General features: G+C 43.6%; 2 protein-coding genes and 1 pseudogene across 2 annotated transcripts in view; all 3 read right to left on the bottom strand.

The window, feature by feature from the left end:
- LOC106561791 (cAMP-regulated phosphoprotein 19) overlaps nucleotides 1–2,042 on the bottom strand; it is a 2,483-nt gene extending 441 nt beyond the window's left edge. The window contains exons 1-3 of the mRNA XM_014126037.3: nucleotides 1,841–2,042; nucleotides 1,111–1,233; nucleotides 1–843 (exon numbers count right to left, since the gene is read on the bottom strand). The exon at nucleotides 1–843 is cut by the window's left edge and continues 441 nt beyond it. Of these exons, the coding sequence (XP_013981512.2) occupies nucleotides 667–843; nucleotides 1,111–1,233; nucleotides 1,841–1,894 (354 nt within the window). The 5' untranslated portion in view covers nucleotides 1,895–2,042 and the 3' untranslated portion in view covers nucleotides 1–666. The remainder of the gene's footprint in view (nucleotides 844–1,110; nucleotides 1,234–1,840) is intronic.
- Nucleotides 2,043–10,377: 8,335 nt separating this feature from the next.
- Nucleotides 10,378–14,745, bottom strand: LOC106561797 (putative ribosome biogenesis protein RLP24; annotated as a pseudogene).
- A 2,763-nt stretch (nucleotides 14,746–17,508) lies between these two features.
- LOC106561776 (protogenin B) lies at nucleotides 17,509–68,113 on the bottom strand. The gene is made up of 20 exons (XM_045688632.2): nucleotides 67,969–68,113; nucleotides 66,939–67,238; nucleotides 59,505–59,649; nucleotides 57,595–57,731; nucleotides 57,238–57,418; nucleotides 56,894–57,009; nucleotides 55,909–56,068; nucleotides 55,363–55,610; nucleotides 50,180–50,344; nucleotides 49,416–49,721; nucleotides 47,664–47,852; nucleotides 37,252–37,347; nucleotides 35,975–36,161; nucleotides 34,042–34,169; nucleotides 32,883–33,053; nucleotides 31,644–31,832; nucleotides 25,018–25,141; nucleotides 24,215–24,362; nucleotides 22,632–22,739; nucleotides 17,509–22,492 (listed from the first exon to the last, which is right to left on the bottom strand). The coding sequence occupies exons 1-20, from the start codon at nucleotides 68,036–68,038 to the stop codon at nucleotides 21,827–21,829; spliced, it is 3,834 nt and encodes a 1,277-aa protein (XP_045544588.2). The 5' UTR covers nucleotides 68,039–68,113; the 3' UTR covers nucleotides 17,509–21,826.
- Nucleotides 68,114–72,089: the final 3,976 nt, after the last annotated feature.

Genomic DNA, 72,089 nt, shown 5'->3' with positions numbered 1-72,089 from the left:
GAGGGCATTAGACTGACGGTACCAGATCGGTTTGTGTTGTCTAGGCAACAGAAATAGATTTGGAACCGGAACAAGAGAGGATTCTAGGAGTAATCAAGAATTCTCATCGGTTTGGTTCTAGAATATTACCTCATAATTTAAATATCAAAATGGAAGCTATAGAAGGTAAAACATGTCTAAGATATTGACCTGGCCTCTCCCATACATGGTGACAGGCTACGATACAGTTTACATCAGTCACTACAGTAGATACAGGCCACTTTGAAGTAGACTTGGCAAAAATGTGTTCCTTTAAACCAATAATTTCAGTCACTATCCGAAGACAATCACCCTCTGGCAGCAATATTTCTCAGGAGTCTTTCTGCTTGATTCTCAAAAATATTATTTTTCAGAATTCATATAGGGAAGGTGGTGATGAAAAAAAAGGGGGGGGGGGAGAGGCAGAAGACAAGTCTAGGAAAGAGAAAGAACTGATCTGAATTATCTCTCTACCCATTCCCTTTAGTCCTAACCTTTCAATGTTTGCAAATCTGTAAGGTTTAGGTACTGTGGTGGAATCGACAGCAAGATATATCAAACATTGAAGGGTTAGGGCCGATAGAGAGAGATAGATAGAGAGATAGAGAGAGAGATGGAATGGTAACAACAGAACAGGTCAAAGTTCCATCAGCCAGCCAGTTTGCTGGCCATAATGGAGGGCTTCCTCTGGGGGATGTCCTGGGGCGTGGGGATGTGGTCCCCGGTTATCTCTGCCTTCTCAGCCGGCGTCACTGCAGGCAGCTGCTGCTTGTTCTTCACCTTAGCCTTGGCCATGTTGTAGTCCCCAGAGTCAAAGAACTTTTGCTGCACAGAGAGAAATATATATATATATATATAAATAACAGATCAGATATGTTACAGCCTTTACAAACATGTGTGTTATCCAAGAAAATAAAAACCAATGCTTATAAAAAAAGCATGACAATGATTCCATAACAAAAAAAATGCTTTGCTGTGAAAGTAAGTGAATGTAAAGTGTAAATAGCCTAGTTTGCATGTTCAGCCTAACTAGAAGCATCTACAGCTACCAAAGTGTTGTGTTTGCAGGGCACAACCATTGGTCCATATTACCCCTTTCTGAAGCCGTTTCCGGAGCAGGTCAGAGCCTCCAGGCTTGGCTCCAAGATGAGGGAACCTGGCCTTCAGTTTCACCTCCTCTGCCTTCTCCGGGCTGAGGACTGTGTCATCCATCTCCTGTGTTGACAAAACAATACCGAGTAGAAACACAAATTAATGGGGTTTGGTGGGGGGGGGGGGGGTGACATGTTACCATCGTTACAGTTCACACAGCAACAAAATTGTGTTTGTCAATCTCGAGGTTGACAAGTCGATTAGCTTAGCTACTGGTTATGATTCAATCAGATAAATCATGGCCTTTGATTTCATTCTCAAATGAGTGGGGTGGGGGGGGGGGGGGTTAGGTTACTATCTGGAAACATAACCTTCTGCTTATCTGCAATGTGCCCCCCCCCAAAAAAAAAAAACATAGCTTTGCGGCATGCATGAACGCAGACAGACACGAATGTGGAAAACATCTAGCTAACCTACATAGCTACATAGCTAGCAACCGGTAAACTGATAAAGCTATCACTGTGTTGCTAACTAGCTAACCACTCATCGTGTAGGTAAAAAAATAATGGTTATTTGCACAGTTCAATACACGGTGATGATACATTTGAAAATAAATTAAAGTTACTAAGTAAACTGCTGCTTTGACAGCCACATTTGACATAACCGTCATGGTTACTAGCAATTCATCATTAACTTAGCTCGTTAGCATCAAAATAATACAACTCTTAACCTCACGGGTTGCCTCCCCGGTGGCAGGCCTTGTTCCTTCAATCTCCTCAGACATGGCGAACTATGGAAATATCCAGTTTTCTACTAAAACTGAAGTTTACACCAACAACAGTAGAGACGCACAGCTACTAGCCAGACCGCTTAAACACACAAAAAAAGGCCGTGTGTCTTAGACGCTCCCTCCCTTTCTCTTTCTCTTGTATGTAGACTGTTTTGGGGTTTTATTGGCGAACTACGTCCCAAAATGTGTGTTGCCGCCACCTACTGGGTGGAGTAAAAACTGAGATTAATATTTTTTGGGGCCGTTAGAATATGGAACCAACAAGGGACGGTCTAAAAGTACCGCATCACAGTACTTGAGGTATCACTACAGACCCAGGTTCGATCCTGGCTGTGTCACAGCTGGATGTCACCGGGAGGCCCATGAGGCAGAGCACAATTGGCCCAGCATCGTCCAGGTTTTTTAAAACATTTTATTTCACCTTTATTTAACCAGGTAGGCCAGTTGAGAACAAGTTCTCATTTACAATTGCGACCTGGCCAAGATAAAGCAAAGCAGTTTGACACATACAACAACACAGAGTTACACATGGAATAAACAAAACATACAGTCAATAATACAGTAGAACAAAAGAAAACAAAAAGTCTATATACAGTGAGTGCAAATGAGGTAAGTTAAGGCAATAAATAGGCCATGGTGGCGAAGTAATTACAATATAGCAATTAAACACTGGAATGGTAGATGTGCAGAAGATGAATGTGCAAGTAGAGATACTGGGGTGCAAAGGAGCAAGATAAATAAATAAATACAGTATGGGGATGAGGTAGATAGATGGGCTGTTTACAGATGGGCTATGTACAGGTGCAGTGATCTGTGAGCTGCTCTGACAGCTGCTGCTTAAAGCTAGTGAGGGAGATATGAGTCTCCAGCTTCAGAGATGTTTCCAGTTCGTTCCAGTCATTGGCAGCAGAGAACTGGAAGGAAAGACGACCAAAGGAGGAATTGGCTTTGGGGGTGACCAGTGAGATATACCTGCTGGAGCGCGTGCTACGAGTGGGTGCTGCTATGGTGACCAGCGAGCTGAGATAAGGCGGGGCTTTACCTAGCAGAGACTTGTAGATAACCTGTGGCCAGTGGGTTTGGCGACGAGTATGAAGCGAGGGCCAACCAACGAGAGCGTACAGGTCGCAATGGTGGGTAGTGTAAGGGGCTTTGGTGACAAAACGGATGGCACTGTGATAGACTGCATCCAGTTTGTTGAGTAGAGTGTTGGAGGCTATTTTATAGATGACATCACCGAAGTCGAGGATCGGTAGGATGGTCAGTTTTACGAGGGTATGTTTGGCAGCATGAGTGAAGGAGGTTAGGGGAGGGTTTTATAAATAAGCATCAACCAGTGGGTCTTGCGACGGGTATACAGAGATGACCAGTTTACAGAGGAGTATAGAGTGCAGTGATGTGTCCTATAAGGAGCATTGGTGGCAAGTCTGATGGTCGAATGGTAAAGAACGACCTTTGCCTCTCCCGAGTTCGTAGGGGAGTTGCAGCGATGGGACAAGACTGTAACTACCAATTGGGGAGAAAATGGGGTAAAAAGTCAAACAAAAAATAGATCCATTGAACCTTTCTTCCCCACTTCCTGGAAGTAATCCCTAAACACTTATCCCATATGAACATCCATTTATGACAAACAAAATGTCAGTATTTTTCTCATAAAATTTTGAAGAAGGAATCAGTGAGTACCAAATGAATGTAATGGAGGTTTCATTGACCAATTATGGGTTGCATGTTTCGGCACAATATAGTTTTGAACTGATGCCCGACTGAGCATTCTACTCATTGCATCGTCAATGAGCGCTGATTAAGATTTCATCAAAAGTGCATTACAGTGGCTTGGAAATACAAGGACATTCAAAACGAGGCAAATTATTAGTAGGAAAACCTTTTGTCATCATATTGATGTCACCAGAGTGACTTTAGATGCAGTATAACCACAGATAAAACAATGAGACAGATATTTCGCCGGATGTATAAATGTGAAGCATCCGCGCTTGGCGTTTCCACTCACTACCAAGTATGGCTATTGAGAGGAAGCTCAGTGGTCCGCCAGTGGGAGATGATGGAACGAGATGGATTTTGGCCGACATTCCGCTAATTTTCTCATCGAGGAAACATTTGATCTCAATACGGTTATCCGTTCCCAAAACTAAAATCTGTTACGAACAGAGTGGACAAAGTTTTTGTAGACTTTATCCTTTGCCAAAGTTGCGTTATTTAGGAGTGCAAAAGCAAATTTAGTTATTGTACATGTAACGGATGTGAAATGGCTAGTTAGTTAGCGGTGGTGCGCGCTAATAGCGTTTCCAATCAGTGACGTCACTCGCTCTGCGACCTTAAGTAGTTGTTCCCCTTGCTCTGCAAAGGGCTGCGGCTTTTGTGGCGTGATGGGTAACGATGTCAGTTGTTGATGTGTGCAGAGGGTCCCTGGTTCGAGCCCAGGTTGGGGCGAGGAAAGGGACGGAACCTACACAGTTACATACACGCACACTTCAGAGTAGGCGTTCCCATATGCAAATATAACACGGCCAATGGGATCTCGCTAACTCGTGCTTGGCTCTGCCCACCTCCTTGCTTGGCTCTGCCCACTATGACTCATTTGTTCCCACTTGAAACGACAGGCCGCGGTCTATCTTGGTTTAGTTATAAAGATCTTTGATATAACGTTAGCATTTCTAGCGATTTTTGATAAACTTTGCTTGTTTAATGACAACATTTGTTGTCTAAAGTAAATTTGACTACATGATGGCGAAGTTGTTAGCTACTAAATATGACTACTTTAGCAATGTCATCGTATTTCCAAGCACTATAGTGTAATTTAGACGAAACAGTAGCCTCCGTCCAGAATGACTGGGCTTGTCACTACTTTAGGGCACCACTATGATGCTGCTGATAGAAGGTGGCTTGAGACCGTTTAGAGGTGCAACCTACAGTATCAATAACATTCGCTGTGTTTCGCTGTGTTTGTCACACCACAAACACTGTCGTGGAAATATAGAATTTTCTCCTACAACACAAATATAAGAATGTCAATGGCAAGTAACAGAATACATACATTTCCCCCAAACAGATAAAATTACATTTTCTTTGTCACACGCTTCATAAACAACAGTGTAGGCTAACAGTTAAAACGCTTACTTACAGGTTCCTTTTTCAACAATGAATTTACGATAAAACATTAAATAAATAGAAAGATAACAGTGACACGAGGAATATATACACACAGTGAATAACAGATGTTACATTTTAGTCATTTAGCAGACGCTCTTATCCAGAGCGACTTACAGTAGTGTATGCATACATTTCATACATTTTTTTTCTCCATACTGGTCCCCCGTGGGAATCGAACCCACAACCCTGGCGTTGCAAACACCATGCTCTACCAACTGAGCCACATGGGACCAAATAACAAATGACTAGTAACATCAACCTCCATCTCCATCTACAGGCTGTATAACCTAGAAATGACGGTCCCGTGTGGCTCAGTTGGTAGAGCATGGTGTTTGCAACGCCAGGGTTGTGGGTTCGATTCCCACGGGGGACCAGTACGGAGAAGAAAAAAAAAAAGTGATTTGTATGCATACACTACTGTAAGTCGCTCTGGATAAGAGCGTCTGCTAAAACGATAAATGGAGACAGAGACAAACTATAGGTGAATAAGGGCCTTTGTCTCATTTTTTTTTTCTTTGCGAAAAATAATACATAGTTTCTAGTGAAAGTCTACACACCCCTTGCAGTCTTCACATTTTGCTGCCTTTAAAAAGGACTAGTTCACTATTTTTAAATCTTGATGTTAGATGATTCGTTACGCTGAAAGTTGTCTCTGGACCAGGGGAAACTGTTATCCATGGTTCCGTTTTCTTTAAACAGCCATTTAAACTTTAGCTGACTTTAGCAACAACTAGCTAAAAATCTATAGAAGTGATGGGGGCATGTTTAGAAAAAATCTAAATGTCAAAATCACCTGAAATCAACTCCATATTTGGTTTAATGTTAGTTAAAAAAGGTGATTTGGCCATGAAAAAAAATCAACAACATGCTCACATCACTTCCATAGATTTTAACTAGCGGTGGCTAAAGTTAGCTGAAGTTTCTAATGGCTTTTTATAGAAAACTGAACCATATATTATTTTCTCCTGGTCCATAGACTACTTTCAGACATAAAGCTGTAAAATAGTAAACTAGTTCTTTAAAATGAAAACCCCCCCAAAAAATGGATTCAATTAGATTGGAGAAAACAAATTAATCTACACAACCTACTCCACATTTTCAAAGTGAAAGAAAAATGATAGATTTTCGAAATGACTAAGACATAAAAAAAAAATTAAAAATTGGATGTATTGATTGCGTATATCTTCACACCCCAAAGTTAATACTTGATGGAAGCAATTTTGTCAGCCATTGCAGTTGTGAATCATTTTTAATAAGATTCATCCAACCTTGCCCAACTCTTGGTGTATCACACATCCATTGTTTCTGTCAAAATTCCTCAAGCTCCGTAAATTTGGCTGGGAATCATTGACGGACAACAATATTCAAACCTTGTCTCAGATTTTTTTTAAATTATTTTTTAATTATTATTTTTACAGATTTAAGTACGGATGGAGACTGGAATACTCAACACCTCTTGGAAAGCATTGTGGTACGTCTTTGGCATAAACATGTGTAATTGTCCCATGGAAAAATGAAACTCTATCCCAGGGTTAGATTTCTCTTTAACATTTTATCTGGACTTTACTCCTTTCATACTGTATTTATTTTAATTCTAACAAAAACCAAGTCCCTGCCGGTGGCAAGTAAGGGGAAGGGGGGATACCTAGTCAGTTGTACAGGGAAAGGGGGGATACCTAGTCAGTTGTACAGGGAAAGGGGGGATACCTAGTCAGTTGTATAGGGAAAGGGGGGATACCTAGTCAGTTGTACAGGGAAAGGGCGGGGGGGGGATACCTAGTCAGTTGTACAGGGAAAGGGGGGGGATACCTAGTCAGTTGTACAGGGAAAGGGGGGATACCTAGTCAGTTGTACAGGTAAAGGGGGGATACCTAGTCAGTTGTACAGGGAAAGGGGGGATACCTAGTCAGTTGTACAGGGAAAGGGGGATACCTAGTCAGTTGTACAGGGAAAGGGGGATACCGTTGTACAGGGAAAGGGGGGATACCTAGTCAGTTGTACAGGGAAAGGGGGGATACCTAGTCAGTTGTACAGGGAAAGGGGGGATACCTAGTCAGTTGTACAGGGAAAGGGGGATACCTAGTCAGTTGTACAGGGAAAGGGGGATACCGTTGTACAGGGAAAGGGGGGATACCTAGTCAGTTGTACAGGGAAAGGGGGATACCGTTGTACAGGGAAAGGGGGGATACCTAGTCAGTTGTACAGGGAAAGGGGGGATACCTAGTCAGTTGTACAGGGAAAGGGGGGATACCTAGTCAGTTGTACAGGGAAAGGGGGATACCTAGTCAGTTGTACAGGGAAAGGGGGGGATACCTAGTCAGTTGTACAGGGAAAGGGGGGATACCTAGTCAGTTGTACAGGGAAAGGGGGATACCTAGTCAGTTGTACAGGGAAAGGGGGATACCGTTGTACAGGGAAAGGGGGGATACCTAGTCAGTTGTACAGGGAAAGGGGGATACCCCTTTCCCTACTGGCCCAATGCTCTTACCCGCCAGGCTACCCATAACATGATGCTGCCACCACAATACATACCCATAACATGATGCTGCCACCACAATACTTTAAAAATACAAAGAGATCAACAACATTGTATTCACTTCACATTGCTGGCCTGTATGACAAAGAGAAAAGAAGGAAGCATGTGTTTAAAAAAATACACACTCCAAATCATCCATTTGGTTTGCAACAAGACCGTTAAGTAATACTGCAAGATAACACTGCAAAGACATTACCTTTTTGGCCTAAATGGAAAAACTACAGGTTTTGGTCATATCCAATACAACACAGTGTGAAACCCTCTGTATTGTCAAGTATTGTGGTGGCAGCATCATGTTATGGGTATGTATTGTGGTGACAGCATCATGTCATGGGTATGCTTGTCATCGGCAGGGACTGGGGTGTTTGTCAGGATCAAAATAAATATGAAACGAACAAAGCTCAGGTGAAAAGTTAAAGGAAAATCCACCCTGGGATAGAGTTTTATTTTTCAGTGAGACAGTTAGAAAAAGATCATGCCAAGGACACACCAGAATGTCTTTCCAAGATGTGTTGAGTGTTCCTGAGTCTCAGCCCCGACTTAAATTTGCTTGAAAATCAGAGACAAGGTGTGAATATTTGTTATTAATTTGGAAAATTGTTCTACAACTTTTTTTTCCCCCTCATGTTGAAAACGTGGAGTAGGTTGTGTAGATCTGTAGAGGAAAAATACAAAAATTGGGAAAAAACTAGAATGCAATCCTTTTTAGATTTCATTTTAAGGCCGCAAAATGTGAAGACTGTGCGAGGGGTAGACTTTCACTAGGCACTGTATAAGATGGAATGTATAAGATGGAATGTACATGGAATGTATAAGAGGGAATGTACAAGATGGAATGTATAAGATGGAATGTATAAGATGGAATGTATAAGAATGTATAAGATGGAATGTATAAGATGGAATGTACATGGAATATATAAGATGGAATGTACATGGAATGTATAAGATGGAATGTATAAGATGGAATGTATAAGAATGTATAAGATGGAATGTATAAGATGGAATGTACATGGAATGTATAATATGTAATGTATAAGATGGAATGTATAAGATGGAATGTATAAGATGGAATGTATAAGATGTAATGTAAAAGATGGAATGTATAAGATGGAATGTATAAGAACATTAGAAACCTATTTCACTTGGGAGGATACATCAGTTCCTTTCATGTATACAATGTCTTTAAAAACACATATGTCCTCTGTATTATACACAGTATGTTTGAAAACTGACACCACTTGTATTTGGAACAGTTACATTTCAAACACAGCACACAGAAATGAGTTGTTGAAACCAGCCACATCGAAAGCAACACATTAATCATTATCCCAGGGTCAGGAAGCATTATTATCCCAGGGTCAGGAAGCATTATTATCCCAGGGTCAGGAAGCATTATTATCCCAGGGTCAGGAAGCATTATTATCCCAGGGTCAGGAAGCATTACTATCCCAGGGTCAGGAAGCATTATTATCCCAGGGTCAGGAAGCATTATTATCCCAGGGTCAGGAAGCATTATTATCCCAGGGTCAGGAAGCATTACTATCCCAGGGTCAGGAAGCATTATTATCCCAGGGTCGGGTAGAATTATTATGCCAGGGTCAGGAAGCATTACTATCCCAGGGTCAGGAAGAATTATTATCCCAGGGTCAGGAAGCATTATTATCCCAGGGTCAGGAAGGATTACTATCCCAGGGTGAGGAAGAATTATTATCCCAGGGTCAGGAAGCATTATTATCCCAGGGTCAGGAAGCATTATTATACCAGGGTCAGGAAGGATTACTATCCCAGGGTCAGGAAGCATTATTATCCCAGGGTCAGGAAGCATTATTATCCCAGGGTCAGGAAGCATTATTATCCCAGGGTCAGGAAGCATTATTATCCCAGGGTCAGGAAGCATTACTATCCCAGGGTCAGGAAGCATTATTATCCCAGGGTCAGGAAGCATTATTATCCCAGGGTCAGGAAGCATTATTATCCCAGGGTCAGGAAGCATTATTATCCCAGGGTCAGGGAGAATTATTATCCCAGGGTCAGGAAGCATTATTATCCCAGGGTCAGGAAGAATTATTATCCCAGGGTCAGGAAGCATTATTATCCCAGGGTCAGGAAGCATTATTATCCCAGGGTCAGGGAGAATTATTATCCCAGGGTCAGGAAGCATTATTATCCCAGGGTCAGGAAGGATTACTATCCCAGGGTCAGGAAGAATTATTATCCCAGGGTCAGGAAGCATTATTATCCCAGGGTCAGGAAGGATTACTATCCCAGGGTCAGGAAGGATTACTATCCCAGGGTCAGGAAGCATTATTATCCCAGGGTCAGGAAGCATTATTATCCCAGGGTCAGGAAGAATTATTATCCCAGGGTCAGGAAGAATTATTATCCCAGGGTCAGGAAGCATTATTATCCCAGGGTCAGGAAGCATTATTATCCCAGGGTCAGGAAGCATTATTATCCCAGGGTCGGGTAGAATTATTATCCCAGGGTCAGGAAGCATTATTATCCCAGGGTCAGGAAGAATTATTATCCCAGGGTCAGGAAGCATTATTATCCCAGGGTCAGGAAGAATTATTATCCCAGGGTCAGGAAGCATTATTATCCCAGGGTCAGGAAGCATTACTATCCCAGGGTCAGGAAGCATTACTCTCCCAGGAAGCATTTCACTCTGTGTCTACACCTGTTGTTTACGAAGCATGTGACAATTTTTTTTAACAAATTTTAATTTAGGACTTTGTTATTTACTATACCAAAAACAGAAAACGACGAATTGTACTCACCGGTTCATGATAAACTTTGCCTGTTGTTTCTGTTTGATCTCTTCCACCTTCTTCATCGCCTCCACTAAATAACAAAAATAAGTTAAGGTTGTTGCTTTTCTAGTCAGCGTTTAAAATGTACGCGCACATTAACAACGCAATTAGTCAAATTGTAAACAATGATACGATGAACTGAGGAGACTTGAAGTGCCGTGTGAGAGGGTAAAAACTGGATCATAAATGACCTGTCTTGGCCCACAGCTCCCTTCTGTATTTGACTGGAATATTTCTGCGCTTCTCAAACTCCAACGAGTTGTCCTGAAGCAGGGAACAAATATATGATTATTAGTAGTAGTTACATAAGGATATTTACTTCATGAATACTTCATCAAATTAAATCAATTATTTCTTATTTTTTATAAAGCCCTTTTTACATCAGCAGTTGTCACAATGTGCTATACACTAGGGCTGTGACGATGCCAGTATGGCAATATTTTTTTTCCCATGGCAACATTTTTTTAACACAAAGCAAAGCAGACCAGACTCTTTGGTCCTTATAAACAAAAACCTGCTGGATGTAACATTGTGAGCTAAAGCTTAGAAAATAAAATGTAACCCTGGATGACAACATAATGATGTTTGATTCAAACATTAAGGCTGTTTTTCTAAATAAGTTAAAAATCTGCTTCCTGTTTTGTTTCCTTGCCACGATACTAACGAGATCTCGCAACACTAATATCATCCCGGCCCTACTGTACAAAAACCCCGCCTAAAACCCCAAAGAACAAGCAATGCAGATGTAGAAGCACAAGTGGCTAGGAGAAGAAGAAGAAGAAGAAGAAAATCCTTAGAAAGGCTGTAGGAAAGGCTGTAGGAAAGGCTGTAGGAAAGGCTGTAGGAAAGGCTGTAGGAAAGGCTGTAGGAAAGGCCTATAGGAAGAAACCAAGAGACGAGAGAAGAAAAGATGGAGGAAGTGGATGCTGAGTTGGAATCAAGCTGCACATCGAGCAAAGTCGAACGTTCGGAATGGACAACAGTAGTATCGAAAAATGAAACAAAACAGGAAATTGTCTCAAATTGGAGTGGAGGATAGGTGTATGAATAATAATGAAATCGCTTCTTGTTCCGATGTGTTTGTTGAGTAAGAATGCGTATGTGGGGGAACCCGTTTGAGGTATGGAAAATGGTGAAGTATGAGCTGGGAAAAGTGGAGTCTTGTCAGAGTGACCAGGAGTGGTCTTATACTTGGATTCATTGTATTTCTGAAGAACAGAGGAAGTTTGCAGTGGGCCTCAAAAGAATCCGAATACCTGAAGAAAATTCTGGGTATGGTTGGTACACGGCATCTGACCCGCTGGGTGACCGGAGAGAAATATAAGAAAGTCTGTCGCTCCTGTTGTTTTTTGATAAAGAACAAATACATTGTGAACCTTGGTTATGTAAAATACGCCGTCCCCAAACCATTGCTGTGTAAAAACTGTAATGAATTTGGCCATGTTTCAAGTGTGTGCAGACGGACAGACAGACAGTATAATGAAGAATGGTGTGTAGAAGGACGACGGTGTTGTAACTGTGGTGAGGATCATGATCCTGAGTTCCTGGAGTGCCCTGTAAGGTTGAAGGAGATTGAGGTGGCAAAAGTTTTGAGGAGTCAATCGAATCTCCTATGCGGAGGCGATTTAAAATAATTGAGAAAAACAAGTGATGCTAATGAAGAGATAGTAGTGGACACACTACAAGTTATTTCGACTTAAGGATTTTACATCTGAAGACTTGTAAGTTGTACTGGCGCCGGAAGACCCGCCCTCCCAGGTTCCCCTTGAGCCTCTGTAGGGATCACATCCGGTTTCTTTTTTTTAACAGAAAAGCTGTTTGATTTATTTTACTATATTTATTTTTTGGGTCGTTTTTTTTCTCAATTCCCCCCTATACCACAGAAGAAGAAGACACCTAGAGAGGAACCAGGCTCTGAGAGTTGGCCAGTCCACTTCTGGCTGTGCCGGTTGGAGATTATGATAGTACATCAGTAGAGTAACTCACAACAGTCAAATCCTTCCCGGACGCTTTTCTGAAAGCCTTCGTCCATCTGGTCTTTCTTGGGTTACGTTTCTTCTTGAAGTTTTTTGTGGCACTTTGACTTGCAGAATCGGAACAATCTAATAACAAAATTAACAGAGTTATTACATGTATTTCTGTTACTTGGGAATCACTGCCTTGTGCAACCATCCTGAGCTTACATTCTGTTTCTCTACAAATCAAATCGTATTGGTCACACACACACACACACACACACACACACACACACACACACACACACACATATTTACCAGATGTTATTGCAGGTGTAGCGAAATGCTTGTGTTTCTAGCTCCAACAGTGATGTAATATCTAACAATTCACAACAATAGACAAATCAAAAGTTAAATAATGGAATTAAGAAATATATAAATATTAGGACGAGTAACGTTGGAGTGGCATTAACTAAAATACAGTAGTATAGAAAATAGTATATACATATGAGATGAATAAAGCAGCATGTAAACATTATTAAAGTGACTAGTGTTCCATTATTACAGTGGCCAGTGATTCCATGTCTGTGTAAATAGGGCAGCAGCCTCTAAGGTGCAGGGTTCAGTAACTGGGTGGTAGCCGGCTAGTGATGGCTATTTAACAATCTGATGGCCTTGAGATAGAAGCTGTTTTTCAGTCTCTCAGTCCCAGCTTTGATGCACCTGTACTGACCTCGCCTTCTGGATGATAGCGGGGTGAACAGACAGTGGCTCGGGTGGTTGTTGTCCTTGATGATCTTCTTGGCCTTACGTGACATCAGGTGCTGTAGGTGTCCTGGAGGGCAGGTAGTTTCCCCCAGGTGATGCGTTGGGAAGACCGCACTACCCTCTGGAGAGCCCTGCAGTTATGGGCGGTGCAGTTGCCGTACCAGGCGGTGATACAGCCCGGCAGGATGCTCTCAATTGTGCATCTGTAAAAGTTTGTGAGGGTCTTGGGGCCAAGCCGAATTTCTTCAGCCTCCTGAGGTTTAAGAGGAGCTGTTGCACCTTCTTCACCACACTGTCTGTGTGGGTGAACCATTTCAGTTTGTCCGTGATGTGGATAGGGGCATGCTCCCTCTGCTGTTTCCTGAAGTCCACGATCAGCTCCTTCGTTTTGTTGACGTTGAGTCTGAGGTTATTTTCCTGGCGCCACTCCGCCAGGGTCCTCACCTCCTCCCTGTAGAATGTCTCATCATTGTTGGTAATCAAGCCTACTACTGTTGTGTCGTCTGCAAACTTGATGATTGAGTTGGAGGCATGCGTGGTCACGCAGTCATGGGTGAACAGGGAGTACAGGAGAGGGTGGAGCACGCAGATAACTGAACAGCTGACCCCAGTGTTGAGGATCAGCGAAGTGGAGGTGTTGTTTCCTACCTTCACCACCTGGGGGTGGTCCGTCAGGAAGTCCAGGACCCAATTGCACAGGGTGGGGTTCAGACCCAGGCCCCGAGCTTAATGATGAGCTTGGAGGGTACTATGGTGTTGAAGGCTGAGCTACAGTCAATCAACAGCATTCTTACATAGGTATTTCTCTTGTCCAGATGGGAATAGGGCAGTGTGCAGTGCGATGGCATCGTCTGTGGATCTATTGGGGCGGTAAGCAAATTGAAGTGGGTTTGGGGTGTCAGGTAAGGTAGAGGTGATATGAACCTTAACTAGCCTCTCAAAGCACTTCATGATGACAGAAGTGAGTGATACATGGCGATAATCATTTAGTTCAGTTTGATGTCATAACCGACTTCAGTGGGCAAATTCTCACCTTCGATGGCCACCGGCACGCTGGAGAAGTGTGTTCTTCATGGATTAATCCCGGTTTCTACTGTACCTTGCAGATGGCAAACAGCGTGTATGGCGTTGTGTGGGTGAGTGGTTTGCTGATGTCAACGTTGTGAACAGAGGGCCCCATGGTGGAGGTGGGGTTATGGTATGGGCCCCATGGTGGAGGTGGGGTTATGGTATGGGCCCCATGGTGGAGGTGGGGTTATGGTATGGGCCCCATGGTGGCGGTGGGGTTATGGTATGGGCCCCATGGTGGAGGTGGGGTTATGGTATGGGCCCCATGGTGGAGGTGGGGTTATGGTATGGGCCCCATGGTGGAGGTGGGGTTATGGTATGGGCCCCATGGTGGCGGTGGGGTTATGGTATGGGCCCCATTGTGGCGATGGGGTTATGGTATGGGCCCCATGGTGGAGGTGGGGTTATGGTATGGGCAGGCATAAGCTACGGACAACGAACACAATTGCATTTTATCAATGGCAATTTGAATGCACAGAGATACCGTGATGAGATCCTGAGGCCCATTGTCGTGCCAGTCATCCACCGCCATCACCTCATGTTGCACTATATCATGATGCACTATTGTAAAGTGGTTGTTCCACTGGATATTATAAGGTGAATGCACCAATTTGTAAGTCGCTCTGGATAAGAGCGTCTGCTAAATGACTTAAATGTAAATGTAAATGTAAATGTTTCAGCATGTTAATGCACGGCCCCATGTCACAAGGATCTGTACACAATTCCTGGAAGGTGAAAATGTCCCAGTTCTTCCATGGCCTGCATACTCAGACATGTCACTCATTGAGCATGTTTGGGATGCTCTGGATCGACTTGTACGACAGCGTGTTCCAGGTCCAGCCAATATCCAGCCATTGAAGAGGAGTGGGAAAACATTCCACAGGCCACAATCAACAGCCTGATCAACTCTATGTGAAGGAGATGTGTAGCGCTGCATGAGGCAAATGGTGGTCACACCAGATACTGACTGGTTTTCTGATCATCACCCCTACTTTTGTTTAAGGTATCTGTGACCAACAGATGTATATCTGTATTCCCAGTCATGTGAAATCCATAGATTAGGGCCTAATGAATATATTTCAATTGACTGATTTCCTTATATAAACTGTAACTCAGTAAAAATCTTTTAAATTGTTGCATGTTGTGTTTATATTGTGTATGAATATTATGTTAAACCTAAAACAAATAGGCTACGAACATCATAGAAAACAGACTTATTTGGAAATTGTGGAACATCATACAACATTATGGGAATGTCGTATGCAACCTAAAGTAAACATTGTATGAATGTCATCACAACTGAGCATTGTGTTTTGGCAACCCATCGCCTGTAAATGTACCCACACTGTTCCCACAACCTAATTAAATGTTCTGGGAACCTTTAAAAAAAAAAAAACTCAAAAGGCTGTTCTGTTAACATTCTTGCAATTCTTTTGCACCCTGATACAAACATGATCTGAACGTCAGCACAACTGGACAGTTTTTTTGTGTGTTTTGAGAACTTATCTTTTGTGATGTCCCCACAATGTTCCCAATAACCTAATGACACATGCTGGTGTCATGACGTTGGCCTGTGGGTAAGGTTTATGACCCCCCCCCCCCCCATAAATACCTTTCTCCCTTCACCTCTCTGAATCTACTGAAGGACTTGAATAGCCTGTGTTAAATATAGAGAGTCTGGGAACATCAAACAAATGGGGAAAGGTACCACATATTTTGTTAATAAAACCAGTTGGAAATATGCTTGATAACGTAATGAGTATGGATTTCATTTCAGTTGTCATCTGAGATATTATGATTGATGACAGGACGACAAACTGTACCTGAGAAAGTATATGCCCTCTAGTTATCAGAGTCACATGGAATTGTTATGCAATTGAAATGTTTGATATTGAAAATGTTTGTTAGGAGATGAAATGTAATTTTAGCTTCCAAACGAGAGAATTGGGTTTTCATAAGGAAAGTGCCCTGCTCGATCAGTGGCCCAACCCTGTGAAGAGACGGGTTATAAACGATGAAACACCTCCCTCCCCCTCTCCACTATATCATCCTTTGACGAAAAGATAACCAGTGGTTCCAGTACGGGAGGTCTGCAGCCTCTACGTTAGAAGGACACACATGTCAAGGACAGAACTAAGCCAACCTCGGCGTGAGCTCTGGTATGAACTGGTATGAACTTTGAGCTTATTCACTACAGAAGTGCTACTTCCTAACCGTTGAGTTAGCAGCGGCCGCTGTAACGTGGGCTAGGAAAGGACGGACGACGGATCCAGTCTAACAACCAGACGAAGATACCACCACGTATCCAATTGACCACCATTGACATTCTTCCGGCCAGGAAGATCTGTTGGCCAACCCGGCCAGCATCTACGACCAATCTACCGAAGCGCAGCTCAGAGTAAATATTTATTGCATTTTCCTTTTCCAAATGGGCGGTAATTTAGAATGCATAAGATAATGTTTTTACGATAGCATAGCTGCTGTTTCTGTGTTCCTAAATCTTCCCGCTCTTTCATTCAAGCCCAACCCCCTTTCCTTTGTGTAACCAGCCGTCATATCTGTTCCGTCCACCGGGACGTTTTCTGTATGACATCATTGTATTCTGTGTATTTGTAATTCTGTGTGATTAGTTAGGTATTTAGTTAATAAATAATTAAACCCAATTTTGTATTGCTGATTCAACTTGTTAGCCAGGGTTCGTGAAGATAGCCAAGAATTTACAACTTTCATTATGAGACTGAAAATAAGACAAGGGTTAATATTGACTGCTATCGATGTAAAATATTACAAAGTATTTTAAGAGTTTATTCGGAAGATAACAGCTCTATAAACGTTCTTCCGTGGTGCCCCGACTTTCTAGTTAATTACATGATTAGCTTAATCAGGTAATATTAATTACAGAGAAATCATTTTATAAGTTAGCATGTCATATCACTTAATCCGGCATAGCCAAAGACACGACACTGGTAACCTTCAAAAGAACAGATTAAATCTTTTCTAGGAATGTCCTTGCAATATCAGGCAAATGTTTTAATAAACAAACATTCTATAATCATCGGCACGACTAGACAGTTTTTGAGTAATGAGATAATTTGCTGCAAAAAGTTCCCAGAATGCAATTTTCACACAGAACCATTTTTTTTGGTTTGCTGGGGAGACTTAGATCCACATATACGAACCAATTCTGTATCTGTTGACACTGTATAGTGTATTTTGTTGACATTGAGGTAAACCTATGTCCTCATCTCATCGATATCAACTGAGCATGATTAAAAAAAATGAAAAAAAATATCACTGGAATACTTTTTCTGGATTTTTTTTTATTCAAATGATGAGAGGATCAAATATTGTGGTTTTGTAACAGAAACACTGTTTGCTTTAATACTTGGCAGAAAGAAATACATGATATGGTAAATATGCATTACAAAAAGCAGGAAATTACAACAAAAACATACGTTTAAATAGTAGAATTAAAAGGACAGATTCAAATTGGTATCCGGGAAAAGGCAGCAAACTCCCCTAGCCGACAAAACCTGTCAGTGCCGCAGGCTCTGAGAACACAGTCTTTTCTTATATCCACCTAAGGCCGTGTCTACACTTTGGCATTCTGATCATGGAAATCCGTGTCTAAACCTACATTTAAATGTGTCCGGATTCCCCTTTTTCCTGCGCTATATTCAAATGCCAGTATGCATTTTACAAACGGTGGAATAGGCAGAATATGATAACACAACAACAACTGATGGCAGTAGCTAGCCAGCAAGCTAACCTCTGTAGCTAGCCAGCAAGCTAACCTCTGTAGCTAGCCAGCAAGCTAACCTCTGTAGCTAGCCAGCAAGCTAACCTCTGTAGCTAGCCAGCAAGCTAACCTCTGTAGCAAGCAACACTAAAGGGATTGCAAAAGGGTTTGCGTAACTCTAGCCCCCCCCACACAAAAAAAAGCTTTTCTAAATATTAGCTTGTTGGCTAGCATTTCTGAGGCCAGCAAACACGTTCCTCACACACTAACAATGTATGTCCTCCAACATTATAATGAAAAAAGGCGCCTGTCGATTTCAAAACAAGCTTTCTGGAGACTTATGGGAGGAGTGCTGAGGACGTCGCCCACTGTATGCACTTTCCGTAGCAGGATTGTGTCCAGACTGAGGAGAAATCCGCACACAACGCATCCCTGACCAACTCCTGAAGTGGTAACCGGATCTGAACACAATCAGACCACAAAGCGACATTGGTGCGTTTAGACCCGTTTTTTTTTTCAATGCGACATTCGTATTCTGATAGCAGAAGTCACATGCAAGTGTCAAGTGTAGACACGACCTAAGAAAAATATGCTTTAACACGAAATAAAACTATCCTAAAATATACAACATGTTTAAACAGTCCCAAAGTAAACTTTTAACATCTTTCAGGTGAAATCTGAAAGATTTCTGAACACTCTTTGACCTCTCAAGCCACTCAAAACAAAATGGAACTTGGCATCACAATGATTCAACTATAAAAATGCCTTTTCTAATGAATCGAAATCCTAGAAACTTATAACACATTATACTGTTATGTAAAAAAAAAAAAAAAGTTAAACCAAGTAACTAATTATTTAAACATCATCTTCTTTGGTCAAGATTATTTGCTTTTCAAAGATATAAAACTTGATTATGTCGCTCTTCATACATAGGGGTTATTGATTTGATAGTCAGAATCTTGTGGTATTGTCAAACTGGGGTCTGTAGACAGCTCCCAGATCTGTTTGTACTGTGCAGTAGCCAACTCCTATGGTCATTGTCATGGGTGGCATGCTACACAGCACAAACAAATCTGGTACCAGGCTAGAAATATAGTGGATAGAAATATACATTTCTCCATCATACAACATTCATAAAAAAAAAAGTGTATTCATGTGAATTGTGACCACAGGTGATATCAGCTTGATGAATGCAAATTCCAAAAAAGCAAAATGCTTCACCATCCATCTACTATCACTGTCAATACACTGACTGGATTCTTTGTTTTGGTGTGAGGCAGTGTTGGGCTTAATTCCATTCCAATTCTGTAAGTTAACTGAAATGTAAAAATCCCAAATTTCCCTGTTGAAAAGCATTGGAATTTCAGTTTACTCCCAGAACTGACTGAATTGAAATGGAACTAGCCCCAACCCTGGAATCTCCTGTGACATCATCCCATCTGATCTATCTGGAGGACCCATCAGTCCTCCCATCTGATCTATCTGGAGGACCCATCAGTCCTCCCATCTGAAGGACCCATCAGTCCTCCCATCTGATCCATCTGGAGGACCCATCAGTCCTCCCATCTGAAGGACCCATCAGTCCTCCCATCTGATCTATCTGGAGGACCCATGAGTCCTCCCATCTGATCTCTCTGGAGGACCCATCAGTCCTCCCATCTGGTCTATCTGGAGGACCCATCAGTCCTCCCATCTGATCTATCTGGAGGACCCATCAGTCCTCCCATCTGATCGATCTGGAGGACCCATGAGTCCTCCCATCTGATCTATCTGGAGGACCCATCAGTCCTCCCATCTGGAGGACCCATCAGTCCTCCCATCTGGAGGACCCATCAGTCCTCCCATCTGGAGGACCCATCAGTCCTCCCATCTGATCCATCTGGAGGACCCATGAGTCCTCCCATCTGATCCATCTGGAGGACCCATGAGTCCTCCCATCTGATCTATCTGGAGGACCCATGAGTCCTCCCATCTGATCTATCTGGAGGACCCATGAGTCCTCCCATCTGATCCATCTGGAGGACCCATGAGTCCTCCCATCTGATCCATCTGGAGGACCCATGAGTCCTCCCATCTGATCTATCTGGAGGACCCATCAGTCCTCCCATCTGATCTATCTGGAGGACCCATCAGTCCTCCCATCTGATCCATCTGGAGGACCCATCAGTCCTCCCATCTGATCCATCTGGAGGACCCATCAGTCCTCCCATCTATCTGAATCCCCCCATCTGAGGAAGTAGACAACTCTTTGGCATCTAACAGCACAGTGTCAACGCTGCGTATAGCATCAATGATCTACTGTACATAGAAGGCAAATGGAGAACACTCGTCTGAAAGACAGAGCACTAAAGCTTTCAACCAGATATAAAACGCGTCTTGAAAATGTACAATAAGAATTGTATTGAACTCGATAATTCAACGAGAAATATACATACTTGACACGGCAGCAAAATGATTGAGAGTACACTTACAATACTGTACGGCTGTTATGTCGCGTGTTGCTACTCTTTCTTTGGTTCTCTGTATCTAGAATCATCGGCAAAGCCCTTTTCCACGTAATAAGGCCATTTTAAAGCTTTTAAGGTCCGCTGCACTGGAAATGCCAGTTCAACGTTTAATTTCAGTTACTTGATCTTACTCAAATAGAGACTGGAGATACAGTATCTAATGCACTTCAATGTTAGAACTATACTGAAGAGACTCATCATTAAAAAAAAAACGTAAAAGCGTTTTCCAACCTTATAAAAAACAACAAATAATTCCAAAAGGAATTTTCACAAATCTTAAAAAAAAAAAAAACAATTCAGCCTATATAACTCCTGCAGGTAAGACAACATGGCTTTGAAATGTTTTCAACCTCATTCCCTGAGTTAGGGAAAATAATACTGCACAATAATACTCTTAAAATGAGGTAGTAGTATAATACGGTACTGCACAATATATTGTTAAAATGAGGTAGTACTATAATACAGAGTCAGAGTAACTGAGGTAGACAATCAGCAATGAGGGGGGTCACCAACTAAACCCTCTGCTTCAATGGAAGAAAACAATCTACTTAATTATAGAAGTAAACGTATCATAAAGCAATATATTTTTACATTCTTTTGAACATTCATTGTTGGGAGAGCTTTGGTTTAGGATAGACATTAAGGACTGGTTTCCCAGACAAAAGATTAAAGCTTAGTTTGGTACAACAACAAAAAGAGAAGCCCTTCCAATGTCCAATCTTCACTGAATATGCTTTTCAGGATCCCATAACATCCCTTTCACCAATTCAAGACAAAGCGTCATCTGTGTGATGTTTCTTTGCTTGTTGTGCTAACAGGGTGGGGGAGGTTCTCTTCTACACTGTTCAACCAATCCTGTAAATGTAGAGGAGGGTTAAGATGGAGTGTCGCCTTGTTAACGTCCAACAGCGGGAAGGCTCTCTTTCCGATTCCCCTGAAAACCGGATGCATCCGGTTGTCACCGATCCCGAATTAGGTTGGTGTCTAAGAAATCATCCCTAAAGACCTGACACAAAGACAAATACCAGACAGACATGAAAATAAGATAGAAATGAAAACAGGAAAACAACAACATTCATTACAAATATCTTGAGGTAGACCTGAAGCGAACACCCATTTCCTCCTTAAATCTTCAACTTCCTGATCCCTCTACGTAACTGTATGTTCTTTGCCCAAGGAACTATTTCAAGAGGCAAAGAAGCGAGAAAAGCGGGCTGCTTCAACTGAAAATAAGCCACATTCAGGTTGGGTAACCTATCACGAGGACGAGCCTGCTGACTGGACCGTGTCCTGGCCAGGATAAGCAGTTTCCTCAGCTGAGAGCCGAACAGGGACGTGAGGGATGCTGGACGGTGGCCTGGCCAGGATAAGCAGCTTACTCAGCCTTGAGGGAACAGGGACGTGAGGGATGCTGGGCGGTGTCCTGGCCAGGATAAGCAGCTTCCTCAGCCTTGAGGGAACAGGGACGTGAGGGATGCTGGGCGGTGTCCTGGCCAGGATAAGCAGCTTCCTCAGCCTTGAGGGAACAGGGACGTGAGGGATGCTGGACGGTGTCCTGGGCAGGATAAGCAGCTTCCTCAGCTGAGAGCGAACAGGGACGTGAGGGATGCTGGACGGTGTCATGACCAGGCTGGTGGAGACCATGGTGGTGACGGTAGGGATGTCTTGGTGGCGTCACCTCAGAATCCACTTTAAAACCAGGCTTTTCTTCTTCTTCATCTGGAGTTGGGCTGTCATCCAACTCCGACCCGAAGGACGGAGGCCGGGAGTTACAGCCTGAGGTGGAGGTGGACCGGTTGCTCATCTCATTGCTTATCTCTTCGTCGGAGTAGTGACCAGAGTCTCCTGTCTCCTGACTCCCCTCGCTGGTCTCAGTAGTTCCAGAGCTGCTTCCCTCACTGAAGCCCCCGGAGCTCTCTAAGTCCCCTAGTGGACCGAACAGGATCTGCAGGCTGGAGGGTTGGAGGGGCGACGCGCCCTCCCTCTCCTCATAACACAGAACGGTCTTCCCTGCCTTGTACAGACATGCTCTGTTCTCAGCCTAGAGATAAGGGAGAGGAGCGATATTTGTTAGTTTTGTCATTGTATAACAAATTACCAATACTCAATACTGTAAATTCTATGTTGAAGACTGGTATTTTAATAGCAGCAACAGGATTGGTTCGTGTCTGAAGACCTACCTGGTTTGTATTTCTATTGTGTCTCTCCGTCTTAAAAAGCTGCCATGTCTTACTACGGTTGATACCGTAGACTGGACCAGTTCCTGTAATCACCAGGTTTGTTCCACCCTGAAACGGAGAGATAACCAGATTAGAAACAAGATAAAGGCGTAGAGTACATTCAGAAAGTATTCAGATCCCTTTGACTTTTTTACACATTTTGTTTCGTTACAGCTTTAATTCTAAACTGAATTAAATAAATAAAAATCCTCAGCAACCTACAAAAAAAAAAAAAAATGATTTATAAAAAACAGAAATACCTAATTTACATAAGTATTCAGACCCTTTGCTGTGAGACATGAAGTTGAGCTCAGGTGCATCCTGTTTCCTTTGATCATCCTAGAGATGTTTCTACAACTTGATTGGAGTCCACCTGTGGTAAATTCAATTGATTGGACATGATTTGGAAAGGCACACACCTGTCTATATAGAGGTCACACAGTTGACAGTGCATGTCAGAGCAAAAACCAAGCCATGAGGTTGAAGGAATTGTCCATAGAGCTCCAAGACAGGATTGTGTCGATGCACATATCTGGGGAAGGGTACCAAAACATTTCTGCAGCATTGAAGGTCTCCAAGAACACAGTGGCCTCCATCATTCTTAAATGGAAGAAGTTTGGAACCACCAAGACTCTTGCTAGAGCTGGCCGCCCGGCCAAACTGAGCAATCGGGGGAGAAGGGCCTTGGTCAGGGAGGTGACCAAGAACCCAATGGTCACTCTGACAGAGCTATAGAGTTCCTCTGTGGAGATGGGAGAAACTTCCAGAAGGACAACCATCTCTGCAGCACCCCACCAATCAGGTCTTTATGGTAGAGTGGCCAGATGGAAGCCACTCCTCAGTAAAAGGCACATGACAACCCGCTTGGAGTTTGCCAAAAGGCACCTAAAGACTCTCAGACCATGAGAAACAAAATTAAAACCAAAATTGAATTCTTTGCCCTGAATGCCAAGCGTCACGTCTGGAGGAAACCTGGCACCATCCCTACGGTGAAGAATGGTGGTGGCAGCTTCATGCTGTGGGGATGTTTTTCAGCGGCAGGGACTGGGAGACTAGTTCCGGATCGAGGGAAAGATGAACGGAGCAAAGTACAGAGAGATCCTTGATGAAAACCTGCTCCAGAGCGCTAAAGACCTCAGACTGGGGCGAAAGGTTCACCTTCCAACAGGACAACAACCTTAAGCACACAGCCAAGACAACACAGGAGTGGCTTCGGGACAAGTCTATGAATGTCCTTGAGTGACCCAGCCAGAGTCCGGACCCGATTTAATACGTTTGCAAAAAATTTTAAAAACCTTTTTTTTATTTGTCATTATGGGGTATTGTGTGTAGGTTGATGAGGGGGGAAAAAAAACAATTTAACACATTTTAGAATAAGGCTGTAACCTAACAAAATGTGGAAAAAGTCAAGGGGTCTGAATACTTTCCCGAAGGCACTGTCCATAAACATGTATGTGTATATACAATAGAAGGCACTGTATATGACATAAATACAGTCTCATACATACACACTCATGGTCTGTGTCTGTGGAGTCATGTCTCACCTTGGCATCAATGAAGTGTGGTGCCATCATGGGCATCAGGGCCTCTATGTTCTCAGCCTGGTGTTCATTGGCCAGGGCCAAACTAGCATGTGGACCATGGGTTCCCTCACCATTCACTACATCAATTATCTTACAGATGGAAGATTTCCTATTGGAGTAAAGAGTAGAAGTTATGGGACAATAAGGAAAGAATCTATTTGAAGAGAGTTCTTTCAAAAATGGCTGATGCATTAGAATGAGTAAATTGACTATAGTCTGAGAAGAAGAAGAAGGAGAGAAGAAGAAACAGAAGAAGAAGGAGAAGAAGAAACAAGAAGGAGAAGAAGAAGAAGAAACAAGGAGAAGAAGAAACAGAAGATACGGAAGAAGAAGAAGAAACAAGGAGGAGAAGAAGGAGAAGAAACAGAAGGAGAAGAAGTATCAAGAAGGAGATGAAGAAGAGGTAAACAAGGAGAAGAAGTAACAGAAGAAACAGAAGACAGAAGAAGAAGGAGAAGAGGTAACAGAAGAAGGAGAAGAGGTAACAGAAGAAGTAACAGAAGAAGAAACAGGAAGGAGAAGAAGTATCAGAAGAATGAGAAGTAACAGGAATGAAGAAGTAACAGAAGAAGAAACAGAAGAAGAAGAAGAAACAGGAAGGAGAAGAAACAGGAAGGAGAAGAAACAGGAAGGAGAAGAAACAGGAAGGAGAAGAAACAGAAGAAGGAGAAGAAACAGAAGAAGGAGAAGAAGAAACAGGAAGGAGAAGAAACAGAAGGAAAAGAAGGAGAAGACTGTTACTAAGATGAATATTGTGTAAATACCTGGATCTGCCTTTGCTGATGAGGATGATGGTACACATCACTATACAGGACAGAGCGATGCAGACCCCCACGATGATCCCTGTCATGGAATTCTGCTCTGTGTGGTACAGGCCGTCAGAGAACACTGGAAGATATGGGAAATCATGTCACACTGAGTAATCACATCAATTTAATAACTCTACCTACATGTACATATTACCTCAATTACCTCGACATCGGTGCCCCCGCACATTGACTCTGTACCAGTACCCCCTGTATATAGCCTCCACATTGACTCTGTACCGGTACCCCCTGTATATAGCCTCCACATTGACTCTGTACCGGTACCCCCTGTATATAGCCTCCACATTGACCCTGTACCGGTACCCCCTGTATATAGCCTCCACATTGACCCTGTACCGGTACCCCCTGTATATAGCCTCCACATTGACCCTGTACCGGTACCCCCTGTATATAGCCTCCACATTGACTCTGTACCGGTACCCCCTGTATATAGCCTCCACATTGACTCTGTACCGGTACCCCCTGTATATAGCCTCCACATTGACTCTGTACCGGTACCCCCTGTATATAGCCTCCACATTGACTCTGTACCGGTAACACCCTGTATATAGCCTCCACATTGACTCTGTACCGGTACCCCCTGTATATAGCCTCCACATTGGCCCTGTACCGGTACCCCCTGTATATAGCCTCCACATTGACCCTGTACCGGTACCCCCTGTATATAGCCTCCACATTGACTCTGTACCGGTACCCCCTGTATATAGCCTCCACATTGACTCTGTACCGGTACCCCCTGTATATAGCCTCCACATTGACTCTGTACCGGTACCCCCTGTATATAGCCTCCACATTGACTCTGTACCGGTACCCCCTGTATATAGCCTCCACATTGACCCTGTACCGGTACCCCCTGTATATAGCCTCCACATTGACCCTGTACCGGTACCCCCTGTATATAGCCTCCACATTGACTCTGTACCGGTACCCCTGTATATAGCCTCCACATTGACTCTGTACCGGTACCCCCTGTAGATAGCCTCCACATTGACTCTGTACCGGTACCCCCTGTATATAGCCTCCACATTGACTCTGTACCGGTACCCCCTGTATATAGTCTCCACATTGACTCTGTACCGGTACCCCCTGTATATAGTCTCCACATTGACTCTGTACCGGTACCCCCTGTATATAGCCTCCACATTGACTCTGTACCGGTACCCCCTGTATATAGCCTCCACATTGACTCTGTACCGGTACCCCCTGTATATAGCCTCCACATTGACTCTGTACCGGTACCCCCTGTATATAGCCTCCACATTGACTCTGTACCGGTACCCCCTGTATATAGCCTCCACATTGACTCTGTACCGGTAACCCCTGTATATAGCCTCCACATTGACTCTGTACCGGTACCCCCTGTATATAGCCTCCACATTGACTCTGTACCGGTACCCCCTGTATATAGCCTCCACATTGACTCTGTACCGGTACCCCCTGTATATAGCCTCCACATTGACTCTGTACCGGTACCCCCTGTATATAGCCTCCACATTGACTCTGTACCGGTACCCCCTGTATATAGCCTCCACATTGACTCTGTACCGGTACCCCCTGTATATAGCCTCCACATTGACTCTGTACCGGTACCCCCTGTATATAGCCTCCACATTGACTCTGTACCGGTACCCCCTGTATATAGCCTCCACATTGACTCTGTACCGGTACCCCCTGTATATAGCCTCCACATTGACTCTGTACCGGTACCCCCTGTATATAGCCTCCACATTGACTCTGTACCAGTACCCCCTGTATATAGCCTCCACATTGACTCTGTACCGGTACCCCCTGTATATAGCCTCCACATTGACTCTGTACCGGTACCCCCTGTATATAGCCTCCACATTGACTCTGTACCGGTACCCCCTGTATATAGCCTCCACATTGACTCTGTACCAGTACCCCCTGTATATAGCCTCCACATTGACTCTGTACCGGTACCCCCTGTATATAGCCTCCACATTGACTCTGTACCGGTACCCCCTGTATATAGCCTCCACATTGACTCTGTACCGTAACACCCTGTATATAGCCTCCACATTGACTCTGTACCGGTACCCCCTGTATATAGCCTCCACATTGACTCTGTATCGGTACCCCCTGTATATAGCCTCCACATTGACTCTGTACCGGTACCCCTGTATATAGCCTCCACATTGACTCTGTATCGGTACCCCCTGTATATAGCCTCCACATTGACTCTGTACCGGTACCCCCTGTATATAGCCTCCACATTGACTCTGTACCGTAACACCCTGTATATAGCCTCCACATTGACTCTGTACCGGTACCGCCTGTATATAGCCTCCACATTGACTCTGTACCGGTACCCCCTGTATATAGTCTCCACATTGACTCTGTACCGGTACCCCCTGTATATAGCCTCCACATTGACTCTGTACCGGTACCCCCTGTATATAGCCTCCACATTGACTCTGTACCGTAACACCCTGTATATAGCCTCCACATTGACTCTGTACCGGTACCCCCTGTATATAGCCTCCACATTGACTCTGTATCGGTACCCCCTGTATATAGCCTCCACATTGACTCTGTACCGGTACCCCTGTATATAGCCTCCACATTGACTCTGTATCGGTACCCCCTGTATATAGCCTCCACATTGACTCTGTACCGGTACCCCCTGTATATAGCCTCCACATTGACTCTGTACCGGTACCCCCTGTATATAGCCTCCACATTGACTCTGTACCGTAACACCCTGTATATAGCCTCCACATTGACTCTGTACCGGTACCCCCTGTATATAGCCTCCACATTGACTCTGTATCGGTACCCCCTGTATATAGCCTCCACATTGACTCTGTACCGGTACCCCTGTATATAGCCTCCACATTGACTCTGTATCGGTACCCCCTGTATATAGCCTCCACATTGACTCTGTACCGGTACCCCCTGTATATAGCCTCCACATTGACTCTGTACCGTAACACCCTGTATATAGCCTCCACATTGACTCTGTACCGGTACCGCCTGTATATAGCCTCCACATTGACTCTGTACCGGTACCCCCTGTATATAGTCTCCACATTGACTCTGTACCGGTACCCCCTGTATATAGCCTCCACATTGACTCTGTACCGGTACCCCCTGTATATAGCCTCCACATTGACTCTGTACCGTAACACCCTGTATATAGCCTCCACATTGACTCTGTACCGGTACCCCCTGTATATAGCCTCCACATTGACTCTGTATCGGTACCCCCTGTATATAGCCTCCACATTGACTCTGTACCGGTACCCCTGTATATAGCCTCCACATTGACTCTGTATCGGTACCCCCTGTATATAGCCTCCACATTGACTCTGTACCGGTACCCCCTGTATATAGCCTCCACATTGACTCTGTACCGTAACACCCTGTATATAGCCTCCACATTGACTCTGTACCGGTACCCCCTGTATATAGCCTCCACATTGACTCTGTACCGGTACCCCCTGTATATAGCCTCCACATTGACTCTGTACCGTAACACCCTGTATATAGCCTCCACATTGACTCTGTACCGGTACCCCCTGTATATAGCCTCCACATTGACTCTGTACCGGTACCCCCTGTATATAGCCTCCACATTGACTCTGTACCGGTACCCCCTGTATATAGCCTCCACATTGACTCTGTACCGGTACCCCCTGTATATAGCCTCCACATTGACTCTGTACCGTAACACCCTGTATATAGCCTCCACATTGACTCTGTACCGTAACACCCTGTATATAGCCTCCACATTGACTCTGTACCGGTACCCCCTGTATATAGCCTCCACATTGACTCTGTACCGGTACCCCCCTGTATATAGCCTCCACATTGACTCTGTACCGGTACCCCCTGTATATAGCCTCCACATTGACTCTGTACCGGTACCCCCTGTATATAGCCTCCACATTGACTCTGTACCGTAACACCCTGTATATAGCCTCCACATTGACTCTGTACCGGTACCCCCTGTATATAGCCTCCACATTGACTCTGTACCGGTACCCCCTGTATATAGCCTCCACATTGACTCTGTACCGGTACCCCCTGTATATAGCCTCCACATTGACTCTGTACCGGTACCCCCTGTATATAGCCTCCACATTGACTCTGTACCGGTACCCCCTGTATATAGCCTCCACATTGACTCTGTACCGTAACCCCTGTATATAGCCTCCACATTGACTCTGTACCGGTACCCCCTGTATATAGCCTCCACATTGACTCTGTACCAGTACCCCCTGTATATAGCCTCCACATTGACTCTGTACCTGTACCCCCTGTATATAGCCTCCACATTGACTCTGTACCGGTACCCCCTGTATATAGCCTCCACATTGACTCTGTACCGGTACCCCCTGTATATAGCCTCCACATTGACTCTGTACCGGTGCCCCCTGTATATAGCCTCCACATTGACTCTGTACCGTAACACCCTGTATATAGCCTCCACATTGACTCTGTACCGGTACCCCCCTGTATATAGTCTCCACATTGACTCTGTACCGGTACCCCCTGTATATAGCCTCCACATTGACTCTGTACCGTAACACCCTGTATATAGCCTCCACATTGACTCTGTACCGGTACCCCCTGTATATAGCCTCCACATTGACTCTGTACCGGTACCCCCTGTATATAGCCTCCACATTGACTCTGTACCGGTACCCCCTGTATATAGCCTCCACATTGACTCTGTACCGTAACACCCTGTATATAGCCTCCACATTGACTCTGTACCGGTACCCCCTGTATATAGCCTCCACATTGACTCTGTACCGGTACCCCCTGTATATAGCCTCCACATTGACTCTGTACCGGTACCCCCTGTATATAGCCTCCACATTGACTCTGTACCGGTACCCCCTGTATATAGCCTCCACATTGACTCTGTACCGGTACCCCCTGTATATAGCCTCCACATTGACTCTGTACCGTAACCCCTGTATATAGCCTCCACATTGACTCTGTACCGGTACCCCCTGTATATAGCCTCCACATTGACTCTGTACCAGTACCCCCTGTATATAGCCTCCACATTGACTCTGTACCTGTACCCCCTGTATATAGCCTCCACATTGACTCTGTACCGGTACCCCCTGTATATAGCCTCCACATTGACTCTGTACCGGTACCCCCTGTATATAGCCTCCACATTGACTCTGTACCGGTGCCCCCTGTATATAGCCTCCACATTGACTCTGTACCGTAACACCCTGTATATAGCCTCCACATTGACTCTGTACCGGTACCCCCCTGTATATAGTCTCCACATTGACTCTGTACCGGTACCCCCTGTATATAGCCTCCACATTGACTCTGTACCGGTACCCCCTGTATATAGCCTCCACATTGACTCTGTATCGGTACCCCCTGTATATAGCCTCCACATTGACTCTGTACCGTAACACCCTGTATATAGCCTCCACATTGACTCTGTACCGTAACACCCTGTATATAGCCTCCACATTGACTCTGTATCGGTACCCCCTGTATATAGCCTCCACATTGACTCTGTACCGTAACACCCTGTATATAGCCTCCACATTGACTCTGTACCGGTACCCCCTGTATATAGCCTCCACATTGACTCTGTATCGGTACCCCCTGTATATAGCCCTGCTGTTGTTATTTACTGCTGCTCTTTAGTTATTTGTTATTCTTATCTCTTACCTTTTTTTTGTTTGTATTTTTTTTAAACTGCATTGTTGTTTAAGGGCTTGTAAGTAAGCATTTCACTATAAGGTCTACGTTAACCAATCAAATCATGTGACAAATAACATTTTATTTGATTTAAACAATGCCTACTAGAAGCACTGAAAGCAGGTAAAGTAAGAGACTGTATTCTGTTTAGGGTCATGTTGTCATCAACTGCATTATGCTCAAAGTCCAAGATATGACAGGTCCTATGTCTCTGCAGTCCGACAATACTGACCACTAGCCACAATACTAACTACAATACTCTCTAGTCCAACAATACTAACAACAATACTAACTTCAATACTCTCTAGTCCAACAACACTACAACAATACTAACTACAATACTAACTACAATACTAACTACAATACTAACTACAATACTAACTACAATACTCTCTAGTCCAACAATACTAACAACAATACTAACTACAATACTCTCCAGTCCAACAACACTACAACAATACTGACCACTAGCCACAATACTAACTACAATACTAACTACAATACTAACTACAATACTCTCCAGTCCAACAACACTACAACAATACTAACTACAATACTCTCCAGTCCAACAACACTACAACAATACTGACCACTAGCCACAATACTAACTACAATACTAACTACAACACTAACTACAACACTAACTACAATACTAACTACAATACTCTCTAGTCCAACAACACTACAACAACACTAACTACAATACTCTCTAGTCCAACAACACTACAACAATACTAACTACAACACTCTCCAGTCCAACAACACTACAACAATACTAACTACAATACTCTAGTCCAACAACACTACAACAACACTAACTACAACACTCTCCAGTCCAACAACACTACAACATAACTAACCTGTGGTGTCTGAGGAGGATGCGCTGCCTGAGTGCCTGGGGCTCTTCCCTCTGTGTCTAGACCCAGGCCCCAGGGCCAGCTCCACAGTAGTAGAGAAGGGCCCGTCTCCCACCTGGTTGGAGGCAGAGATCTTCACCAGGTAGACGTTACCAGGCTCCAGACGCTCCAGCAGGGCCATGGTGTTACTTCCTGTAGGGACAGCAGACAGGTTTTTAGAGCGGACTGGAGTAGAATGCATCATATCACAGCCATTCCCCAAAAAAACCAGACCCAAATCTTGGATGGACACTGGCCAGATACTCAGACATGTTTAAATCTGGACTCAAACAGTAGCTACAACACTCTGCTCTCAAAGCTTCTGCCCAAGTCTGTCTCCAGCCCCTTCCCTTCCAAAACATCCACCTGTGTTTACAATTCCTCTATAATATCTGGCTGTGTAACCATCTCACTCATCCTCCCTCTGCAGTGTCTGGCTGATCCACTCACCCTCCCTCTGCAGTGTCTGGCTGATCCACTCACCCTCCCTCTGCAGTGTCTGGCTGATCCACTCACCCTCCCTCTGCAGTGTCTGGCTGATCCACTCACCCTCCCTCTGCAGTGTCTGGCTGATCCACTCACCCTCCCTCCGCAGTGTCTGGCTGATCCACTCACCCTCCCTCTGCAGTGTCTGGCTGATCCACTCACCCTCCCTCTGCAGTGTCTGGCTGATCCACTCACCCTCCCTCTGCAGTGTCTGGCTGATCCACTCACCCTCCCTCCGCAGTGTCTGGCTGATCCACTCACCCTCCCTCTGCAGTGTCTGGCTGATCCACTCACCCTCCCTCCGCAGTGTCTGGCTGATCCACTCACCCTCCCTCCGCAGTGTCTGGCTGATCCACTCACCCTCCCTCCGCAGTGTCTGGCTGATCCACTCACCCTCCCTCTGCAGCGTCTGCCAGTATCTAGCTGATCCACTCACCCTCCCTCTGCAGCGTCTGCCAGTATCTAGCTGATCCACTCACCCTCCCTCTGCAGCGTCTGCCAGTATCTAGCTGATCCACTCACCCTCCCTCTGCAGCGTCTGCCAGTATCTAGCTGATCCACTCACCCTCCCTCTGCAGCGTCTGCCAGTATCTAGCTGATCCACTCACCCTCCCTCCACAGTGTCTGGCTGATCCACTCACCCTCCCTCTGCAGCGTCTGCCAGTATCTAGCTGATCCACTCACCCTCCCTCCACAGTGTCTGGCTGATCCACTCACCCTCCCTCTGCAGCGTCTGCCAGTATCCGGCCAGCCAGGCCCTCTGTGAGGCGTACAGGATGGTGTAGTGCGTCACTGCCAGGTTGTTCTCCTCTGGTTCTCTCCAGGAAACCAGGGCTGTGCCGTCCTCAATCAGACTCACCCTCACACCTTCAGGAGGGTGGCTGGGCGCTGATGAACAGAAACGGGTCATTTGAGTCTCTTAACCTTTAAATGTATCTTGGTCCGTCATCGAGTACCAACAGCTTTGATTGGTGAATGTTATTGTGTGTTCTCGCCCATCTCAAATAAAATAACGTTTATTGTCGCGTACACAAATGTGTTACGGCAGGTGTTACGGCAGGTGTTACGGCAGGCGTTACGGCAGGCGTTACGGCAGGCGTTACGGCAAGCGTTACGGCAAGTGTTACGGCAGGTGTTACAGCAGGTGTTACAGCAGGTGCAGCGTAATGCTTATGTTACTATGTCTAGTAAATACAATACAAAATACAGAAATAATCAAAATATAAACAAACAAACAAAAAATGTCAGAATGAGTCGAACAACCTAGATGAGATCTATGTTAAGAATACAGTATATACATAAACAGTGAGTCAACAACAGTATATACAGTAGTAGGTATATTAGAATGAGCTATGTTAAGAATACAGTATATACATAAACAGTGAGTCAACAACAGTATATACAGTAGTAGGTATATTAGAATGAGCTATGTTAAGAAGACAGTATATACATAAACAGTGAGTCAACAACAGTATATACAGTAGTAGGTATATTAGAATGAGCTATGTTAAGAATACAGTATATACATAAACAGTGAGTCAACAACAGTATATACAGTAGTAGGTATATTAGAATGAGCTATGTTAAGAATACAGTATATACATAAACAGTGAGTCAACAACAGTATGTACACAGAATATGAGGTGACCAGTGTTCAATAACACTATCTATATAACCGGGGCATTAGTCTCAAGGTGCAGAGCAGAGTACCGGCCAGGTACATCTCAAGAGTAGACTTGGAAGGAAGCTATACTGTTGATGTCACTTAAAGTTAAATAAACTCCTTCATAATGTATAGATCATGAAGGAATCTTTATCCTTGTTATCCTTGGGAAACGTGACATGATAGTCAGAAGAGAATAAGAGGATTGTTTACCTGCTGGTAGAGTCCTCTGAAAGACAACCGTGCTCCAGGGACTGGCCAGTTGGTCGACATGAAGACGCACCACTAACTCGTAGGGAGTGTTGGAGTCCAGGCTCTGTATCAGCACACTCTGGTTGGTACTGACGAGGACAAAACAGACATCACAGAATAAATATTAGCAATCAAAAAAATAAAAAACAATAAATCAAAAAATAACAATCGCTCAAGTGTTCATAACAATGTTGCGTTTCAGTCTCTTGTCAGAAGTAAAGTGTAAAACTAGATCACCACATGCAATATCAATTTCCATGATCTGAAAAATGACAATGGAATGGACAATAGCATCGTAGTAGAGTACACTGCAACATGTAAAGTGTTGGTCCCATGTTTCATGAGCTGAAATAAAAGATCCCAGAAATGTTTCCATACGCACAAAACGCTTATTTCTCTAAAATGTTGTTCACAAATTTGTTTACATCCCTGTTAGTGAGCATTTCTCCTTTGCCAAGATAATCCATCCACCTGACAGGTGTGGCATATCAAGAAGCTGATTAAACAGTATGATTATTACACAGGTGCACCTTGTGCTGGGGACAATAAAAAGCCACTCTAAAATGCGCAGTTTTGTCACACAACACAATGCCACAGATCTCTCAAGGTTTGAGGGAGAGTGAAATTGGCATGCTGACTGCAGGAATGTACACCAGAGCTGTTTCCAGATAATTTAATGTTAATTTCTCTACCATAAGCCGCCTCCAATGTAATTTTAGAGAATTTGGCAGTACGTCCAACCGGCCTCACAACCACAGACCACGTGTTTGGCGCCAAGTGGGCGAGCGGTTTGCGGATGTCAACTTTGTGATCAGAGTGCCCCATGGTGGCGGTGGGGTTATGGTATGTGCAGGCATAAGCTATAGACAACAAACACAATTTCATTTTATCGATGGCAATTTTAATGCACAAAACTACCGTGACGAGATCCTGAGGCCCATTGTGTGCCCCATTTATTTAAAATGTATCTGTGACCAACAGATGTATATCTGTATTCCAAGTCATGTGAAATCCATAGATTAGGGCGTAATGAATATATTTCAATTGACTGATTTCCTTAGATAAACTGTAACTCAGTAAAATAAATTAAATTGTTGCATGTTGCATTTATATTTTTGTTCCACCTAGTGGTTAGAGCGTTGGACTAGTAACCGAAAGGTTGCGAGACCTTGAACAAGGCAGTTAACCCCACTGTTCCCCGGTAGGCCGTCATTGTAAATAAGAATTTGTTCTTAAAACTGACTTGCCTAGTTAAATAAAAGTAAAATAATAATCTTAGTATTAATATAGTAGTAAAGTATTCTTCTTATTCTTCAACAGACCCCAGGATACAGGTATAAACATCATAAGTATCTTGTAGAAAGAAGAGGAAGAGAAGCGTTACTAAGGTACACAATAGTACATTTTGGTAGACAGAAGGGGCTCTTTGGTAAAAAGGGTGAAATGGTCATCAGAAATATAATGAATAATTAATAATGAATTATTATGTATTAATTATAAAATATTATTTATTAATGATTATTTATTAATTACTATTTACTAACGATTAATTATTATGTATTAATTACTATCTATTATTTATGATGTATTAATTATTATTTATTGCTTATTCATTAAATAATTAATGATTAATTATTATGTATTAATTATTATTTATTATGTATTAATTAATAATTATGATTTATTAATTATTATTTACAAACGATGAATTATTATGTATTAATTATCAATTATTAATTATTATTTATTAATTATTATTTATTAATATTATTATTTATTCATCATTATTTATTAATTATATGAAGAGTGCCTTGGTCCTCCTTTCTTATTGATGACCATAAATATCTTGTTGAACTTGAGCAGTTCTGTTGCAGAACATCGGTCATGAACTCACGTCTGTATGTAGCGTATGGCTGATGCGTTCATCAGGCCCACAGGGGTACAGCGAGCTGTGTAGCTGACAGCCTTCCTAGAGGAGAAGGCAGGACGGCTCCATCGCAGGTACACCGCTGACGAGCTGTTAGCCACCGCAATCACATGGTCCGGGGCTGGAGGGGAGGCCACCGGATGATCTCGTACAGCTACAAGACACACCCACACACAGATGGAAGAAGAAAAAAAATGTCACAACAAGAAAAATCTAATTTCCTGTAGAAAACGCACGCGCTTGCTTCAGCTGTCGAGAAGTATTTTTATGGTAGTGGGAGATGTGTTAGAGGCCAATGTAGATATTCAGGATGAACAAAAGTATTTTTATGGTAGTGGGAGATGTGTTAGAGGCCAATGTAGATATTCAGGATGAACAGAAGTATTTTTATGGTAGTGGGAGATGTGTTAGAGGCCAATGTAGAGATATTCAGGATGAACAGAAGTATTTTTATGGTAGTGGGAGATGTGTTAAGAGGCCAATGTAGAGATATTCAGGATGAACAGAAGTATTTTTATGGTAGTGGGAGATGTGTTAGAGGCCAATGTAGAGATATTCAGGATGAACAGAAGTATTTTTATGGTAGTGGGAGATGTGTTAGAGGCCAATGTAGAGATATTCAGGATGAACAGAAGTATTTTTATGGTAGTGGGAGATGTGTTAGAGGCCAATGTAGAGATATTCAGGATGAACAGAAGTATTTTTATGGTAGTGGGAGATGTGTTAGAGGCCAATGTAGAGATATTCAGGATGAACAGAAGTATTTTTATGGTAGTGGGAGATGTGTTAGAGGCCAATGTAGAGATATTCAGGATGAACAGAAGTATTTTTATGGTAGTGGGAGATGTGTTAGAGGCCAATGTAGATATTCAGGATGAACAGAAGTATTTTTATGGTAGTGGGAGATGTGTTAGAGGCCAATGTAGATATTCAGGATGAACAGAAGTATTTTTATGGTAGTGGGAGATGTGTTAGAGGCCAATGTAGAGATATTCAGGATGAACAGAAGTATTTTTATGGTAGTGGGAGATGTGTTAGAGGCCAATGTAGATATTCAGGATGAACAGAAGTATTTTTATGGTAGTGGGAGATGTGTTAGAGGCCAATGTAGAGATATTCAGGATGAACAGAAGTATTTTTATGGTAGTGGGAGATGTGTTAGAGGCCAATGTAGATATTCAGGATGAACAGAAGCTGAAGCAGATCAATAGTAAAGAATTGATCTGATTTTTCTGTTTACTTACACACACATCCTGGGGTGCTGAGTGTCTGGTCGGCCTGGTAACCATCTCCTACAAGGCTTAATGCCAACAGTTTCACATGGTATTTCCTCCTTGGGTCTGGAAAACAATAAATGGTAGATTAAAAAAAAAAAATTCCTGTGGAAATAAATATTACATTTTCTGTCTATTGTCAACTGACCCACATACGTGTTAAAAACATCGGTGCAAACAAAAGGCACATCTGAAATGGCCTTTTATCAGTCAAAACATAAGAAATAAATGAAAAAAAAAGCAAACTTTTGTTAACTTTAGTTAAAGTACTAGCCCCTAAGAGCTGGAGGGCAGACGACCCCTTGGTCTTAGCTGACCGTTCTCTATTTACACAGAGCCCAGTGTCTCCTGTCGTCCCCCCTCCCCCCCGCCGACCCCCCGCCGACCCCCCCCCTCCCCTTCCCGTCCCCCGACCCCCCGCCGACCCCCCGCCGACCCCCCGCCGACAGTCTGTGAAGACCTCTAGAAACAAAAGGTTTCCGGAACCCCAGAACAGTCAGGATTACTGACCGCCTCTCCTCAATACCAATACAATACAGAACAGTCAGGATTACTGACCGCCTCTCCTCAATACCAATACAATACAGAACAGTCAGGATTACTGACCGCCTCTCCTCAATACCAATACAATACAGAACAGTCAGGATTACTGACCGCCTCTCCTCAATACCAATACAATACAGAACAGTCAGGATTACTGACCGCCTCTCCTCAATACCAATACAATACAGAACAGTCAGGATTACTGACCGCCTCTCCTCAATACCAATACAATACAGAACAGTCAGGATTACTGACCGCCTCTCCTCAATACCAATACAATACAGAACAGTCAGGATTACTGACCGCCTCTCCTCAATACCAATACAATACAGAACAGTCAGGATTACTGACCGCCTCTCCTCAATACCAATACAATACAGAACAGTCAGGATTACTGACCGCCTCTCCTCAATACCAATACAATACAGAACAGTCAGGATTACTGACCGCCTCTCCTCAATACCAATACAATACAGAACAGTCAGGATTACTGACCGCCTCTCCTCAATACCAATACAATACAGAACAGTCAGGATTACTGACCGCCTCTCCTCAATACCAATACAATACAGAACAGTCAGGATTACTGACCGCCTCTCCTCAATACCAATACAATACAGAACAGTCAGGATTACTGACCGCCTCTCCTCAATACCAATACAATACAGAACAGTCAGGATTACTGACCGCCTCTCCTCAATACCAATACAATACAGAACAGTCAGGATTACTGACCGCCTCTCCTCAATACCAATACAATACAGAACAGTCAGGATTACTGACCGCCTCTCCTCAATACCAATACAATACAGAACAGTCAGGATTACTGACCGCCTCTCCTCAATACCAATACAATACAGAACAGTCAGGATTACTGACCGCCTCTCCTCAATACCAATACAATACAGAACAGTCAGGATTACTGACCGCCTCTCCTCAATACCAATACAATACAGAACAGTCAGGATTACTGACCGCCTCTCCTCAATACCAATACAATACAGAACAGTCAGGATTACTGACCGCCTCTCCTCAATACCAATACAATACAGAACAGTCAGGATTACTGACCGCCTCTCCTCAATACCAATACAATACAGAACAGTCAGGATTACTGACCGCCTCTCCTCAATACCAATACAATACAGAACAGTCAGGATTACTGACCGCCTCTCCTCAATACCAATACAATACAGAACAGTCAGGATTACTGACCGCCTCTCCTCAATACCAATACAATACAGAACAGTCAGGATTACTGACCGCCTCTCCTCAATACCAATACAATACAGAACAGTCAGGATTACTGACCGCCTCTCCTCAATACCAATACAATACAGAACAGTCAGGATTACTGACCGCCTCTCCTCAATACCAATACAATACAGAACAGTCAGGATTACTGACCGCCTCTCCTCAATACCAATACAATACAGAACAGTCAGGATTACTGACCGCCTCTCCTCAATACCAATACAATACAGAACAGTCAGGATTACTGACCGCCTCTCCTCAATACCAATACAATACAGAACAGTCAGGATTACTGACCGCCTCTCCTCAATACCAATACAATACAGAACAGTCAGGATTACTGACCGCCTCTCCTCAATACCAATACAATACAGAACAGTCAGGATTACTGACCGCCTCTCCTCAATACCAATACAATACAGAACAGTCAGGATTACTGACCGCCTCTCCTCAATACCAATACAATACAGAACAGTCAGGATTACTGACCGCCTCTCCTCAATACCAAAAATAAAAGGAAGTCCCCAATGCTCTGCTAGATGAACTAGTTCTGACTTTCATCCATGCTGTTACTACAAAGTCAACTGTACACAGAGGAGAGCATGACTACTAGGCTGTGCTAGACCATATAAATAGTAGGAAAGGAAGAGCAGCTTTGAAGAGGCCAGCTGAAATTATGTGTCTAGAACTTTAGTGTATATAGAACTACTGTAACTATACACTGAGTGGACAAAACATTATGAACACCTTCCTAATATTGAGTCGTCCCCCTCCCTCCCCTTTTGCCCTCAGAACAGCCTCAATCCGTCTGGACATGGACTCTACAAGGTGTCGAAAGCGTTTCCACAGGGATACTTGTCCCATTTTGACTCCATTGCTTCCTATAGTTGTGTCAAGTTGGCTGGATGTCCTTTGAGTGGTGGACCATTCTTGATACACATAAGGAAACTGTTGAGCGTGAAAAACCCAGCAGCGTTGCAGTTCTTGACACAAAATGGTACGCCTGGCACCTATTTTCGCGCTTGCTAGATACTTTATGTCCAAAGTTATTCTATTTACATTTTGTAGTCCATTTTGACACTAGAATCAATGTTTCTGACTCATATCGATGCCACGTCAGCCATTTTCAAAAATGAGAAGTTGATTTTTAGTGCCAATCGCTCTTTAAAAATGGTGCAATAGAATTCAGTGTGGTGTGTGTGTGTGTGTGTGTGTATCCAGGCCTGTTGTTAGGGTGGTGGGGGATGGGGCCAGGACGCTTGGTGGGAGGCCTGGGACTAGGGGCTGAGGTGCGGGGGCCAGAGGCAGCATTCAGCTGCTAGGATCCAGGGCCCCTGGGACAAGGGGGGGGGGGTTGACTAGGGTCAGGGGTCAGGCCAAGATAGAACAGAAGGAATCTGGGCTTTAGGACTGTGGGAGAGGAGAGAATAGACCATTCTATGACATTTGAAATGTCTTTATTCTTTTGGAAATTCTGTGAGTGTAATGTTTACTGTTCATTATTATTGTTTATTTCACTTATGTTTATTTCACTTATTGCTTTGGCAATGTTAAAATATGTTTCCCATGCTAATAAAGCGCCTTGAATTGAACTGAGTAGAGTAGAGGAGGGGAGGAGCTGGCCCCCTTTGTTTCCACTCCACCCTTCTATCTACCCTTCCACCTGGCTGCCCCTCCACCCTTCTATCTACCCTTCCACCTGGCTGCCCCTCCACCCTTCTATCTACCCTTCCACCTGGCTGCCCCTCCACCCTTCTATCTACCCTTCCACCTGGCTGCCCCTCCACCCTTCTATCTACCCTTCCACCTGGCTGCCCCTCCACCCTTCTATCTACCCTTCCACCTGGCTGCCCCTCCAGCCTTCTATCTACCCTTCCACCTGGCTGCCCCTCCACCCTTCTATCTACCCTTCCACCTGGCTGCCCCTCCAGCCTTCTATCTACCCTTCCACCTGGCTGCCCCTCCAGCCTTCTATCTACCCTTCCACCTGGCTGCCCCTCCAGCCTTCTATCTACCCTTCCACCTGGCTGCCCCTCCACCCTTCTATCTACCCTTCCACCTGGCTGCCCCTCCACCCTTCTACCTGGCTGCCCCTCCACCTGGCTGCCCCTCCACCTGGCTGCCCCTCCACCCTTCTACCTGGCTGCCCCTCCACCTGGCTGCCCCTCCACCTGGCTGCCCCTCCACCCTTCTATCTACCTTCCACCTTGGACAGATATAATATATACCATAGAAATGGTTGTCCACTCAAATGACCTTTTCAATTTGGACACATACACTGAGGGTACAAAACATTAAGAATGCCTGCTCTTTCCATGACATAGACTGACCAGGTGAAAGCTATGACCCCTTATTGATGTCACTTGTTAAATCCTCTTCAATCAGTGTAGATGAAGGGGAGGAGACGGGTTAAAGAAGGATTTTTAAGCCTTGAGACAATTGAGACATGGATTGTGTACCATTCAGAGGGTGAAAAATATTTAAGTGCCTTTGAACAGCGTATGGTAGTAGGTGCCAGGCGCACCGGTTTGAGGATGTCAAGAACTGCAACGCTGCTGGGTTTTTCACTCTTAACAGTATCCTGTGTGTATCAAGAATGATCCACCACCCAAAGGACATCCAGCAAACTTGACACAACTGTGGGAAGCATTGGAGTCAACATGGGCCAGCATCCCTGAGGAACGCTTTCGACACCTTGTAGAGTCCATGTCCTGACGAGTTGAGGCTGTTCTGAGGGCAAAGGGGGGGGGGGGGGGACCGTCTTTACCCTTCAACTTGGAAAGATACAAAGGATTTCCCCCCCAACTGCCACTATCTTACCCTTCAACATATAGGCTAGGCCTGGAGGAAGGGTTACGAACAAGAAAGGATACTAGTATTGAGGCATTTACCTAGTATGTAACTTCAACTAATGTCATCATGAACATAACATTTAACACTTTTGATTCCTTATAGATAAATCTGTTAACTTACTTCCAGATAAATCCTTTAACTGTTAAAAGCCTAGATTGAGATCTAATCACATCTATCTGACGGGGACAGCCTAGTGGTTAGAGTGGAGGGGCGGCAGGTAGCCTAGTGGTTAGAGTGGAGGGGCGACAGGTAGTCTAGTGGTTAGAGTGGAGGGGCGGCAGGTAGCCTAGTGGTTAGAGTGGAGGGGAGGCAGGTAGCCTAGTGGTTAGAGTGGAGGGACGGCAGGTAGCCTAGTGGTTAGAGTGGAGGGGCGGCAGGTAGCCTAGTGGTTAGAGTGGAGGGGCAGCAGGTAGCCAAATGGTTAGAGTGGAGTGGAGGGGCGGCAGGTAGCCTAGTGGTTAGAGTGGAGGGGAGGCAGGTAGCCTAGTGGTTAGAGTGAAGGGGAGGCAGGTAGCCTAGTGGTTAGAGTGGAGGGGCGGCAGGTAGCCTAGTGGTTAGAGTGGAGGGGAGGCAGGTAGCCTAGTGGTTAGAGTGGAGGGACGGCAGGTAGCCTAGTGGTTAGAGTGGAGGGGAGGCAGGTAGCCTTGTGGTTAGAGTGGAGGGGAGGCAGGTAGCCTAGTGGTTAGAGTGGAGGGGCGGCAGGTAGCCTAGTGGTTAGAGTGGAGGGACGGCAGGTAGCCTAGTGGTTAGAGTGGAGGGGCGGCAGGTAGCCTAGTGGTTAGAGTGGAGAGGCGGCAGGTAGCCTAGTGGTTAGAGTGGAGGGGAGGCAGGTAGCCTAGTGGTTAGAGTGGAGGGCAGGCAGGTAGCCTAGTGGTTAGAGTGGAGGGTCAGTAACCGAAAGGTTGCTAGATCGAATCCCTGAGCTGACAAGGTATAATTCTGTCGTTCTGCCCCTGAACAAGGCAGTTAACCCACTGTTCCCCGGTAGGCCGTCATTGTAAATAAGAATTTGTTCTTAACTGACTTGCCTAGTTAAATAAAGGTCAAAGGTCTATCTGATCTCTATCAGTCTAGGGACTATAGCACAACCACATGCACTCCTCTGCATCTGTTGGACACCATTTACATGTGAATCAGTAGGGAGTCATTTAGCAGACTTTCTGATCCAGAGCCACTACAGTAGTGAGTCATTTAGCAGACTCTCTGATCCAGAGCCACTACAGTAGTGAGTCATTTAACAGACTCTCTGATTCAGAGCCACATAGAGTAGTGAGTCATTTAGCAGACTCTCTGATCCAGAGCCACTTACAGTAGTGAGTCATTTAGCAGACTCTCTGATCCAGAGCCACTACAGTAGTGAGTCATTTAGCAGACTCTCTGATCCAGAGCCACTACAGTAGTGAGTCATTTAACAGACTCTCTGATTCAGAGCCACTACAGTAGTGAGTCATTTAGCAGACTCTCTGATCCAGAGCCACTACAGTAGTGAGTCATTTAGCAGACTCTCTGATCCAGAGCCACTACAGTAGTGAGTCATTTAACAGACTCTCTGATTCAGAGCCACTTAGAGTAGTGAGTCATTTAGCAGACTCTCTGATCCAGAGCCACTACAGTAGTGAGTCATTTAGCAGACTCTCTGATCCAGAGCCACTACAGTAGTGAGTGCATACATTTCCATACTGGTCCCCCGTGGGGAATCGAACCCACAACCCTCGGGTATCACAGAGGCGATTGTGAAATAGGGGACAGACAGTGCAATTCTCTATATCCAACTCCACTGTCTCAAGACCATAGGTCCTTTGTCTGTCTAGCTCTGGCCAGTCCCAGGGGGCCGTGGGGTGAGGTGGTAACCACCCCCATCCTGCTGGAGATCGGGTGCTAGTCAAGGTGTCGGAGGAGGGGGTTGGTGGTCAGGGTGCCATAGGCCAGCTCTGGCCCAGGGGCGATAGCACAATAGCCAGGGATAACGTATGCAAGACATGGATGAGATCCATGGGAAACGGTGGTGGGAAGAACATCTGGACCCTGACCTCTGGGCCATAACCCCTTGGAGGCTTTGCTGCTTACACAATACTGGGAGAGGGAATGGAGAGACACTGCGGAGGGGACTGGACAGGGACCATCGTGATGCCAAATGTGACAATGACCACAAAGAGTTGGTAAGACAGCACACACAGGACCAGGATAGGGATGGAGAGGGGGGGCTGGGGAGTAGAGGGACGTCTGTTTAGGAAACAAGGGTCAGGCCGTACTGTTCGGGCACGGACGGAGAGAAAGAGCAAGAACACATTAAAAGATGTCAGTGCATATACAAAATAAGCCCCTCCCCCACTCCCTCCCTGATGTTTCACAACTACACAGGAGCCAGAAACTCCCCAGGCCACTGATGTTTCACAACTACACAGGAGCCAGAAACTCCCCAGGCCACTGATATTTCACAACTACACAGGAGCCAGAAACTCCCCAGGCCACTGATGTTTCACAACTACACAGGAGCCAGAAACTCCCCAGGCCACTGATGTTTCACAACTACACAGGAGCCAGAAACTCCCCAGGCCACTGATGTTTCACAACTACACAGGAGCCAGAAACTCCCCAGGCCACTGATGTTTCACAACTACACAGGAGCCAGAAACTCCCCAGGCCACTGATGTTTCACAACTACACAGGAGCCAGAAACTCCCCAGGCCACTGATGTTTTACAACTACACAGGAGCCAGAAACTCCCCAGGCCACTGATGTTTCACAACTACACAGGAGCCAGAAACTCCCCAGGCCACTGATGTTTCACAACTACACAGGAGCCAGAAACTCCCCAGGCCACTGATGTTTCACAACTACACAGGAGCCAGAAACTCCCCAGGCCACTGATGTTTCACAACTACACAGGAGCCAGAAACTCCCCAGGCCACTGATGTTTCACAACTACACAGGAGCCAGAAACTCCCCAGGCCACTGATGTTTCACAACTACACAGGAGCCAGAAACTCCCCAGGCCACTGATGTTTTACAACTACACAGGAGCCAGAAACTCCCCAGGCCACTGATGTTTCACAACTACAAAGGAGCCAGAAACTCCCCAGGCCACTGATGTTTCACAACTACACAGGAGCCAGAAACTCCCCAGGCCACTGATGTTTCACAACTACACAGGAGCCAGAAACTCCCCAGGCCACTGATGTTTCACAACTACACAGGAGCCAGAAACTCCCCAGGCCACTGATGTTTCACAACTACACAGGAGCCAGAAACTCCCCAGGCCACTGATGTTTCACAACTACACAGGAGCCAGAAACTCCCCAGGCCACTGACGTTTCATTCTGTGTCCTCAAGCTGGAGTTCTACACCCACCTTCACCCAATCTATACCTATACCCAATCTATACCTATACCCAATCTATATCTATACCCAATCTATATCTATACCTACCTATACTTACACCCACCTATACCCAATCTATGTTTATACCGAATCTATATCTATACCCACCTATACCCAATCTATACCCACACCCACCTATACCCAATCTATACTTTTACCCACCTACATCCAATCTATGTCTATACCCAATCTATATCTATGCCCACCTATACCCAATCTATATCTATACCCAATCTATGTCTATACCCAATCTATATCTACACCCGCCTATACCAAAATGTATACTTACACCCACCTATACCCAATCTATACTTATACCCACCTATACCCAATCTATAACTATACCCAATCTATACTTATACCCACCTATACCCAATCTATAACTATACCCACCTATACCCAATCTATACCCACACCCGCCTATACTTGTACCCACCTATACTTATACCCGCCTACACCAAAATGTATACTTACACCCACCTATACCCAATCTATGTTTATACCCAATCTATATCTATACCCACCTATACCCAATCTATGTTTATACCCAATCTATGTCTATACCCACCTATACCCAATCTATACCTATACCCACCTATACCCAATCTATGTTTAAACCCAATCTATATCTATACCCACCTATACCCAAACTGTCTATATCTATACCCACCTATACCCACATATACCCAATCTTTACTTATACCCATCTATACCCAATCTATATCTATACCCACCTATACTTATACCCACATATACCCAATCTTTACTTATACCCATCTTTTCCCAATCTATACCCAATCTATAACTATACCCACCTATAACTATACCCACCTATACCCAATCTATACCCACACCCACCTATACCCAATCTATACTTTTAACCACCTACATCCAATCTATGTCTATACCCAATCTATATCTATGCCCACCTATACCCAATCTATACTTATACCCAATCTATATCTATACCCAATCTATGTCTATACCCAATCTATGTCTATACCCAATCTATGTCTACACCCGCCTATACCCAATCTATACTTATACCCATCTATACCTATACCCAATCTATAGTTATACCCAATCTATACTTATACCCATCTATACCCAATCTATGTCTATACCCAATCTATGTCTATACCCGCCTATACCCAATCTATACCTAAACCCAATCTATACCTATACCCACCTGTTCCCAATCTATACCCAATCTTGACCTATACCCAATCTATATCTATACCCGCCTACACCCAATCTATACCTATACCCACCTGTACCCAATCTATATCTATACCCACCTATACCCAATCTTTACTTATACCCATCTATATCTATACCCGCCTATACCCAATCTTTACTTATACCCAATCTATGTCTATACCAAAATCTATACTTATACCCACCTGTTCCCAATCTATACCAAATCTATACTTATACCCACCTATACTATACCCAATCTATGTATTTACAAAATCTATATCTATACCCACCTATACCCAATCTATGTCTATTCCCAATCTATATCGATACCCACCTGTACCCAATCTATATCTATACCCAATCTATGTCTATACCCGCCTATACCCAATCTATATTTATACCCACCTATACCCAATCTATACTTATACCCATCTATACCCAATCTATACCTATACCCACCTATACCCAATCTATACCTATACCCACCTGTACCCAATCTATACCTATACCCAATCTATATCTATACCACCTATACCCAATCACAGATCACTGCACCTGTACATAGCCCATCCCCATGCTGTATTTATTTATTTATCTTGCTCCTTTGCACCCCAGTATCTCTACTTACACATTCATCTTCTGCACATCTACCATTCCAGTGTTTAATTGCTATATTGAAATTACTTCACCACCATGGCCTATTTATTGCCTTAACTCCCTTATCTTACCTCATTTGCACTCACTGTATATAGACTTATTGTTTTCTTTTGTTCTACTGTATTATTGACTGTATGTTTTGTTTATTCCATGTGTAACTCTCTGTTGTTGTATGTGTCGAATTGCTATGCTTTATCTTGGCCAGGTCACAGTTGCAAATGAGAACTTGTTTTCAACTAGCCTACCTGGTTAAATAAAGGTAACATTTAAAAAAATAAAATAAAATATAACCTATATCTATACCCAATCTATACCTATACCCAATCTATACCCGCCTATACCCAATCTATACATTTACATTTACATTTTAGTCATTTAGCAGACGCTCTTATCCAGAGCGACTTACACTAGTGAATGCATCCATTTCATTTATTTTTTTTTCCCCCGTACTGGTCCCCCTGTGGGAATCTATACCTACTGTAACTATCACTCACCCAGGCCACTGATGGTGTATTCTGTGTCCTCAGGCTGGAGCTGGATGGAGGGCTGTTCTGGTTGACCCTCCTCATGGTAACAGAGCCGGTAACCCTGGACGACCACGGAGCCTGGAGATGGCTGCCAACGAACCAAGATGGAGGTGCAGTTGAGAGGCTCCAGTTGCTGTAGCAGTGGGGCTGGTGGCACTGTGGGGACACAGGAAGGAGAGTCGGTATGAAGAGGATGATGAAGGACACATACTGGCACCACTCAAACACATAGATCCCCTGAACGCAGCTCACTCTCCAGATCCCAATCACCTAAATTCTAATCACCTGTTCACACACCTATATGTCATTATCACACACTATTTAGTTCAGTTCTTTACACCCCATCACTGTGAGGTATTGTTTGTTTTGTGACACACGTCTGTCTGAGCTCTGTTTTTCCCGTGATTTACTCCTCCTTTGTATGATAGTGAGGCAGGCAAAAACTAACAACGCCTTTTTGCCTTTTCCCTGCCCTGTACTTTAGCCTATCAGATTTCCTGTTACCATTATTAATGGAGGTATTGGGTTAGGCTGTGATATTAGTTACCATTATTAATGGAGGTATTGGGTTAGGGTTAGGGTGTGATATTAGTTACCATTATTAATGGAGGTTTTGGGTTAGGCTGTGATATTAGTTACCATTATTAATGGAGGTATTGGGTTAGGCTGTGATATTAGTTACCATTATTAATGGAGGTATTGGGTTAGGGTTAGGCTGTGATATTAGTTACCATTATTAATGGAGGTATTGGGTTAGGCTGTGATATTAGTTACCATTATTAATGGAGGTATTGGGTTAGGGTTAGGGTGTGATATTAGTTACCATTATTAATGGAGGTTTTGGGTTAGGCTGTGATATTAGTTACCATTATTAATGGAGGTATTGGGTTAGGCTGTGATATTAGTTACCATTATTAATGGAGGTATTGGGTTAGGGTTAGGCTGTGATATTAGTTACCATTATTAATGGAGGTATTGGGTTAGGCTGTGATATTAGTTACCATTATTAATGGAGGTATTGGGTTAGGCTGTGATATTAGTTACCATTATTAATGGAGGTATTGGGTTAGGGTTAGGCTGTGATATTAGTTACCATTATTAATGGAGGTATTGGGTTAGGCTGTGATATTAGTTACCATTATTAATGGAGGTATTGGGTTAGGCTGTGATATTAGTTACCATTATTAATGGAGGTATTGGGTTAGGGTTAGGCTGTGATATTAGTTACCATTATTAATGGAGGTATTGGGTTAGGCTGTGATATTAGTTACCATTATTAATGGAGGTATTGGGTTAGGGTTAGGCTGTGATATTAGTTACCATTATTAATGGAGGTATTGGGTTAGGCTGTGATATTAGTTACCATTATTAATGGAGGTATTGGGTTAGGCTGTGATATTAGTTACCATTATTAATGGAGGTATTGGGTTAGGCTGTGATATTAGTTACCATTATTAATGGAGGTATTGGGTTAGGGTTAGGCTGTGATATTAGTTACCATTATTAATGGAGGTATTGGGTTAGGCTGTGATATTAGTTACCATTATTAATGGAGGTATTGGGTTAGGGTTAGGCTGTGATATTAGTTACCATTATTAATGGAGGTATTGGGTTAGGCTGTGATATTAGTTACCATTATTAATGGAGGTATTGGGTTAGGCTGTGATATTAGTTACCATTATTAATGGAGGTATTGGGTTAGGCTGTGATATTAGTTACCTTTATTAATGGAGGTTTTGGGAGTGCGGTGGGAGGTCCAGGAGGAGGCTTCACACCACCCCACCCTGGTGGCTGCAGCGATCCGGAGAAGGTAGATGGTATCAGGCTGAAGGTCTCCCAGGAGGTACTGGGTGTTGTTCTGGGCCAGCTCCACAGACAAAACCGTGGCGTCTGCAGCCGTGCGGTAGGAGAGGCGGTAGGCCCAGATGTTACCACGGGACAGTTTGGTGGACAGAGGTTGCCACGACACCTGGATGTCTGTAGGGCTGTGGCTGGTCAGACTGAGCTCCGGGGTACGCAACGGTACTGAGGGAAACAGGAAGAGCGATATCATATACATCATTATATTTTAGTCATTTAACAGATGCTCTTTTCCAAAGCGACTTCCAATCAGTGCATCAACTGAACTGGGTAAAACAATCACATAATCTGTTTAACATCATTACAAGGTAAAAACCTTCTTCAGAAGAGCCACTATCTGAAAAATCATGCAAGTGAATATGTATATTCAATATAATAAATAGTAATATAATAATACATCGTCTCACATCGTTTACCCGAATATTACCTCAATATTACCTCAATATTACCTCAATATTACCTCAATATTACCTCAATATTACCTCAATATTACCTCAATATTATCTCAAATGAAGTGAGTTAGTGACAGGAATCATTGAGTCCCTGTCCTCTACTGCTCAATTCAATTCAAGTATATTTTATTGGTGTGAAGAAAGTATACAAATTTGTATGGCTCTACTCACCGTCCTCCAGAGTGTGTTGACAGACTTGGTCAGACATACGGCTAGCTCCCATGGGCATATAGGCCACAATGTAGAAAGAGTAGTTCCAGGCTGGCTCCAAGTCATCTATGATGTAGCTGGTCGTGTCGTTGCCGATCACTGCCTGATACTCTTCATTGTTTAGTCCTGGAATGCATAGGGAGGAGATGAAAAGCATAGGTTGGATAGGTAATGTTTAAGATGCCTAAAATGTAGGGCTCCCTTTAAAAAAAGGGAAATACCCTCAATGGGACCTGGTTAAATAAATGAGAAATAAAATGAATAAAATAGATATAAAAAATTTAAAAAAAGACCAGAGATCTTCATAACCCTGTGGTGTATAAACAAATTGTATTCACTGTTTGGGTAAACTACCCAGCAAACCAAAAATGGTTCTGTGAACGTTGCTCTCACATTTTGTTTGCGACATATTTTGAGCATACTGTCTTATTACATTACCTGGAAACCTAATTAGAACTTTTGGGGAATGTTCTGTGGGTGGTTGTTACAGATGTTGTGCACAACATTATAGTTAATGTTAGGATAGTGTTCTACGGATATTTCATTTAAAAACATTGTTGGAATGTTTTTTGGGATGTTATCATCCTAACGTTAGATAGAACCACCACCCTTGAAACAGAACTGGAAAATGGCAACATCATTTTGTAGATAATTGTAATTAAGTTGAAGAATTTGTGATCTACAACTTGTAAAAATAGCAAATTAATTAAATATTATAAATTTAAAAAAAGCTACAATTTTTAAATCGTAGCTCATTTTGGGTAATTTCCCCTAGCAACATTATGAGGTTGCCATGTTAAATCTTGGTTACCTTTGTTACACACATTCCATTGTCCATGTTTGCAGAAAGAAACGTACATACCGGACCGGAGGAATCCCAAAATAATGCAAGATAAGAAGCTGTTGAAACACGCTAAATAGCAACAACAACAAAAATCTCAGATGCCAGAACAGTATTTTATTTAGTTGTCGGGACCCTTGCATATTTTGAGGGCTGTGTAAGCTAGCAAACGTTGACCTGTCTTTAGTTTGGCTAGCAGGAAAGAGCAATGATGGCCCTTGTAGGCTAAGTACAGCTGCCCAAAGGGCCTTATATTAACCGAGAAGATCTGTGAGCCAGTGTGCAACAAAAGTAACCAAAGTGAAAGTGTGTTTTTGATGCTAAATATCATAACTTTGAATAAAGAAAAAAAAGAATGGCTACTTTTACAAGTCTTGAATCATTCATGCTCATAATACTATCTACATAATGTTGTAGTTCAGTTTTCTGGGTCACGGAGCAACACATTTTTGGTAGGTGTCCCTTAGACTATTACAGGGAATCTTAGCTAAAGTTCCGGGAATGTTTCTGGTTTGCTGGGGAATCTTTCTGCTAATAGTCTCTTTTGCCCCTCAGATTTTCTGTAAACATTGACCTAATGCAGAGCAGAGTCACATTCCCTGTGACATGTCTTTCCTGCCCACAGGCCTCAAACAGTCCTAACCTGCGACATGTCTTTCCTGCCCACAGGCCTCAAACAGTCCTAACCTGCGACATGTCTTTCCTGCCCACAGGCCTCAAACAGTCCTAACCTGCGACATGTCTTTCCTGCCCACAGGCCTGAAACAGTCCTAACCTGCGACATGTCTTTCCTGCCCACAGGCCTCAAACAGTCCTAACCTGCGACATGTCTTTCCTGCCCACAGGCCTCAAACAGTCCTAACCTGCGACATGTCTTTCCTGCCCACAGGCCTGAAACAGTCCTAACCTGTGAGTTAAAGAAAAACATTTTGTTTACTTTTGTCTGCATCCCCTTTTTAAGAGTGTTTTTTTTAGCAACTGTCAGCAATTATTGTTGTTTAAAATTTCAGTTAACTAATGTTTGTAGATCATCTTCAGATTATAAAACATGAGCTGGCGCACACCCAGAAAAATGTGTTTGTGTGGAGGTGCTGACTAATGGCGAATAAACTATAAACTATCAAAATAAAGAAAGTCGCACACTCCATATATAAACTCCCAGGAATTTAATGGGTATTTACCAACATTTCGGCATCACTGTGCCTTCCTCAGGGTCTCCTTGTCTAACATTACAAGTGTTTTGGAGGTCTGTTTGGTCTGGAGTAGTAGACCTATTAAGTAAGTCCTATTTCAAAACCATTATATCAGGCTTAAAGAAAATGGTTTCCCTGTCCCTTTAAGAGCGAGAGCGGTGTGGTTGAGAAGGTTGAGTGTGGACAATGGCACACCGTGGCTGTTGTTTATTTTTGGAGCATTGGCCATTCTTCCTGCTTAAACCTCGACCTCACCGTGGCGACAACAGATGGCCTCCAAGGAAAGCTGGTCACACATTAGACTATTAGAACCGTAGAGGTTAGAGCCCTGCCTGCCTCCATAGCCTATTGAGATGGACTCGCCTAACCCTAACACTTTCACTCCTTTCAATACCTTCATTGTGAAGTTCAACCACAATTTGCAACACTTCTCAGTTAACTTTTTGCGCCTGTAACCTATTGGTACAAAATAAAACATATTTAAAATTAAATTATTTTCTGGACAGAAAAGATGAATGTATGAAGAAAAACAACAACTTTTCCACACCTCTGTTATTCTCGCCAGTGATTTCTTTAGAGCGCCCACATATCAAACAATATTTGAATCGTCATCATGTTTTAACCAGAAAGTCCCTTGAGATAAATCATCTCTTTTCCTAGAGAGATCAGATAGCTGTGACTTGTGGACATTCCTTTTGTCATCTATCCTTATAACCCTACATGCTAATTTCTCCCTCTCCCTGTCTTTACTCCTGCCTTCAGCCTTCATGTAGGGTACAGAGTATGTGATGACTTAGTCAGCATTATACAGATGTAGGATCTAGAGGTCGACCGATTAATCGGAATGGCCGATTAATTAGGGCCGATTTCAAGTTTTCATAACAATTGCAAATCGGGTATTTTTGGCCACCGATTTTCCGATTTTTTACATTAAAAAAAAGAAACAAATAATAATATTTTTTAACTAGGCAAGTCAGTTAAGAACAAATTCTTATTTTCAATGACGGCCTACCAGGGAACGGTGGGTTAACTGCCTTGTTCAGGGGCAGAACGACAGATTTGTACCTTGTCAGCTCGGGGATTCAATCTTGCAACCTTACGGTTAACTAGTCCAACGCTCTAACCACCTGCTTTACATTGCACTCCACGAGGAGCCTGCCTGTTACGCGAATGCAGTAAGAAGCCAAGGTAAGTTGCTAGCTAGCATTAAACTTATCTTATAAAAAACAATCAATCATAATCACCAGTTAACTACACATGGTTGATGATATTACTAGTTTATCTAGCCTGTCCTGCGTTGCATATAATCGATGCATTCGCGAAAAAGGACTGTCGTTGCTCCAACGTGTACCTAACCATAAACATCAATGTCTTTCTTAAAATCAATACACAAGTATATATTTTTAAACCTGCATATTCAGTTAATATTGCCTGCTAACATGAATTTCTTTTAACTAGGGAAAATGTGTCACCTCTGCAACAGAGTCAGGGTATATGCAGCAGTTTGGGCCGCCTGGCTCGTTGCGAACTGTGTGAAGACTATTTCTTCCTAACAAAGGACAGCCGACTTCGCCAAACGGGGGATGATTTAACAAAAGCGCATTTGTGAAAAAAGCACAATCGTTGCACGACTGTACCTAACCATAAACATCAATGCCTTTCTTAAAATCAGTACACAGAAGTATATATTTTTAAACCTGCATATTTAGCTAAAAGAAATCCAGGTTAGCAGGCAATATTAACCAGGTGAAATTGTGTCAGTTCTCTTGCGTTCATTGCACGCAGAATCAGGGTATATGCAACAGTTTGGGCCGCCTGGCTCGTTCCGAACTAATTTGCCAGAATTTTACGTAATTATGACATAACATTGAAGGTTGTGCAATGTAACAGGAATATTTAGACTTATGGATGCCACCCGTTAGATAAAATACGGAACGGTTCCGTATTTCACTGAAGAAATAAACGTTTTGTTTTCGAGATGATAGTTTCCGGATTCGACCATATTAATGAACTAAGGCTCGTATTTCTGTGTGTTTATTATATTATAATTAAGTCTATGATTTGATAGAGCAGTCTGACTGAGCGGTGGTAGGCAGCAGCAGGCTCGTAAGCATTCATTCAAACATCACTTTCGTGCGTTTTGCCAGCAGCCCTTCGCAATTCTTCAAGCATTGCGCTGTTTATGACTTCAAGCCTATCAACTCCCAAGATTAGGCTGGTGTAACCGATGTGAAATGGCTAGCTAGTTAGCGGGGTGCGCGCTAATAGCGTTTCAAACGTCACTCGCTCTGAGACTTGGAGTAGTTGTTCCCCTTACTCTGCATGGGTAACGCTGCTTCGAGGGTGGCTGTTGTCGATGTGTTCCTGGTTTGAGCCCAGGTAGGGGAATATTGAAGACTCATGTTAAAAGGAACCACCAGCTTTCATATGTTCTCATGTTCTGAAAGAGGCACTTAAACGTTAGCTTTCTTACATGGCGCATATTGCACTTTTACTTTCTTCTCCAACACTTTGTTTTTGCATTATTTAAACCAAATTGAACATGTTTCATTATTTATTTGAGGCTAAATTGATAGTATTTATGTATTATATTAAGTTAAAATAAGTGTTAATTCAGTATTGTTGTAATTGTCATTATTACAAATAAATTTTAAAAAATAAATAAATAATATAAAAAAAATAAAATAAAAAAAAATAAAATTATTTTTTAAATCGGCAGATTAATCGGTATCGGCTTTTTTGGTCCTCCAATAATTGGTATCGGCGTTGAAAAATCATAATCGGTCGACCTCTAGTAGGATCTTAATTTGATCACTATTTTGTTGCTGAGAATTTTCCTGCACGGCAGGAAATGCAAACTTGCAATGTTTTTGAGGTTTAAAAAGGCTTCTAAAGTTTGTAATTTCCACTTTGAAACTTCAGACTTGATTTGCCCTAACGAAACATTTATCAACCCCTACAAAAAATGTCCATTAATTAGAATCCACATAATAATAATTCTTGTTGCTGCAGGATTATTTTCCTGCTGTACCAAACTTGCTCAAATTAAGATCCTACATCTGTAATAGGACATTATAAAGGCTCATATACTCTTATAACAAATAATTTACCCTCAGCCTTCATGTAGTGTACAGAGTAAGCAATGACTTTATCAGCGTTGTAGACGGGTCTCTCCCAGGCCAGTAGGATGGCTGAGGAGGAGATGGTTTCAGCGTGGATGTTCCTGGGCGCGCTGGGCCGGTCCTCAGACATCACCACGATGAGGCGTGCCAGGGACAGAACACTGCCCTGTTCATTCTCCGCCACACACTGGTAGATGGCATCATCCTCCGGGGTAATCTGAGTGATCACCAGTTTACTGTGGACGGAAACACAGACTTAGTGAACATCGAGTACAATCAGGAAATGGGGTGGTGGGGATTTTTTTCTCTCCCAATTCCCCTTTATACAGTTTTTATTATGTATACATTGTGATTAGGTTTCCTCAAATTTATTGTAGGGCACTATTACTACTACAATCTGTTCTTGTTATACTGAAACTGTGAAGTTTTCTGATCCAAAAGAAAATGAAATAGCTAAATCTATTTTGATTTGTTTAGGGATAAGTGGTGAATTGTCTAATAAGTTTAATAAGGTGGAATAGGTTACGGTTCTACCTGTTGTACATCTTGATCCTGCCGTTCAGGTGTACCTCCTCTCCATTTTTCAGCCAGGTGATGCGAGGTGGGGGCACACCCTGAGCCTGGCACATGAAACGGGCAGTGCCAGCCCTGGGACGAGTCTGGCTCTCTGGCCTCTCCACCATGGATGGAGGCTCTGGAGGGACATAACAATGGGTAGATGAGGTTAGTTTCCCTCTTTAACTGGTAGATGAGGTTAGTTTCCCCCTTTAACTGGTAGATGAGGTTAGTTTTCCCCCTTTAACTGGTAGATGAGGTTAGTTTCCCTCTTTAACTGGTAGATGAGATTAGTTTCCCTCTAACAGGTAGATGAGGTTAGTTTCCCTCTAACAGGTAGATGAGGTTAGTTTCCCTCTAACAGGTAGATGAGGTTAGTTTCCCCCTTTAACAGGTAGATGAGGTTAGTTTCCCCTCTTTAACTGGTAGATGAGATTAGTTTCCCCTCTTTAACTGGTAGATGAGGTTAGTTTCCCTCTTTAACTGGTAGATGAGGTTAGTTTCCCTCTTTAACTGGTAGATGAGATTAGTTTCCCCTCTTTAACAGGTAGATGAGGTTAGTTTCCCTCTTTAACTGGTAGATGAGGTTAGTTTCCCTCTTTAACTGGTAGATGAGGTTAGTTTCCCCCCCTTTAACTGGTAGATGAGGTTAGTTTCCCCCTTTACTTTATAAAGCTCTTTGAGCGTCTGAAAAAACACTATCCAAAACATACACGGATGATGGTTGAGGTCAAAGATAATATAACAGTTCGATCTCTCCAGTTCTCTAACATTGTTGTCTGAAATCACATATATTGGAGCAATGAATAAGGGCATACGATTCTGGAATCCGAGACATAGATTTAAGCCAGTCTTAGACAACAAATAACAACAAAAAAAACAAAAACACTTTCAATGAAGATTATCGACTGAGCAGGCTTATTCTGTTGTGCAGGAAGGAAATGTACCCAAGTATTGTACCCACCTAGAACGGTGAGGTTGGCAGCAGCGATGGTGTAGTTGCGTGTTCCTGGTGTGGTGGCTCTACAGAGGTAGACTCCACTATGCCGAGGCTTCAAATTACTGATCAAGAGGTTCCCACTGATGACAAAACACATCAAACTTGACTTGACACATTTTGAAAAACACACTTTTACCTTTAAAAACAAACACCGTAGTGAAACAAAAGAACATTAAAAAAAAAAAAACAGATGTCTTAAATAATACGAATACAACCACTGATTAAAGTCCAAGCTAAATAGGACGTTCATTAAGGTATTAGTCAGCCACGAACGAAGTACAAACATCCATGGTGTATGTCTGTCTTACCTGCCCAGCACCCTGGCATTGTACACGTCAATGGGTTTACTGTCGGCTCGGCTCCAGGATATGACGGGTCTGGGGTTTCCCGTAGCAATACACTCCAGAACCACGGTGTGGTGGAGGGACACCGTCATATTCTGTGGGCCCGCTATGATCCGGGGCCTCTGACGGGGCTTAGGGCCAACACCTGAAACAGATAAGAGGACCAAGACACATGTCAAGTAAGCATTAAACAACGTTTCTATGTACATTTAATAGAAATATACCGGGAAATGGAGGGGTGATACAGCTGTCCATAGGAGAAATAAACAGATTGCTTCTTTTATTGAATAAATGTGGTGTTGACAGTTTATTCTCAATCACCTGGTTTGATAACGGAGAGCGTTGCCTCGCTGCTCTTGACGCAGTTGCCGATATTGGTGGCCACACAGCGGAACTTCCCAGCATCCTCTAGCTGGACGTTGTGGATCTGGAGAACTCCGTTGGGCAGGACTGTGATTCTAGAGAGACATGGTATAGTAAGTGATAGTTAGTACCAGGACCTGATAGAACAGTATAGTGAAGGTCAGGACCTGACAGAACAGTATAGTGAAGGTCAGGACCTGATAGAACAGTATAGTGAAGGTCAGGACCTGATGGAACAGTATAATGGATGGTGAACCTGATAGAACAGTATAGTGAAGGTCAGGACCTGATGGAACAGTATAGTGAAGGTCAGGACCTGATGGAACAGTATAGTGAAGGTCAGGACCTGATGGAACAGTATAGTGAAGGTCAGGACCTGATGGAACAGTATAGTGAAGGTCAGGACCTGATGGAACAGTATAGTGAAGGTCAGGACCTGATGGAACAGTATAGTGAAGGTCAGGACCTGATGGAACAGTATAGTGAAGGTCAGGACCTGATGGAACAGTATAGTGAAGGTCAGGACCTGATGGAACAGTATAGTGAAGGTCAGGACCTGATGGAACAGTATAGTGAAGGTCAGGACCTGATGGAACAGTATAGTGAAGGTCAGGACCTGATGGAACAGTATAGTGAAGGTCAGGACCTGATGGAACAGTATAGTGAAGGTCAGGACCTGATGGAACGGTATAGTGAAGGTCAGGACCTGATGGAACAGTATAGTGAAGGTCAGGACCTGATGGAACAGTATAGTGAAGGTCAGGACCTGATATAACAGTATAGTGAAGGTCAGGACCTGATAGAACAGTATAGTGAAGGTCAGGACCTGATGGAACAGTATAGTGAAGGTCAGGACCTGATGGAACAGTATAGTGAAGGTCAGGACCTGATGGAACAGTATAGTGAAGGTCAGGACCTGATGGAACAGTATAGTGAAGGTCAGGACCTGATAGAACAGTATAGTGAAGGTCAGGACCTGATAGAACAGTATAGTGAAGGTCAGGACCTGATAGAACAGTATAGTGAAGGTCAGGACCTGATAGAACAGTATAGTGAAGGTCAGGACCTGATAGAACAGTATAGTGAAGGTCAGGACCTGATATAACAGTATAGTGAAGGTCAGGACCTGATATAACAGTATAGTGAAGGTCAGGACCTGATATAACGGTATAGTGAAGGTCAGGACCTGATAGAACAGTATAGTGAAGGTCAGGACCTGATATAACAGTATAGTGAAGGTCAGGACCTGATATAACGGTATAGTGAAGGTCAGGACCTGATAGAACAGTATAGTGAAGGTCAGGACCTGATATAACAGTATAGTGAAGGTCAGGACCTGATAGAACAGTATAGTGAAGGTCAGGACCTGATGGAACAGTATAGTGAAGGTCAGGACCTGACGGAACAGTATAAACACAAACCCCAAAAAGCGATGAGATTCAAGTAAAATCAAGAGACAAATGCGGTCTTGTATATTGAATTGTATCATAACATAAACAACAGGTAACATATCAATACCATACTAGTATGATTTGCATTTTTTTTTTTAAACTACACAGCTATGAGTGGAATGACAAATGCTTCTTGACCCCAGCTCGTGTAAGTAAGCATGTTCCAGCTGCAGACCCTAAACATCGCTTGTAGAACCTTTCACATGAAAACACATTTTGCCCCCCGATATTCATTTTAGTCATTTAGCAGACGCTCTTATCCAGAGCGACTTACAGTAGTGAATGCATACATTTCAGACATTTTTTTCCCCCCGTACTGGTCCCCCGTGGGAATCGAACCCACAACCCTGGCGTTGCAAACACCGTTGCAAACACCATGCTCTACTAACTGAGCCACACGGGACCACAGGACTGTACCTGTCTGTCTCCAGCCGTAGTGTGCTTTGGTCTAGCTCCCAGGTCACGCTGGCAGGAGGGTTAGAGGTCACCTGACAGGTGAACCTGGCCACGGAACCCTCAGTCACCTCCAAAAGCACGGGATTCACCACGAACGGTGAGACATCTGGAACACACAATGAAAGACCAATTACCTACGGGACACAACACACAGACTGGCCAAAGGAAGCAGTGGTTACTCAACGTAAGACTAAATGTGTAACAAATAATGTCGTTGTGTTGAAGGAAGGACCAATACGCAGCGGGAATGTGGATACTCATCTTTTTAATAAAACACGAGTAAATCATCCACAGGAAGAAAAAAAAAACTATACTCACGACACGAACAGTGTGGCAGGCTAAACAAAGCAGTGCTCACAAACAACTACCCACAACCACAAAGAAAAACACACACCTGTTTATAGGACTCCTAATCAGAGGCAACTAGAAACACCTGCCTCCAATTGAGAGTCCAGCACCCAAGCTACACATAGAAAACCTACACACAACACAAACCCTCTGCCACATCCTGACCAAAACTAATACAATTACTCCCTCTGCTGGTCAGGACGTGACAGTACCCCCCCCCCTAAAGGTGCAGACCCCGACTGCACCTAAAAGAAAAGACAAAAACCCCCAAACAACAAAAAATATCCCCCTAAACTAAAGGGAGGGAAGGGAGGGTGGCTGCCGTAAACGACGGCACTGTGCTACACCCCCCCTCCCCAACCCACCTATATAGCAGGCGGCTCAGGTGCGGGACGTGGACCTCGCTCCACCTTCGGCGTCGCCCACTTAGGTGGCGCCGATGGCTGCGCCGGGCAGACGGGCCACTCTGGCTGACCCGGGCAGGCGGGCCACTCGGGCTGGGCCGGAGGACAGGCGGGCCACTCGGGCTGGGCCGGAGGACAGGCGGGCCACTCGGGCTGGGCCGGAGGACAGGAGGGCCACTCGGGCTGGGCCGGAGGACAGGCGGGCCACTCGGGCTGGGCCGGAGGACAGGAGGGCCACTCGGGCTGGGCCGGAGGACAGGCGGGCCACTCGGGCTGCGCATACCGGGCTGAAAATACCAGGCCTCACCACAGCACCTACCCCAAAGCACAGGACCTGTCCAGTCTGTTTCTGTCCAAAAAGCGTACGGGGAGCTGGCCTGGGTCTCCAACCTCGCCCCGCCAAACAGCCCTTGTGCCCCCCCCAAATTTTTTTATTGGGGCTGCCTCTCGGGCTCCCTTACCCGCCGTGTTCCCCAGTCCTCGCCAGAATTCCTCCGCTGCTTGGTCCTGGTATGGTGGGTAGTTCTGTCACAAATAATGTCGTTGTGTTGAAGGGAGGACCAATACGCAGCGGGAATGTGGATACTCATCTTTTTAATAAAACACGAGTAAAGCATCCACAGGAAGAAAAAAAATATATACACTCACGACACGAACAGTGTGGCAGGATAAACAAAGCAGTGCTCACAAACAACTACCCACAACCACAAAGAAAAACACACACCTGTTTATAGGACTCCTAATCAGAGGCAACTAGAAACACCTGCCTCCAATTGAGAGTCCAGCACCCAACCTACACATAGAAAACCTACCTAGAACCTACACACAACACAAACCCTCTGCCACATCCTGACCAAAACTAATACAATTACTCCCTCTGCTGGTCAGGACGTGACAAAATGTATTTCTGCCCAACGAGGCTCAATGTATTTCTACCCAACGAGGCTCAATGTATTTCTACCCAACGAGGCTCAATGTATTTCTACCCAACGAGGCTCAATGTATTTCTACCCAACGAGGCTCAATGTGTTTCTACCCAACGAGGTTCAATGTATTTCTACCCAACGAGGCTCAATGTATTTCTACCCACGAGGCTCAATGTATTTCTACCCACGAGGCTCAATGTATTTCTACCCACGAGGCTCAATATATTTCTACCCACGAGGCTCAATGTATTTCTGCCCAACGAGGCTCAATGTATTTCTGCCCAACGAGGCTCAATGTATTTCTGCCCAACGAGGCTCAATGTATTTCTGCCCAACGAGGCTCAATGTATTTCTGCCCAACGAGGCTCAATGTATTTCTGCCCAACGAGGCTCAATGTATTTCTGCCCAACGAGGCTCAATGTATTTCTACCCACGAGGCTCAATGTATTTCTGCCCACGAGGCTCAATGTATTTCTGCCCACGAGGCTCAATGTATTTCTGCCCACGAGGCTCAATGTATTTCTACCAACGAGGCTCAATGTATTTCTACCAACGAGGCTCAATGTATTTCTACCCAACGAGGCTCAATGTATTTCTACCCAACGAGGCTCAATGTATTTCTACCCACGAGGCTCAATGTATTTCTACCAACGAGGCTCAATGTATTTCTGCCCACGAGGCTCAATGTATTTCTGCCCACGAGGCTCAATGTATTTCTGCCCACGAGGCTCAATGTATTTCTACCCAACGAGGCTCAATGTATTTCTGCCCACGAGGCTCAATGTATTTCTACCAACGAGGCTAAATGTATTTCTGCCCCACGAGGCTCAATGTATTTCTACCCAACGAGGCTCAATGTTCTAAACTGCCCTTAGAACATGGCTGAACTCCAATCTGATGATAGGCAGTCATGTATGTATAGAATAACCAGGGAGTTTATGAATTCTAGATGCAAATTGGTGCAACATATTCAAATGTATTTATTTACTTAACCTTTAAGTCCAGGTGAGGCGCTGGCTGGAAGGGTCTGTAGGCCTAACCATCTAAAACGTTTCTCTGATGAACTTGTTATCAACTGTTGATTTCAACAACTTTGCTTGTGAATTTGAATATTCAGCTTTCAATCTAATTGTTTGAAGATACGAGGTCAAGCAAGTCAAATCCTGACGTTGATAAATGTGATCTGAACCCATGAGGGAGTTTGATACATCCCAGCCACCATGTTCTTGTCTTTGAGCCAATCAGCTGTGCAGCTGGTCAGCTGGCCGGATCAATAGACCAATCAATAGATCAATGGGAGAATGGCATTGAATGATGATTGGTCATAAATTAACACGAATCAATGGGCTTGCTCTCAGGAGATAAGGCTGTAAGACTGCAGATAGATGAAGAAGGAGGCGGAGGAGGAAGAGGAGGAAGAGGAGAAATATAAATAATTAAAGTATGATAATGATTCAATAACGAAACACTAGAAGGATCTGTCTGTCTGACCATTCAGTACATAATACAAACCCAATGTGTCATTGGAAAACAACAGAAACTAATGTAGTGTCCATTTGAGTCAGGATGGCCGAGTGATGAGCCCAGCCACGTCCTGCAATTAACTATGAATCTTTCCATAAGCATACACTAAAACTCAACACAAATCCACTGTAAACATAAAGGTACCATAGGCAATATGTTTACCCTTCAATATGAGGGTTTTTTAGTGATAACACATCTGACCCTTCCCCCCTCAGTCACAGGACCAGGTCAATACCATGTTAAAGACCCCAGTCACAGGACCAGGTCAATACCATGTTAAAGACCCCAGTCACAGGACCAGGTCAATACCATATTAAAGACCACAGGACCAGGTTAATACCATGTTAAAGACCTCAGTCACAGGACCAGGTCAATACCATGTTAAAGACCCCAGTCACAGGACCAGGTCAATACCATGTTAAAGACCCCAGTCACAGGACCAGGTCAATACCATGTTAAAGACCCTAGTCACAGGACCAGGTCAATACCATGTTAAAGACCCCAGGACCAGGTCAATACCATGTTAAAGACCACAGTCAGGACCAGGTCAATACCATGTTAAAGACCCTAGTCACAGGACCAGGTCAATACCATGTTAAAGACCCCAGTCACAGGACCAGGTCAATACCATATTAAAGACCACAGGACCAGGTTAATACCATGTTAAAGACCCCAGTCACAGGACCAGGTTAATACCATGTTAAAGACCCCAGTCACAGGACCAGGTCAATACCATGTTAAAGACCCCAGTCACAGGACCAGGTCAATACCATGTTAAAGACCCCAGTCACAGGACCAGGTCAATACCATGTTAAAGACCCCAGGACCAGGTCAATACCATGTTAAAGACTACAGTCACATGACAATACCATGTTAAAGACCCCAGTCACAGGACCAGGTCAATACCATGTTAAAAACCCCAGTCACAGGACCAGGTCAATACCATGTTAAAAACCCCAGTCACAGGACCAGGTCAATACCATGTTAAAGACCCCAGTCACAGGACCAGGTCAATACCATGTTAAAGACCACAGGACCAGGTCAATACCATGTTAAAAACCCCAGTCACAGGACCAGGTCAATACCATGTTAAAGACCCCAGTCACAGGACCAGGTCAATACCATGTTAAAGACCCCAGTCACAGGACCAGGTCAATACCATGTTAAAGACCCCAGTCACAGGACCAGGTCAATACCATGTTAAAGACCCCAGTCACAGGACCAGGTCAATACCATGTTAAAGACCCCAGGACCAGGTCAATACCATGTTAAAGACCCCAGTCACATGACCAGGTCAATACCATGTTAAAGACCACAGGACCAGGTCAATACCATGTTAAAGACCCCCCAGTCACAGAAAATCAACGACTAGTTTCTCCTATTAAAGTCAACATAAAACTGTTGCTCTAAAGCAGGCTTGAATTAAAGATATTTCCTATTTAATTTGAAGCCTAATAAGGACAACAATATTGTACACAAATAAAAGCTAAACCTAATGTGGAGAAGGTCATCCTTGTCCTGGATTGGATAGAAAAGCAATAAAATGGCTGCCTTCCCCATTGCAAATGATAATCAACTAAATATCTTATAAAAAAAATAAATGTTAAGGGCCTCCCGAGTGGTGTAGCGGTCTAAGGTACTGCATCGCAGTGCTTGAGGCGTCACTACAGACCTGGGTTCGATCCCAGGCTGTGTCACAACCGGCTGTGACTGGGAGTCCCAAAGGGACCCAGCATCGTCCGGGTTAGGGGAGGGTTTGGCCAGGGGGGGGCTTTACTTGGCTCATCGCGCTCTAGCGACTCCTTGTGGCGGGCCGTGCTCTTGCAAGCTGACTTCAGTCATCAGTTGAACGGTGTTTCCTCCGACACATTATTGGTGCTGCTGGCGTCCATGTTAAGAAGCGCAGTTTGGCCTGTCATGTTTCGGGGGACGCATGACCTCGACCTTCCCCCTCTCCCCCGAGCACGTTGAGGAGTTGCAGTGATGAGACAAGATCGTAATTGGATCGAAATTGGGAAGAAAAGGGGGGGGGGGTGTAAAACATCTTGAAAACAATGGTCCTCACCACCCAGAGCCAACTACCCTGGGGCCTGCTAAGATGATCTAAATCTAGATCTATGGGTAAGAGGCCAGGCCATCGTCTCTGACGGGGGGGTTCTGCCAGTGGTTGGAGTCAGCCATGTTGAGGGGCGTGGCCTGGGCAGCAGACTACTCCACTAATATGGTCAGCCCAGACTAGCTTTGTCGTAAACAGCTGATCAATGGACAGGTCAGACTGCACAAAGGTTCCCTTAAAAGAGGTCAGGGTTCAAACCCAGCCTCCCCCCTGTCCATCCAATTTCAGCTCAAATTGGGGGGGGGAAACCCGGTCGGATCGAAGACTGTTATCGGTCTGGTCAGCTATTGTCTACCAAAAAAAATAAAAAATGGGACATGTTGGGACTTGTTTTTTTTGTTGTTAGTTGTTTTGTACAATGTTGCTGCAGTATGACTGGCAAGATGAGGAAGTAGTGTGATGTCATAGAGCATGTGACATCAGCGGTATAACACTGACTGTTATCAAACTGAAATCAGACATAATAATAATAATAATAAGCATCACAGAACTCTTTTTTTCAGACGTTTTGATAGTATAACCTAGTCAACCTGCATGACAGATCGGGCCTAGTCTATACATCCGTAGAACAATAGGAGTTGCCCTTGACAATGATAGTGAGTGTGGGAGAGGTCAGCGACTGGAGAGCCACTGAAAGGACGAACGGACTAGTGAAAGGACAGAGGACAGCAGGACAGGGCAACCCCCCCCCCCCCCCCCCCAGGCCCAGCACAGAGCTCAGAGCAGGCCAGGCCAGGCGGTGACATCACAAAGCCTTTCCCATGCAACCTTTGACCTCACTGGGCCTCTGGGACCGATGGGGAGCGGGCAGAGAGAAAGAGAGATGCCCCTCCTCCAACTTAAGCCTCCCCAGCCTCCATACAGCTGGACAAAACCTTTAACCCTTTAGGGGCCACGCTCATCATTGCCAGATCTAACAACTATTATCAAAACTTACAATAAACTACGAAACATTGATATTGGTGTTGCTTTTGATAAACAAGGAATATGTGAAACTTATAACACCCCCCCCCCATCCCTAAATGATGTCCTACAGGAAAATATTTTAAAAATATCCTTCCCAAAAGATAAACCAGACTAAACTAAAGCCAGCCCCTGTGGTTTTGTGTCTAAGAACTGGCCTGGTGATGCTAAATAGACCATAGATCTGGACAGATGTCCTGTCCACTGAGATGTGGACAAACTAATGCCCTGCAACAGAGTCTATTCTTTAGGGCCAGTCAGGAACAGTCAGGGCCATTAAGGAACAGTCAGGGACAGTCAGGGACGGTCAGGGACGGTCAGGGCTAGCCAGGGACAGCCAGGGACAGCCAGGGACAGTCAGGGACAGTCAGGGACAGTCAGGGACGGTCAGGGCTAGCCAGGGACAGCCAGGGACAGCCAGGGACAGCCAGGGACAGTCAGGAACCGTCAGGAACCGTCAGGGACAGTCAGGGACAGCCAGGGACAGCCAGGGACAGCCAGGGACAGTCAGGGACAGTCAGGAACCGTCAGGGACCGTCAGGAATAGTCAGGGACAGTCAGACAAAGGGCTAAAAGTGACAGACAATCACACAGAGAGAGCACTGGTCTACACTGACAATGAACCAACACAAGAACACTGCAGACTGACTGATCCCATTTTCCAGGAAATTGTGTGTGTGTGTGAAAGTGTGTAGGCCTGTGTGTGTGCGTGTTTCCATATTACTTTTCCTAAATTACACATATAACCTATTAACCTGAGTATTTAATTATCTTTCAGACTGTCCATCAGTACTTAATTGATCTTTCAAAGTGTTTATTTTTTTATAACTCCAAGTCTATAACTCCACAAGATGCTTTTACCACCAATAAGGAGAGGCCTGTTCACTCCCTGAAACACTGGACAACTTCTAATGACATGGAAACTTTACTGAGGAAATCTTTAAAGAACTTTTCTCAATAACGTGTTTGTGTGTGTCAGTACAAATGTTGTTGTTCTAGAGCATTCTACATACAACCTGCAATGATGTGTTTGATATAGCTTCAAGCGGTGTATATACACAATGTATGCTTTCCAGTGACACATTGTATTTACCTCATGATCCACATACTTACTTGTGATTGTCAGTCTGGATCTTTGGCTTAATATGGCTCCATATCTATTCTGAGAGAGGCACTGATAAAACCCTTTGTCTGACTCTTCTCCGTCTCTCCTGACCTCGGGTATGTACAGTGATCCGTTGGCCAGGATCCGTAGCCGGCCACTCTCCGTAACCCTGACTCCATTCCTCAGCCATCTGATGGTGATGGGAGGCTGTCCGTGGGCCACGCAGTCCAAGACCACTGGATCCCTGGTTATTACTACAACATCACTGGGTTCTGTGATGAAGGAGAGCTCACTGAAACAAAAAACACCTGGAAATGGAAAAGAGATGGGGACCGTTAATGAGATGGAAGAAGGGATGGAGGGAGGGATGGAGAGGAAGGCATTGATATGTTAGGCCTGTCCTGTCAGGTATGTGGGACTCTATCGGGGCTCTTATGTATTGCGCAATACTTGCATGGTTATCATAGCAGTGTATTATAGCAGTGTATAGCTTTTAGTGTAACGTTCTCTACCTATTCACGTATTTCCTGATAAATAGATCACAAATAGAAGGAAAAAAGAAATAACTCAGATATAGAGCATAGCCTAGTTATTGCTCAGGTTACTTAGTACACAATACAGTGTTGATGAAACCAACAAAAGAAACTAAATTGTCAGTTTGAATTGGGGAAAAATGAGTTATTTTGAATGCAAGGTTCTGGTCCATGCAGGAATTAACAACTGGACACCGGCCAAAACAATCACCGCCACTCAAGTCAGTCACTCTATTCCTCTAAACGTAATGTAATCATAGCATTTTACAAAGGAATATTAACTTTTTTGTTTCTCCCTTTTATCATTATAAACTATATTTTTCTCGTGCATCCTTTTTTTTGCCCGGTATATTATCCGCCCGAAAGGTTGTGGCTACATTATGTGGTCGTCCAGTCTGGTACGGTTTATGTCTGGTCACACACACGGACCTCAAACTCTCTTGCAGTTAGTTGCAAAGAACTACTGACACAGAAAAGATAAGAGGAAGAAAACAATTTACTTCACCTGATAGTTGATTAAACAACACAAAACACAGCAAACAATGCTGGTATAGATTCCTTTTGAAAATCGCCATTTATTCCGATTGTTCTGTCATTCTATAAAGGAGGACCGCCGTTGCCCATCGTGCTGCGAGCCTCCCCAAATGACGCATGACACCGGTGCTGCAACATCTCCTGAGACCGACTCCGGCTGAGAGCCCTCCCTCCTGACGGCGCATGCGCTTCTTCAGCCATGCTTTAATCGAGGGGCGCGTGTAGTTTGTTTCTAAACCTGCAAAATTCCCTCTGCCAACAAAATATGGGTGTATGTGCAGTATGTGCGGTCATGAAATTTCCTCAGCTGGTGGTTGTCAAGCAAATAAATGTTGGTCTCACGGTAGCTGACCGTTATTAACTAACATCAACACATTTAGCATCTCCTGGCTTCCACACACAGCCTACAAGCCACCAATGCAGACCTTTGGAACATCTACATTTTATAAAGTCCTAATAAATCCATGTAATATAGCCTACACCTTCACAATAAATCCATTATTTATTTTAGACAGGTCTAAAGAAGCATGATATGAGGAAAATGTAGTCTATTTCAGAAGAACAGAATAGCATCCTCTGAGTTGTCCTTATGTTAGGTCCTGATCTGGCTATGCCATATGGTTGTGGTTCTACACTAGTTAATTTAACAGACAAGATTTGCTTAGACTTCCATGGTATTATTTTACATTATTTTATAGTATGAAGAATACATTTGAGTAAAGCTGAATAAAATATAAATATTTTCTCCAAATGATTTGATTTGAGGCTATTCTGTGTTGAACAGTTAACAAAGAAATAGGTACTCCTATATGCTTAATTTAGAGTTATTTATGTAACTTTAATTGTTTTATAAACGTTGGGCTGCTAAACAGTGCATTCGGAAAGTATTCAGACCCCTTGACTTTTTCCACATTTTATTACGTTACAGCCAGGGGCGGAAATCCCGGGGGGGACGGGGGGGGGGACGACCCCCCCATCCTGGGAAAAATATGATTTGTCCCCCCCAATATATCACTGAAACATAACTATGTAATTTAAATAATATTAATAATACGCAATGAAAGCAATTGTGCTGATTATAGACACTTAATAGCGCGTTTTTAAGTTTCAAAAGATTGCGACCCCCCCACCCTTTGCCTCACAATGGTTTGATCCACTGCCAGTTCCTTAGTTGGCAAGGTAACAGAGGGGTCGTGTCTACTGTCTGAAAGGCACTCAATGCACGTAACTGACGTGAGGTTAATCCAGTCAATCGCGCCATAGCAATGTTTTGTTTTATGTTGGCAGGGTTCACACACACACACACACTAGCTGAATATGCAGAGCTAGCGCGCAAATATTAACTATTAAGCTAGCTAGTACCTATTCCATTTATGTGGCATCGTCAAAGATGGAATCTTTGCTATCGTCAATTTATTCCAAGATCAGCATGCAGATGATGTAAGTTAGTGCTTCAAAGTCCCTGTGATAAGGTTAGCGATAAACTGAAGTCCAAACTGAATAGAACTACACTCTCTTCTACCATTGTCTTAAATATATTTAATGGTCTCGTTGCAAAAGCTAAATTGTCGCAAGGGAACTTTTATTTATTTATTTTATTTCACCTTTATTTAACCCGGGTAGCAAAGATTATAGCAAACACCACTGAAACTGAGTTGGTGCTCGCTAGCTTTGCAAATTCAGCTATTGTTGGAAGCCAGCCAATATGAAACAAACTATTAAAATTACAAAAGGTTGCAGCATATGTTGTGTAAATGGTGAATGGTAAAACTCATACAGCTGTCAACTCGTCATTTTAATCCGTTTCACATTTGCTAGCTACCTTTTAGATCGAAGCCCAAATAGAATGATAAAAGATAAGATGATAGAAGCCCATCTCCTACTGTAAATAACCTACACACTGTGTGTGTGTGTAGCCAGCCAGCCAGCCAGGTAGAAAAATGGCAGAAAAATAAAAGACAGACATCAGAGTATTTTTCAGTACACCAAAACGCATAGTAAGAACCCTAGTAGCCTAATATCTCAAAGACTAGTTGATAAAATGTTCATAAGAAAGAAATTAAATTCTAATGGAAATGTTTCACAATGATGTCATTAGGCAGAGCAGGCAACAGATGGCACACAGACAGCAGAGTTGGGGACAGATATACAGGGACAGACTGGCAGTGACAGGGAATCTCAGGTAAGTTTGTTGAGTCTTTGTTTGGCAACATTATGAAAGGTTCTAAAAAAATTTGACTTGTAAAATAGGAACATAATTGGAAAATGCCATGGATACCCCCACTCTCAACTTAAACTGGTGACTGAACTAAGATTTGTTAAAGGCAATGGTATTGCTGTTGTGATTAGTTGTGTAGTTTTGGGTACCGGTAGTTAGGAGTACGGCAAACACCTTATTTCTTTGGTTCCTCAATATACATTTACCATATTACAATGTAGGCTATGTGTTACAGCACTACTTTTGGTGTCCCCCTCAGGAATTGCTCTTGAGAAAATTTAATGTAATTGTCCCCTCCAAAGTTGATATCAGATTTTCGCCCCTGGTTACAGCCTTATTCTAAAACAGATTGAATAGTTTTTTTCCTTATCAATCTACACACAATACCCCATAATGACATCACAATACCCCATAATGACATCACAATACCCCATAATGACAAACCAAAATTCTCCAAAAGTCTCCAAAAAAAGGACGTTTCTTATGCTGTGCATCATTCACGAGTGATAGGCTAATATTGTCACCCATCACACTATTATTGATTTAATCTTGTCTTTATTTTCTTGCCAGCCAGGAAGATAGGCTATACTCCTGTTGTAAAGAGAAGCAATGTGCTTAATATTAGGAAAGTTGATAAATAAATATAGTAGGCCTAGCCTATAGAAAGCTGATGGGATCCTCCTCTTTTTAGTAGAGGCCATCACTCTGTTTTCTCCCACAATTGCATAGCCTATAGAAATGTTGCGCAACACGAGCTCATGGGCTCTCATGAAGAGTTTGATTAGATTTTCGATGACATTAGTCATGGTAATTAGGCTTCTCCAAGTTCTGATGCTGCTGATGGCATCAGAGCTTGGAGAAGATCTAATTACCATGACTAAATGGTCACATGGAATTTGACTGGCTTCATGACTTGTGACCGTCAGTGTGGCTGAAATACGTTCACCGCAACAGCCCTACTTGTGCCCATAGAAATAGACTTGGTGCGTGTAGTTGGACGTTTCCCAATGCTGCACCATATGATATACAATAATTGCTGGTATCACCATATATTTGTTAGATGTGGTTTATGGGTTTAGCAAGCAGTTACCAAAGACCAATGTGTTGATAAAAAAAAACCCTGCTGATCAGGTCCCTATATGAAACAGCTCTGCTCTGTTTGACCATAGAACTTGGTAATTATGAGGAGATATTGACGGTGGTAGCCAGTCAGCTGGCTTCCTAAATTAATTCAGCTGTTGATCCAACCGGCCACCATGGACCTGGAGTGGCTATGACATTTGCCAAGGACCCTCCTCCCTCCTATCCCCTTAAACCCTTTCATCCCTCCACCCTCATTCAATGACCACACAATAGGCTCCAGCTGTGAGGATGAAATCAGCTGTGCTGTGGTCAGCTAAAAAAATATCCAATCTCTTTTTCTCTCTACTCTCTACATAGGCAAAGATTAAATCTGGACATTTTGTCTCACTTTACACTTGAGAAAAATACTTTATTCATTGGTTTATTTATTTGTTTTGTCCCCTTTTAACCATATCATTGCAATAAAAGCTATAGCCTGCCTAGTTACAAGAAATATCCTCTCTATGCAAATTAAACGTTAGGACAGAAAACCGAGCGATTGTGTCACGTTAGGATATAGTAGAATTAATAAAAATATTTTTATTTTTTATTTTATTTTTTTATTTTTTTATTTTCACTACAAACATTTGCAAAAGCTACCCACTGGGCACAGATTCAACGTGAAAATCCCCAAAAAATGTCACCACATAATTGGATTTAGGTTAAAGTGGATTTGGGTTAAAAGTTGATTTAGGATAAAAGTTGATTTAGGTTAAAAGTTGATTTAGGATAAAAGTTGATTTAGGTTAAAA

The sequence above is a fragment of the Salmo salar genome, chromosome 10, assembly GCF_965601325.2.
Source record: "Salmo salar chromosome 10, fSalSal1, whole genome shotgun sequence".
Taxonomy (NCBI): Eukaryota; Metazoa; Chordata; class Actinopteri; order Salmoniformes; family Salmonidae; genus Salmo; species Salmo salar.
This window is presented reverse-complemented; position numbering and strand designations above follow the sequence as displayed.

Bases quoted from the DNA above. Each gene is read 5' to 3' on its own strand.
- LOC106561776 (XM_045688632.2), bottom strand. From the start codon at position 68,038: ATGGCGATTTTCAAAAGGAATCTATACCAGCATTGTTTGCTGTGTTTT. The intron at 57,419-57,594 runs GTGATTGAGAAT...TATCTGTTTCAG, and splicing joins GCTCTCCGTTATCAAACCAG to GTGTTGGCCCTAAGCCCCGT. The intron at 24,363-25,017 runs GTATTTACACAA...TTACTCCAATAG, and splicing joins ATCAGCAAAGGCAGATCCAG to GAAATCTTCCATCTGTAAGA.